The 72089-nt window shown below is 35.6% G+C and overlaps 1 pseudogene across 1 annotated transcript; it reads left to right on the top strand.

Annotated features, from left to right (window-relative positions):
• Nucleotides 1–57123: 57123 nt before the first annotated feature.
• Nucleotides 57124–71832, top strand: LOC308634071 (F-actin-capping protein subunit alpha-1-like; annotated as a pseudogene). The gene is made up of 7 exons: nt 57124–57157; nt 61271–61476; nt 65089–65168; nt 66571–66649; nt 68564–68635; nt 71038–71100; nt 71486–71832. The product of its transcript is annotated as an F-actin-capping protein subunit alpha-1-like (transcript).
• Nucleotides 71833–72089: the final 257 nt, after the last annotated feature.

The raw sequence follows: 72089 nt of genomic DNA, 5'->3' as shown, positions 1-72089 counted from the left end.
AGATTCCTTAGAAAACTTGGAAAGAAACCGAAATTGACCCAGCTATCCCATTCCTCAGTTTAGACCAACAACAGCTAAAAACAGCATAATACACTGGCATATTCACATCAATGTTCATAGCAAAACAATTCACAATAGGTAAGCTATAGAACCAATCTATATACTCTTCAATAGATGAATGAATAAAAAAAATATGGTCTATATACACAGTGAAATATTGCTGAGCATTAAAGGGAATAAAATTTTGGAATTGGGAAGTAAATGGAAGGAGTTGGAGAATATTATATTAAGGCAAGTAAGCCAGTCCCCCTAAACCTAAGACCTAATGTTTTCAATGCTCAGTGCATGGTGATCCACAATGAATAAAGTGGGAGGTAGCATGGAAGAAATGAAGAAACTTTGAATAAGAAAAAGGTCAGGGAGGTGATGGGAGACGGTATAGAGGTAGGTAAGATGGTGGAATGAGATTAAAATCTTGTTGTACACAAAGTAGAGTTACATGGGTTTTTTAACTATACTTTCTGTAGAAAAGAGAAATAAAATTTTGTGCTCTATTTGTGCAATATGAAGTGAAATGCATTCTGCTGTATTAGCAAGTTAGAACAAATTAATAAATTAATTGATTTTTTAGAAATTTAGGAAAGAAACTTGCCTTTCCCCAGATATATGTATATATATACACATATGTGTATATATGCATATATTCTGTATATAACATGCACACATATAAGGTATATAATTTATGAACTTTTTTCATATTTTTATTGATTTTTTTAAATAAATGACAACAGAAGCATTATAATTCTTATTCTATGTATAGAACACGATTTTTAATATCTCTGGTTGTAAATAAAGTAAGGTGATACAAATTTGTGTCTTAATACATGTACTTTTGATGATGGTCTATATCACCATTCTTGCTAATCCACTTCCCCATTTCTTTTCCTCCCACCACTCTTCTTTATTGAGAATCCATCTATTTCTTTCATACTTCCCCTCGCTACCCCATTATGAGTCAGCCTCCATATATCAGAGAAAACATTTGTTTTTTTTTTCTTTTTTTGGAATTGGCTAACATCAGTTAGTATTATCTTCTCCAATGCTATCCATTTACCTGCAAATGCCAGATATGATTAATAAATAAATTTAGCAAAGTAGCAGGATATAAAATGAACACCCATAAATGAAAGGCATTTCTGTATATCAGCAAAAAAATCTTCTGAGAAAGAAATGAAAAAAACTACCCCATTTACAATAACTTCAAAAAAAAGATACTTGGGAATCAACGTAATGAAAGAGGTGAAGGATCTATGCAAGAAAAACTACAGAACCCTAAAGAAAAAAAAATCAAAAAAGACCTTAGAAAATGGAAAGATCTACTTTGCTCATGAATAGGCACAATTAATATTATCAAAATGATCATGATACCAACAGCACTATACAGATTTACAGCAATTCTGATCAAAATCCCAATGGCATTCCTCATAGAAATAGAAAAAGAAACCATGAAATGTATCTGGAAAAATAGGAGACCAAAAATAGTTAAGCAATCCTTAGCAGGAAGAATGAAGCAGGTGGCATCAATATACCAGACCTTAAATTATACCACAGAGCAATGGTAACAAAAACAGCATTGCATTTGAAAAAAAAAGACTGCCGAAGAATGCTACAGAATAGAGGTAACAGAAACTAACCCACAAAATTACAATTATCATATATTAGACAAAGGTGTCAAAAACATGCACTGAAGAAACAATAGCTTCTTCAACAAACCACAATCTCTCACCATGCACAAAACTCAACTCCAAGTTTATCAAGAACCTAGGAATTAAACCAGAGACTCTGTGTCTAATAGAATAAAACACAGGCTCTAATCTTCATCATGTGGGATTAGGCCCCCAATTTCTTTAATAAGACACTGATAGCACAAGAATTAAAACAAATAAAATGAATAAATGGGATAGAATCAAACTAAAAAGTCTATTCTCAGCAAAAGAGACAATCTGTATGGTGAAGACAGAGCCTACATTTTAGGAGGAATTTTTTACCCCTCACATATCACTAATTTCTAGAATACATACAGAACTCAAAAAGCTAAGCAAATAACAACAACAACAACAACAACAACAACAACAACAACAACAACAACAACCTAATCAAGAAATGGGCCAAGGATCTGAACAGAGAGTTCTTAGAAGAGAATATACAATCAATCAACATTTTTTTATATATCTGATTGGTTATGGTGCTCCCCTTTCAGGACCAAGCACAGTTCTGGTTCAGTTTCTAAGGAAAGGAGACATGAGCCAGAAGTTTTCTCAACTCTCCTTTATAAATTATGAAATACGGGCTGAGGATGTGGCTCAAGCGGTAGCGCGCTCGCCTGGCATACGTGCGGCCCGGGTTCGATCCTCAGCACCACATACCAACAAAGATGTTGTGTCTGCAGAGAACTAAAAAATAAATATTAAAAATTCTCTCTCTCTCTCTCTCTCTCCTCTCTCACTATCTCTTTAAAATAAATAAGTAAATAAATAAATAAATAAATAAATAAATAAATTATGAAATACAATTTTCTATGTCATTTTATAAACATAGTTGGGCATGGGAAATATAGGCTCGGAGCAGAGAACATTTTTTATTAGAAACACAGTGTAAAAGAAAGATAGAAAAAACATACTTATTTGCACCACCTTGAACCACAAGAGAAATGGAACCTGGAATTCAGAAAAGAAAGATTTAAACTTTTATACTTGGGAATGTGGATGACATAGATGCCTAAAGTGAAAAAGTTATTACAAGCTTTTGAAAGAAAATTTATGTGAGTGCCAGATAATTGTTAACCAATTAGTATCTGCACAGTGTCTTACAGGGGCTTTGTCAGCTGTGTACTACAGAACATACAGGTATTTATAGCCTCCATGAAGAGCATTATTCATCTGTGCCCTCTAAAATTATTCCCATTGTACAAATTAAAAAAAAAAAAAAAAAAAAAAAAAAAAAAAAAAAAAAAAAAAACCTTGGGTATCTGGATACTAAATGGCAATTCAGCAGACCACAGAAAACTACCCATAGACAGAACTGTATGAAATTTCTTCAAAGGCCATCAATGTATTATTAGCACCTAACACAGGGATGTCAGTTTGGGGAAATACTATTTACTCCCCAGTTTAAAGAGAGTGCATTGAGAATACATTTCAGGGGCAACACAAATACATTTTATTTCTTTCATGTTAAGATACTCTTCAGAAAAAGAATTCTCAAGACAGATTTCTTAGAAGGGTAAATGCCTGGAGACTACAAAATGAAAAAAAAAAAAACACATCAGTGGCTCTGAGTTACTCAGTAAAGAAATAAATTTAAAGGTTATTAGAAACTGAAAAGAAAAACAAGTAACTATTTCTAAAAATAAATATATTCATTAGTTGCTATCTCCACAACATATCATTAAGTAAACAACAAATTATGTATGAATCTTTTTAGGATTTGGCCAAATTTCATTCCATATGATTTTATATTAAACCCCAAAATCCAGATAATAGAATTCATTATTCACTGCCAAAAATATTCCAGAAGAAAATTCTTTAAGGAGTGGATATTTAGTAAATCTGTCATTTAACAATTTGAATACCATATGATTTTAGGAAATTTACTCATTTTCCTGCAGCCATAGTATAGAGATATTTCTTATTTTTCCTGTAGTAATTTCCAAAGATAAGCCCTAGAATCCACTTTAAATTACCTACACTTACAATCACACAAGAAACCTATAATAAATGATGAGGAAAGAAAAAAGGCAATTTTTAAAAATAATTTAAACCTTTTTTTTTCTTGAAATCAAACTTTAGCAGCATTTTTGATCCATTTATCATCTTTTAAGCAAAAAATATATAAAAGCCAGAAGTTTGAACTGAAAATTTATACCTGAGATATGTTTATTAACTATAAAAATTCAAGATCATTAGAAATTAAAGAAATGCATAATAAAAACCCATCATGGGAAAAATTAAGTAATATTGGTGAACATTTAAAACAAATGAATAATCATTAACTCAAAAGAAGATTAAATTTGTATCTATTTGTGGAAACTATTTTGCTATTGAATATACATGATACTCCCCATCACAGAGACTTACTGAAATTAGAGCATATGTGACCATAACATATAAGTATGCAATGGTACTAATACAAACACTTGAAGCCGAAGGGCATTGCTCAATACAATACACATCTTGGAAGAGATAAATAATAATTTGTAGAAAAAATGGTCACTAGGGCCAGTCACATTTCATGATATATCCAGTCTAAAACACAGCATAAAACACTATGTATAAATTTTACATAGGTGCCTTATGCAAGTGGTATTTCACATGTGTACGTTTTTAGAAAAAAATGTAGAACTTATGAAACAATAAAAATCACAAAAGCACATAAAAGACTAAATTATACATCCCATGTACAGATAATAAAACTTATCATTATAAAGGTGATAGTTTTCCCCAAAACTAACCCACAATACGAAAATTGCTATATATAAATATGAATATATGACAGTGAAGTCTATTTTTATGTGTATTCTATAAAGCAATAATTTTAAAAATCTATAAATAAATATACGATAGTATAAAATATGAGAATAGAAAAAGGGGAAGTACTGGATACTTGAGGTAGAGAAAATTATATTCCATGTTTTTTGGTAATGTTAAACTAAACGTGATTATTAAATACAACAATAATGCAATAAAAATTTTTAAAAATCAACAAGCTTTACTTTAAATGAAGAAACCAAAGCATAAATTTTTAAAATTAATCTACAAAGTTATATGTAACTTTATCCAAAAACCTTTTCAATTATAGGAGCATCAAGAGAACTTATCATGACCTACTATTCATATATATTTTGAAATTATAATATTACAATAATCATCAAAGAATTGAAAGTGTAAAGTTTCTAAGCTGCAAAGCCTGAATTAAAATGTAAAAGACCAGGTATTGTTAAGTTCCTCTGCTACACCCAGAACCTGAAATTCCTGAGATAGTTAAGACAATGCCCTACAGGCCATTTAGCCTAGGGCCCTGTGCAGCTTGTCACGTAGTCATACAAGGCCCAAACCAATCAGTTTGAATGTGTACCCCGCTTAGGAGTGACCAATCACCACCGCCCAACCTGTTCCCACCAATGAATGTGCTAATCATGTATGAGAGTTGTTGTTCAATTTTCCCGCACCTCATGCTGATTTGTTCTGATGTATGCAAAGCCCCTGCCCTCCTCAAAAAGTGTACTTAAGCACTGCTTAGCCTCTGCTCTGGGCTGCTCTCGCATCTTGAGTGAGCCTAGAGCCTCAGCTCACTGAATTGGATCCTCAATAAATCCCCTTCTGCAATTGCATGAGTCAGTCTCTTGGTGGTCTCTTCCTCTGACTTTTTGCTGGATGAATAAGGGCTAGAATCTCAGGTCATTGGGTGCTGTTTTTTTTTTTTTTTTTTTTTTTTTTTTTTTTTTTTTAATCTGAGAAATGTACCCCAGAGTCTCAGGCTGCTGTTGTTTTAAGGCAATTTTTTTTTTCCATAAGTGGGAACTAAACCAACCAACATAACATTTTCATTTAAACTTACATATAATTTCATTTCAGTTTATGGATTATATATGCTTGTATATTATTCAGGAATTAATATACAATAATGACAATAACTATCAAATTTTATTTAAATTTTTTTGATCTCTGTACTCTTTAGGTGACAGGTTGAACTTTGAACTGGGAAGAAACCCCCTAAAGTAAAAATGCTCAATAAAAACAACACATAAGGGGCTGGAATTTTGACTCAGCAGTAAAGTGTTCACCTCCCATGTGCCATACCCTGGGTTCAATCCTCAGTATCACATAAAAATAAATAAGTGAAATAAAGGCATTGTGTCCAGCTACAGATAAAAAATACTTAAAAAATAAGTTACAAGGTCAGAAACCATCTCTATCTCAGAGCAAAGACTGTCCAAGGAAGGGGGAATGACCCTTGTCCTTGGAAAGACACACAGAGCACTCCTAGGCACATACCCATCCTGCTGAGCTATTTATCTACACTCAGGCTAGGTGGGGACCCATAACAACCCCCTAGAAGCCACCAATCAGCATGAGACAGGGAAAATACCTGGGATGCCAGATGATCCTTCCAGTAGTTTATGGTGGTTGATAACATTTTGGGAAACCATATAGTTCAGCAAATACTCCCCTAGTGGCCTAAGTCAATTAGTTCAAATAAATCCCCATCTTGTGGTAACCAATCACCCTTACCCAACTTGTTCCCGCCAGTGAATGTGCTAATGATGTTTTAGAATTGTTTATGATTTTCCCAAGGTGTGTGATGATTTGCTAAGAGATGCTATGATGTATGTGGGGTACCTGCCTTCCCCAAAGAGTGTACAAAACTGCAGCAAACTCTGGGCTCAGGGCCTCTAAGCCACAAGTTGCTTTGTGTGTGGAGGACTGAGCTAGCTCACAATAAACACCTCCTTGTTGCTTACATCAGTCTTCTTCTCTGATGGTCTTTTGGGAGTCCGCATTTGAGCATAACAGTCTCTCCTGAAACCCATGGGAAAAGAAGACAGCACTCCAGTTCTCTAGGACTGTAGTTTTATAGCACAAAAAGTTGCACAAGGGGAATATCTTGAGAAATTTAAACAGATAACAGGATTTTGACAAGCATAATACAAAGGCAGGTAGTAGGTTAATGGTCTAATTGGTTCAGCACTTAAGGAGTAAGCTTAGATCACAACATCAGAATTTATGATGCACCACTAAAGTTTAAAGTGAGATGTTATTTGGTCACAGGTAGAAATTCCAAGCAAGTTTAAAACATCAAAATATTGTCAGGCCAAAGAGAAATTTTAGTTTTCTTACAGAAAAGAGAAATAAACTTTTTACCTCTAAAAGCTCTAAGAGAAAATTTTATTTTATTTTTTTTTGTATTTTCTCATATCTAATGGCTTTTGGCATTCCTTTGTTTGTGACCATAAATGCATTTCTTCTGTGTTCACGGGGCTTCCAAAACAAAATATATATATATATATACATAAAGATAAGCCCTTCTCATAGGGAAGATGTTTCTAACATAGCAAGTAGAAACCTTTAACCCCACAGGGTCTGACAGTCTTATTATAGCATATGAAGGACCCTCCAATATGCTTGTTTTACCAACAATTGTTGGCAAAGATTGACAAAAGTCAATCCATTGAACAGAATGAGTGAGGTGTTTCTCTGCTCTGAAGTCCACAACAGGTGGTAAAAGAGCCCCCAAAGTGAGTTTAGGACAGGTCTTTACATGACATATCTGACAAAATCCTAAAAACAAAAGAAAACATAAATTCAGAGAGAACCATACCCACATAATCTCATTTGACAGAATCAAATTCAAAAGAACAGAGGACAGAGGCAAATCTAAAGGGATTTAACTATATTTTATTTTTCTAAATTGCTATTAATGTCTCCTGCAATTATAGAGTTTTCGATCTCCTCAGTTAATATTTTATCATTACCTTCAACCTACAATGCATGACGCACACTGAATTTACCCTTATACTCATGTACTTATCACTTATTTTTTCTATAGAAATGCATATGTATATGAATATATTTTCCCCACATTGCTAAGATTCTACCCTGAAATTTTCTGTGATATCACTTCCCTGAAATGCATTTTCATTATTTCATGTCAGTTCATCTAAGTATTCCCTATCATGTGTTTGAAAAGATGAGACTACTCTAAGGCCCTTCGTATTTGACTATTTATAAACTATAATTAAAGGTCAACTTCAGTACCTCCACAGAACTGAAGTCTCATTCACCTTTCTCATTCAATGTGCTTTATTTTTTAAGTAGGTAGCAGAAATTTTATTTTGAAGGAGAGTAAATGACTTAAAGGCATTCAGGGTACTTTAGAGGATCACAACAACCTATGGTTGTGGTTTTTAAACAACTTTATCACTGAAATATCTGGATTACACTCCAAGTTGGACACTGATACTATGCTTCCATGGGAAATGATTTCTTGGTTGTGAATTTTGTCCTTTCCCTTTTCCCTATAGTCTTGGAAATGTGTAGATTGTGTGAACTTTTAGAATCATTATTTTTAACACTTAGAATGGACACTTTGATAATAGGAGACATCCATATTCTGAAATAACAGAAGACCCTTCACCAAGCCGTAAAGAAGTGATAAAATTATCTCTGGGAAAAATAACAATTATCTATTAGATTATTTTTTAAAAATACTAAGAATAAGTTTAGTAAGTAATACATTACTGTACTAGGAAAAGTGATATAAATGGAATTTTAATTTTTAAAATTGTTTCTGATTACTACAAAGAGAGCATAATAAGCTGGGTACATGGGTTGCAGTTGTGTCTCAGTGGTAGACTACTTTCCTAGCATGTGCAAAGCACTGAGTTTGCTTCTCAGCAATATATATAAAGAAATATGTTTGGTTTTATTTTTTAAATACATTAAGCATATTGCATCACAATTCTTATTACAAATATAGAACAATTTTTCATACCTTGTTTTGTATATAAAGTATGTTCACATCAATTCCTGTCTTCATATATGTACTTTAGATAATAATGTCTATCACATTCCACAATCCTTGTTAATCTTTACACAACACTCCTACACTGGCTACTTCAGATAAAATTGCCTCTGGGATTTAATGCATTAATCAAATAGATTTTCTGCATTCAATGCAGTGCTGTTGGAATGACTATTATAAAAATCTAAAATGGTCATGTACGGTGGTGTATGCCTGAAATTCTAAAAGTTATGAAAAATGATGCAGGAGAATTGTTAATTCAAATACAGCCTCACGAACAAAACAAGGCTACAATCAACTTAGTGGTAGCCTGTCTCAAAATATAACATAAAAAGGAATGTGGATGTGTCTCAGTGGTGTGCACCCCTTGAATGAATACTCATCACCAAACCAAATAAAACCAAGCAAATATCTCATAATTAATAGGGAGTCAATGTTACACAAATATGTAAAAATATTGGTGACAATATAAATTTAATAAATATATTTTTTATAAAAGTCTTAAGGATCTTTAAAAGCCCAAAATAAAAATGCCACATAATCCACTAGTAATAATTTGGGATTGCAGTGCAAGGTTGTACATGCTTGTACTCCCAGTGGTTTAGGAGGGTAAGAGGTAGAAAACTAGGGATTTATTCTCAAGTTAAAGACCAGCCTCAAGAACTTGGCAAGGTCCTAAGAAACTCAGTAAAACCCTCTCTCAAAAATAAATAAATAAATAAATAAATAAATAAAAGTGTTGGAGACTAGGAATGTAGCACACTGGTAAAGTGCCCTGGGATTAATCTCCAGTATTTAAATAAATAAAAAGATATAAGTAATAATTCTTGGTTAAAAATATCATACAATCCTCTAATAATAACTCTGGGTATATATGTAAAGGAATTGGAATCCTTTTGCTAAATATATTGCCAAATGTCTATTTTTATTGTATCGTTATTCACAGTATCTAATAAAATGAAACAAATGAAGTACCTTTTAGATAGAAAGTATATCAGAAAATTTCTTTCAGTTTCAAAGCATCCAATTAGTTCATCCCTTCAGAAGCTACATCCTTAAAATTCAAACTGGTCCCTAGAAGGCAAGACTCAGATAGTAGTGTTTTCTAAATACTCCAAAAAATTTGGAATCTCTGGGAACCTTATTTCAGATATTCTAAAAGTCAAAACTAGGTCATATGGGAGGTCAGAATGAGAACACAACACATAGTAAATTATTTAATGGGGAATCTTAATTCAGACCCTGTCATAACTGAAAGCAATGTTGGAGATAAAAATAGATCTCTTTCACTGATTTTTGGGTTATGGATTCAAATCTAACATATATTAGAAAAAGGTTAAGGCTACTGTTTAAAATCTATGTACAACAGGTATTAAAATGTATGAGGGGCTGGGTGTGTTGATGCAAGTCTGTAATCCTAGTTGCTGTAGAAAGCCAGCCTTAGCAAAAGCGAGGTGCTAAGAAACTCAGTGAGATTCTGTCTCTAAATAAAGTAAAAAAAAAAAATAACCCTGGGGATGTGTCTTAGTAGTCAAGTGTTCCTGAGTTCAATCTCCAATATCCCCCATAAAATAATGTTCCAGGGGACTGGGGCTCAGTGGTAGCTCACTAGTCTGGCACATGTGAGGCACTGGGCACTGGCTTCAATTCTCAGCTCCACATATAAGTAAATGAAATATAGGTCTATCAACAACATATATATATATATATATATATATATATATATATATATATATATATATATATATAAATGTACCAAATAATTGACACGGACTTTGATCTAATTTGCTGTGTACTTTAGCCCTTAAGATTGAAGTTGGCCAGGCTTAGTGGTTCATGCCTGTAATATCAGCTGTTTACAAGACTGAGACATAAGGATTGTGAATTCAAAACCAGTCTCAGCAGTGGTGAGGCACTAAGAAACTCAGTGAAACCCTGTCTCTAAGTAAAATAAGGGTAGGGATGTGTTTGAGTGGTAGAGTGCCCCTGACTTCAATCCCTGATCTCCCCCCACAAAAAAAATAGGGCTGGGTAAATTGCTCAGCTTGTAGAGTGCTTGCCTTCTAAGCATGCGGTCCTAGGGTCAATCCCCTGTAAAGAGAGAGAGAGAGAGAAAGAGAGAGAGAGAGAGAGAGAGAGAGAGAGATTGAACTTGCATGTAATTTAAATTCAAGTTAGTCCAACTTTTATTTTTTCCTTCCACACCAGAAGAAAAGAGTTTCTTTAAATGTTTGGAAAGTTTCTGTGGGTTATTCATTTATTTATTTTTTATTTTCTTCTTTTTATGTGGTGCTGAGGATCAAACCCAGGACCTTGCACATGCTAGGTGAGCACTCTATGGATGAGACACAACACCAGCCCCTTCTGTGGGTTATTAATAAATTGGTCTGACCATAAATAAATAAATAAACAATCAAATATATTAATAAATAAATGAACCCATTACACTTTTTAAAGTTTCTTAATTGGGACACATAAACCTCATTTAGGAGAGATTCATTTTTTTTAATTTCACCTAATTTCATTCTACTTTCTTCTCATGTGAAAATCTCAGAATGATAAATTAAAATATTTTTAAAATGTCCTTCAGTTCTTGTAGAAAATCATAAATGATGCATCCATTTGAAATAAAGCATGGGAAAATAATGATTGATAATGCTGAAATTGGAGTTTTGATATGAGCCAAAATTTCTTAGTTTGCCAATTGTATCTAGGTGATTGTCTCATAAATTTTAAAGGAAAAAAAATCTAAAAAAATAGTACTCCCACCATGTGGTATGAGGAATGATATCAGAAAAAAAAACTCATTTTAGTGTGCCATCTCAGAAGTTTACTAATGGTTTAGGCAGAACACAGAGCAAAAAGCATTTAGAATAGGCTTTGGAAAAGGCATCTAGACTACCATATATGTTCACTTTCATTCTTTGAGTGACCCATCCTTTTTTCTTCAAATTCAATCAGGAATAACCCCTCAGACAAAGGACTTTGTTGAAGGTGTTCTTACAAGTGGACTTCAAGGTCTTTTACATTTTAAATAGGCCTTAATGGTGCTCATTAACATATCTTCCAGTTAGCCTCCAGGTGTTGTTGTGTGAGGCCCATTATCCACATTACAAGGTCATTCTACTATCTATTCTATTTTATATAGTTATTCACTGTGAACAGAGAACCCTATATTTGGATATGTGAACAGAGAGCTAGAAAACTAGGGGTTTATTCTGAGACCTATGGAGAGCTAAGCTGAAGTTCTGGATTTCAGATTTTTGTTCTCATTTGAGATATTGCTTCTCCTACATTTAAAAATCTCAGGACTCATGAAGAGAATGAGTTAAAAGCCAGCAGTATCAAATTTGTGAGGCCCTAAGAAATTCAAAGGGACCCTGTCTCTAAATAAAAATATAAAAAAGGGGTGGGAATGTGAATCAGTGGATGAATGCCTCTGGGTTGAATTTCTGGTACCATAAAGAAAACAACACACAAACACACACACACAAAATTAAACAAACAAACAAACAAACAAACCCTCATGAGTAACAAGCCCTAAAATCAACAGCCTATCTCATACATGAGTACAACAAATAGATTTGGGGTTCTCTCTTAATATTTATCTCAGTCTTCACTACACCATCTGGAGACATGCTGGACTCATGGCACATGGAAGCCCACAAAGGGCTTTAAAAAGAAGCTGAAAACACCATACAATAATGGAACAAAATGCCCAGGTTTTCAACTGCTGATCTAAGCCTCACTAGACTAGTCAGAGGCCGGTGAAGGATAAGCTGCCCCACAGAGACCCTCTGGCCACAAGATTCTGGAGTGGACCATGAGGAATCCCTAGCTATTACTGCCAGTTTCCACCATTGCCACTCTTCTCAGCTTTAAGCCACCTTCCTACCCAGTATCAAGATAACTAGGCATACTTACCATTTTATGACTTTCAGGGTTCTCAGTGTTCTCTCTGTGATTTGTTTTCAGATACTGCATAGCACAGACACCTGGGATCCAGATTCGGGACAGAAAGCCTACAAAAAAATTGAAAAAAATGGCGGGCTCAAGATGCCAAGGGAACAGAAGATTGTGGAAGCCTGCCCCCTCATCACTGGCTGCATGAGGATTGGACAATGCTTACCTAAGAGACTGATTGGTCAAGGCTTCAGGCACTGCCTCCAGCCTGAACCAACTGAGTGCAGAATCAGTCTGAATGACCAGCTGCTCCATTGTCATTGTTAAAAGACTACAGATCAGGGCTGAGAATATAGCTTAGTCAGTAGAGTGCTTGTTTTGCTTATATAATTCCATGGATTCAATCCCCTGCACTACATACATACACTCCCTCAAAAAAATAAATTAAGTAAAGGACTTTGGGGACTAGGGTTATGGATCAGTGGTAGAGTGCTTCCCAAGCATGCGTGAGGTATTTGGTTGAACACCCAGCACCACACTAAAAAAAAACAACCAACAAACAAACTACTAATGGTATTGTGTCCATCTAAAAAAAAATATTCAAGAAAAAAATAAAGACTTTGTAGTGGACATGTGCACCCTCACTACAAAACCCACAAACACTTTTTATATATAATTTATACATATATATCTTCCCACAGGGTATAAAATTCTCCTTGATGGCTTTTCAAATAACTTATATTACAGATATGCTTCACAACCCTGAAATTCTCCGCATGTCGCTTATTATAATTATTATTATTATTATTATTATTATTATCATTATTATTATTATTATTATTGGGTCTGTGAATGTGGTTATTTTAAGGCAAAGTTTTCTTTTAATACTAGAACCTATCCCAGAGGGAAGTGCATTGACATTTATAACTGTTTATAAGGTTAAAGCAATTTGTGAATAAATATGTCTATATTTTTATTTATGAAAATGATATCACAATTTCTTTATTTTTTTTTAACTTTTCTGTTCTTTGTCTCATAAAAAAAACAGTTTGAGCTTTAAACTCATTAGCAATGTCCCCATATCCCTTCCCCCCCAAAAAATGACTCACATGTATAACTGAAATTATTGAGACTAATAAATTTTGGATCCTTTATTTTAACTAGTGAAGTCTATCGTTTTTTTTTCACCCTTACATGAAGCCCAATTTTTATAGCTTTCTTGTTGTGTAACGGGCCTCTAATATTCTGCATATTTTACCCCAGAATCTGATCACTTTGGACTATTGATGTCAGGTTGGAGGGGATCTCAAAGTGGTCATGCAAAAGGCAGGAAATGGATATAGTAAGATGTAAGAATGGAGATTGCTGAGTATGTAGATTTTGCATTACAAAATAAGTATTGGTGGACTATATGGGAGTAAGAGAAAAAGAGCAATGAAAAAAAAAGAAAAACTTGAGGGGTTCATATGCTACAAGTCTACAATGATGGTATGAATGTAGAGGCGTAGTGTTCTTGGAAGCAGCAATAAAATTTGGGGAGAAAGTAAAAGGAAATTTTTGCACAGTTCCCAAGTAAGAGCGCCAGGTGAATGGGTTCTGTGTTCAACTCTTCCCACCTAGGAGTGGAATTTACAGTTCATAGGGTGTGTTTCAGTAAGTAGTAAAACACCATTTCCATGTACCTTTACACTTTATCATGGCTACAAGCTTACTTTAACAATTCCAGTCACATTACATATTTCAGTTGTTAGATATAAATTAATTAATTAATTCCATTATTTATTTGTTTCTTTATTAATTCACTTTCTTTAGTTGTCATTGTTTTTTACATTACTGGTGATTATATAATTGCATAAGTATTCTGAATATAAATTTTTCTTAAATATTGTTTTATGTGTTTATTCATACATTTATTTTCATTTAAATGTTTTTGTTTTAGGCCAAGCCTAATTTATATTAGACCTCAATCTTTGTTTTTGAAGACTACATAAAATCACATTATTCCAAATAACTCAAGGATCTGTCATCTTGGCAGAACCCTAATCACCCACTAAAGTTGACCCAGTCTGGGTCAATTAAAAGCTGTGTCAAAATCATTTTTTCTTATACAAAACTTAGTAAAGATTTTCTCTCTCACTTTTATATATTAGAGAGCAGACTATCTAACTTTCCAAAGCAACAGTTAATTGCCCAGATGTGCTTTTCAACTAGCTCACTATTATTTTTGAATTATTTACATCCTTGACACTAAGAATGTCACTGATTACTTTTTTATTTTTGCAAGCGCTCTCTCTCTCTCTCTCTCTCTCTCTCTCTCTCTCTCTCTCTCTCTCTTTCTCATATTACAAATTGAAATCATATATGCTTTTTTGCTAGGAAACACTCTCAGCCTTTAATAAAATATTCTATGAAAAAAGGGGTTTTGCTGATTTTCTTACAGCCTCACTAAGTTGCTGAGGCTGTCTGACTTTAATGTTTTGGAATAAAATGTTATATATGTTTATATATATATATATATATATATATATATATATATATATATATATATATATATATATTGTGTGTGTGTATGTATAATTGAATACTCACCAGGAGTATATACACAATAAAAGTAAAGCAAAAGTTAATGAAAAAATGGAATGAATAAATGAATATATAAATAAATAAAACAGATGAAAAAGAACAAAGATTTTATGTGACTGGAATTATAAAATGTTGATTGTGGCCTCACAAATTTGTAAAGCTACTTGGAAATAGTTTTATACTACTTACTTAAACATACTCTGTGAATTATCAATTACACTCCAAGGTGGGAAGAAATAAACACATAATCCATTCATCTGACTCTTTCTTTTGGGGAATTTGACAGAGTTACCTTCTTCTTTTGCTTATACCTTATTTCTGCCTCCAAAGAAACCCTTATCCTCATGCTACTATTGATCCATCAGTAGACGTTTTAAATCTGAACCCTTGAGCTTGTCATTCTTTCCCTCTTTCCTTCATAGCATATTTTTCTCTACCCCTATCTACTCCACAAATACTTTTTCATGAATACTCACTACTGTATGCTCAGCATCCAGCAATCTCACATCCTTAACCATCCCAATCCTGCCTTTTCCATGGATCACTTTGAGATCCCCTCCACTCAGATAGCAGTAGTCCAGAGTAAGGTAAGTTTAGGGTGTTATATATGCAGGTTTTTAGAAGTCATTTACATAAAAATAAGCCTATAAAAAGTGGGATGAATTTTAGCTGAGATTAAAAGAAAATCTACAGACTGAACTTTTAAACTGAATTGTCTAAAATTCACTAACCTCAATAATTTGGAAAAAGAAATTCTATTAAAAGAAGAGTAGAGAAAGAACATAATACATAAAGTGACAAATTTGAAGACACAACAAGTATATATATCCAAAGACTGTCATATATTGGTGCTTTCAAAAGACAAATTAATTTGAAATAAATGTGGTTAATGTGAGATGTAGTAATCATTTATTAATTTTATATAATGGTAGTATATATGTATATGTATAAAATGCATCTCATATAATTATATGTTGCAAGAAATGAATTCTACAGTAATTTTCTTTAATTTTGCTGAAACACTATAAATACCTAAATCTGGGTATATGTATTACCAAATATTCAGGATACATTTTATACTTTATAAAGTTTATCACTGACCAACAGACTTTTTTTTTCAATTTGTAAAAGGAGTAGTATTTATTGCCAATTAGAACATACTGTCATCATTTATTTTTCATTTTTAATTACTTTTTAATTATATATGACAGCAGAATTCATTACAATTCTTATTAAACATATAGAGCACAATTTTTCATTTCTCTGGTTTTATACAAAGTATATTTACATTAATTCATTTCTTTATACATGTACTTTATATAATAATATGCATCATATTACACCATCATTTTTTTAATAAAGTTTGGTTTTTTGTTTTTTTTTGAGAGAGAGAGAGAGAGAATATGTTTTTTGGAGACGGACACAACAAAATGTCTTTATTTTTATGTGGTGCTGAGAATTGATCCAAAGTCCCAATCATGCTAAGTGAGCACTCTACCACTAAGCCACAATCTCAGCCCTCCACCATCATTTCTAACCCCATGAACCCTCCCCTCCCAACCCCTAACAGGTCATTTTGATACACACTGAAGTATGCTATGAAGTTATAGAAAAGAAAATATACCTTATATTAATATGACTAGATAGACTTTTGTAACTAATACATAGCATAATATAATAATAATGATAATAATAACAATAATAATAACAATAATAATAATAATAATAATAATCAACAACTTTCCATTTAGAAGACAATAAAGTATACATCTGGTACTACTGAAATCTTTTTAAAAAATGACATATTTTCAAAAAAAGGAATTATTTCTGGGGAAATCTTAATATCAAGAGTAAATTATTTTCAGAAGTAATATATATTTCAATATAAAAATAAAATAGAACAAGGTTCCAGGGCACACACCTCTAATCCCATTGGATAGGCAGGCTAAGGCAAGATAATCCTGAGTTCAAAACCAGCCTCAGAAACTTAGCAAAGCCCTTAGCAACTATATGTGACCCAGTCTCTGTGTGCCACTGATTTAAATTTCCAGTAAGAAACAACCAAAACCAAAAGAATACAGAATATGGATGAGGACACAAAACAAATTCTCATGAAGTAAAGATGGAGTAGAAATTGCTGTTATTTCTTCATGAAAACTGTTTATGTATATATGAAGTACTCCTCACCAAGCAGCATAGACCTGTAGAAATTTTAGTATGTGTGTACTATGACAGTGTATAGTTATATGATAGCATAAGGCTAGCGCTATACTTGTCAACACAGTGGAAATCTGGGGCCTAGGAGGAAAGAGGAGGTACATTCAAAAATATAAAAATAATAAAGCTTGAGAAAAATTGATAGAGCCCAGAAATATTTTTTATTTCATTAGAGTACAAAATACCACAAAAAACTATTATACTGAAGTTACATCTGTTAAATACATTACATGTATAATGGCATTCAAGGAAAATATGTAGAACTTATCACAAACTAAATAAAAATTACAAAACACATAAAACACCATGTGTGCAAATAAAACTAATCATTACAAAGACAATTATTTTAACTCAATTTAATATATAATATTTTCCCATCAAAATTTTAGCATGTTTTTTTAAATAAAATAAGAGAGATGGATATGGTGGTTCACAATTGTAATCCCAGCACATTGGGAGGCTGAGACCGGTGTATTGTGAGCTCAAAGCCAGCATCAGCAAAAGTGAGGCCCTAAGCAACTCAGTGAGACACCATCTCTAAATTTTATACAAAATAGGTCTGGGGATGTTGCTCAATGGCTAAGTTCCCCTGAGCTTAATTCCCAGTACCAAATAAAAAAAAAAAAAAAAAAGAAAAGAAAGGTCCAAACAAAAAAAATCATCTTGGAAATAAAATACAGAAAGTACCTCAAAACCTTTAATAAAAACAAATAATATTGTTATTTTTATGTGATACATTTAATTATAATGCAATAATACAGAATAATAAATCATAACATGAATCAAATCTGAAACCATATGTATATCAATAGTATTGTTAAGAGCAATAGAAAGGCATATGCAAAACCAACCATATGAAAAATAACATTAGATTGAATGAATGAATCTATCCAAAATAAAGTTAGAATTGGGACATAGTGGCAAAGTTCACTGTAAGAGTTTGTGTGCAGAATGTGAAAGGTAGTCAGTTCACACCTTAACAACACTACAAAAGGCAAATGTTAAGAGGGAATGATATTGAAAATAAAGCAGAATATTAAAATGAGACACTCTCTCTCCATCTATAGATACATTTAAGAAATAACTGCTATGAGTGTCTCTTTGGTAAAATTATAATGAGTAGAGAGATTTATATACACTGGATATTAGACCTGTCTTGAGCAATGTACCACATTTGAGACAAAATTTCCAATTACCATCATCACTTATAGTAAACAGAAATTTGATAGAGGGGCTGAGGATGTAGCTCAGTTTTTAGAGTGTTTGCTTTTTATACATAAGGCCCTGGATTCAATCTCTAGCATCACAAAAAAGAAAGAAAGAAAGAACGAAAGAAAGAAAGAAAGAAAGAAAGAAAGAAAGAAAGAAAGAAAGAAAGAAAGAAATATGGGAGAAGTAATAAAAAAATGTGGTGATAGCTAGGAGCCATAAAAGCCTTTTCAAGTGTTTCATCAGCTGTAATCAAGACACAGATATACCCAAATATCAAAGCTGTCAATTTATCTCAAAAAAAAAAATCTGCCAGGATATTTTCCCAAATGCTGTTGCTGACAGATGAAATTCACTCTAGCTTGTATTTTAGGGGAAATAAGGAGGAATCCAGTAATCTACTCTTAGCTTGAATGAGATTTTAGCACTTCCTGAATCCTGCCCCAACCCTGACACATTAGTAATAAGGCCAGAACTACCAATTGCTCCTAGAAAAAGTTGTGTGTGTGTATGTGTGTACTGAATATCTCAACTTTAACATATTGTTTACATTACTATGTCTCTGATACACTAGTAATAATTCCAGAATTACCAATTGCTCCTAGAAAAAGATTTTGTTTGGTGTGTATGTGTGTGTGTGTGTGTGTGTGTGTGTGTGTGTGTGTGTGTACTGAATGTCTCAAGTTTCACATATTTTATGTTACTATGTCTTTTTTTTCTTTTTTTATTGGTTGTTCAAAACATTACATAGTTCTTGATATATCATATTTCACACTTTGATTCAAGTGGGTTATGAACTCCCATTTTTACCCCGTATACAGATTGCAGAATCACAAAAGTTACACTTCCATTGATTTACATATTGACATACTCATGTCTGTTTTATTCTGCTGCCTTTCCTATCCTCTACTATCCCCCCTCCCCTCCCCTCCCCTCCCCTCTTCTCTCTCTACCCCCTCTACTGTAATTCATTTCTCCCCCTTGTATTATTTTTCCCTTTCCCCTCACTTCCTCTTGTATGTAATTTTGTATAACCCTGAGGGTCTCCTTCCATTTCCATGCAATTTCCCTTCTCTCTCCCTTTCCCTCCCACCTCTCATCCCTGTTTAATGTTAATCTTCTTCTCATGCTCTTCTTCCCTACTCTGTTCTTAGTTACTCTCTTTATATCAAAGAAGAAATTTGGCATTTGTTTTTTTAGGGATTGGCTAGCTTCACTTAGCATAATCTGCTCTAATGCCATCCATTTTCCTCCAAATTCTATGATTTTGTCATTTTTTAATGCAGAGTAATACTCCATTGTGTATAAATGCCACATTTTTTTTATCCATTCGTCTATTAAAGGGCATCTAGGTTGCTTCCACAGTCTTGCTATTGTGAATTGTGCTGCTATGAACATCAATGTAGCAGTGTCCCTGTAGCATGCTCTTTTTAGGTCTTTAGGGAATAGACCCAGAAGGGGAATAGCTGGGTCAAATGGTGCTTCCATTCCCAGCTTTCCAAGAAATCTCCATACTGCTTTCCAAATTGGCTGCACCAATTTGCAGTCCCACCAACAATGTACAAGTGTACCCTTTTCCCCACATCCTCGCCAGCACTTGTTGTTGTTTGACTTCATAATGGCTGCCAATCTTACTGGAGTGAGATGGTATCTTAGGGTGGTTTTGATTTGCATTTCTCTGACTGCTAAAATGGATCAAGGAGCTTGATATCAAATCAGAGACAAGGCATCTGATAGAAGAAAAAGTTGGCTACGACCTACATACTGTGGGGTCTGGCTCCAAATTCCTCAACCCATAGCACAAGAATTAATATCTAGAATCGACAAATGGGACTTGCTCAAACTAAAAAGTTTTTTCTCAGCAAAAGAAACAATAAGAGAGGTAAATAGGGAGCCTATATCATGGGAAGAAATCTTTACTTCTCACACTTCAGATAGAGCCCTAATATCCAGAGTATATAAAGAACTCAAAAAATTAGACAATAAGATAACAAATAACCCAATCAACAAATGGGCCAAGGACCTGAACAGACACTTCTCAGAGGAGGACATACAATCAACAAGTACATGAAAAAAATGTTACTATGTCTTGAAGTTCCAAGCTCTGGAACAAAAGTTGAGTGAACTTATGTAAATCTCTGTAGATTTCAAACAAATGAATTTACATCCTTTCTCAGCACTTTTATGAACTATGATACCAAACAGTAATTCAGAAAGGAAGTTAAAACCAATTATCCCTGTTTATTCCAACAAATCTTTACATAATAGTCCTACATTGGTTACTTCATATAAACTATTCTCAGGGATAAATTGCATCAGTCAAAGAGATTTTTTGTAGCCTGAGCAGTGTTGTTGAAAATATTATTGTAATAATCTGAAAGAGCTAGGTGTGGTTGCAAATATACTAGCGGCTGAAGAGGCACAGTCAGGAGGATTGTAATTTGAAAGACAATCTTAACAACATAGCAAGGCTATAAGCAACTTAGTGAAATATTAGTGATATATCACCTGTCTAAAAAAAGGACTATAGAGATAACTCAGTGGTTACCACCCCTGGACTTTAATTCCTAGCACCAAACCACACCAAACCAAACAAATATCTGAAAGATAGTAGGGACTCCAGAGTATATGTGTATATGTATAGATAAAAATTTTGGTTAAAATGTAAAATTAATAAAGATACTTTTGAAAAAACTATGATGGTTCATAAAAGCTCAAAATACAAATGCCATATAATCCACTAATAGTAATATTTTGAAGCAGAGTATTATTGTGAATGTCTATACTCCCAGTGGCTTTGGAGGATGAAACAGGAGGAACTTAAGTACAAGACCAGACTCAGAAACGTGGCAATGGCTTAAGTGATACACTGTCTCATTAAAAGAAAAGTGGATGTAACACAGTGGTAAAGTGCCCAAATAAATAAAAATAAACAACAATTCTTCATTTAAAAATGCCCTATAACCAAATTGTGGATGTGTAACCGATGTGATTCTGCAATCTGCATTTGGGGTAAAATTGGGGGTTCATAACCCACTTCAATCTAATGTATGAAATATGATATGTCAAGAGCTTTGTAATGTTGTGAACAACCAATAAAAAATTAAAAAAAAATGCCCTATAACCAAACAATTATAATTCTGGATATATATCTAAAGAAATTGGAACATTTTTGTTAAAGAAATTTTTTTATTTCTATTTTCATTGTAGGTTTATTCACAGTAGCTAATAAAAGGAATGAAATGAAGTGCATTTTAGATACAAGGTATTGATGAAAAGGTTCCTTTTATCTAGTTGCCTTAAAGGCTGCATACTTATAATTCAAACTGCTCCCTAAAAGGCAAGACTGAGATACTGATTTTTCTGAATACACCAAGAGATTTTGGTACCTCTGGGCAAACTGTGTAAGACTTTTCTAAAACTAAGGAATAGGTAAATATTGGGTTTGGAAGGTGGACAACACACAGTAAATTCCTCAAGGGGGAATCTTAACTCAGACACTGTGATAAGGTGTCTGAGTCTGGGGAAGAAAAAGGAAGTAAAATCAGAGTTTGAGATAAAACTAGGCTCTCAGTTTCACTGATTGCTAGGTCATTGATTTAATCCAAATAGATATTGGAAAAGGGTTAAGGCTACCAATTAAAATTTATATAAAACAGGTATTTAAAAAGTACCAGGAAAGAGCTGAAGGTGTGGCTCAGTGGGACAGTGCTCCGCTAGCATATATGAGACCTTTATTTTAATTCTCAGCACCACATATAAATAAATAAATTATGAGTAAATATAAAAAAAAAAAAACAGGTAAGGGTCCAGGGTTGTTACTCAGTGGTAGAGTCCTTGGCTAGTATGCATGAGGAAGTGTGTTCGATACTGGATCCACATTAAAATAATAATAATAATAATAATAATAATAATAATAATAATATTTTGTTCATCTACAACTAACAAAAAATTATTTTAAAAAATGTACAATAGTGCCATGGCCTGTGACCTTCTCATAAACTGTGTTCCAATTAAGCCTTTGCAATTGAACTTGCTTATAATTTAAATTAAATTCCAGTTTCTTTTTTATTTCCTGCCACACTAGGACAAAGGAGTTTGCTTGAATATTAGGAATCATTCTAAATGTCACTTTAAAAAACATGTCTTACATGTTTAAAAACTCACTTGAAACCAAAATTTGTGGCACAGACCATAACCCCTGTGGCTCAGGAAAATTATACATGGGTATCATGAGTTCAAAGCCATCCTCAACAAAAGCAAGGATCCAAGCAACTAACTGAAACTTTCTCTCTAATAAATAAAATAAATGGGCTGGGGTTGTGTCTCTGTTCCCTTGAGTTAAATACCTGGTATTAATGATAGACCCAAACTGTTCTTTTCTCAATATTGGTACCCATCTTGCCACAAAGCCATGAAAAGATAATTTTAGCTTTACTATAAATTACTGCAAATTCTGAACCTCCTTGGAATGCCTGCCTGTGCCTTGAACTCACTCATGCCTGGCTCTCTGACCAGATAGCAGCCCTCTCTGAAACTTTAGTGATGCCTCACAAATCTTGACCTTCCCTGGACAGAAAAATGACCCTCTCTGAGGCTCTAATAACCTTCATAAATTCTCATGTTGGGGCCAGCAAAAATGTAAGCTACCATTAGTGTTATGCTCATCAGCGTTCTGTTTTCTGTAACCTTCCTTTGTGTAACTTTCTGGGCTATAAAGCTGGGCTGCAGTAAAGCTGCTTCTGCTGTCTTGTTCTCACGGTTTTGGGTGGGAGAGGCAGCCTGGTCGAAATAATAAGCTTGCTTTAATTTGATTTTAATTGGAGTCAGTGTTCTTTTCTTGTGTCCTGATCTAACATTTTGGAGTTCCTCAGTGAGATGACCCTGCCAGACTAGACCACAAGACCAGACTTCTGGAAATTCTGAAGCTGCCATTTGCTCCAGGTCTCTGTGCTGGAGAGCCACTCTAGGGGGCGCACACCTTGAGATGTTCTAAGGCCTCAGAGTGAGCCTCAGTCCCTGGAGAACTGCAGTGAACTGCCGCACTAAAACTATTTGCAAGCACCTGGATGAGGAGGCCTCCATAGGTAAGTGGTGCCTTTATGACATCTGGAATCCCGTTAAGGGAGATCTCTTCTGAAGATAGAGAGGTGGCCTGGCGAGGCTCACATATACTCCTGTCCAGGACAGTAACGAGAAATCATTCTATCCTCTGTTCTGTTCTGTAGGGAATTCCTCTGGAAGGGTAGAGAGGTGCCAAAGGGCATGCACCCACTCCTACCCCGGAGCTTTAGCAAGACACTGCATTGCTCCTCTGTTTTTCTGTTTCAGCACCGGGTTTCTGTTTGCTTGTGTTTTGTTCTGTGTTCTATGAGTTTTGTTTGTTTTTGTGCCTTTTGTTGTGTAACTTCTGTGTTAAAAACTTAAGGATATTGGACATGAAAATGGGTAATAAAGCAAGTAAGCCTGACACCCCTTTGGACTGTGTTTTAGGGAACTGCGATGAACTTTACCCCCCTTTGTTAAGCAGGATGAGAGAAGCCTCTATCTAGCTGGCTGCTTGGAGCACCTCCACTGCAGAGGGCAATGCCTGCTGGGGATCTAAGAACTGAGTATCTCCCAAATTAACAAGTGAACCTCCTTTAAAACCCCTTGTCCCTCCAGATTGAGAGAGTCACAACCTTTGGGGCAGAATCCCCTGTGATTCTCCTTTGTTAGCAAAGCAATAAACCTCCATTTTTCTTTTTCTCAAAACCCGTCCTCATTATTAAATTGGCATTTATTGGCTTCAAGGTAAGGATTGGAACTTTCAGTTACAAATGACACCTCAGAGGGAACTCTAAAGGAGCCCTGGGGAAATATTTGAGAGCTGACTACTGAAATGTTAGGAAATATGGAGCGTGCCTGGGGTGGAACCAAACCAGAGGCGCTAATCCTGTAAGTAAAAGGAGGGACTGAGGGACTCCCAGAAGCTGCCGTAACCCTGTTGCTTCAAGGAATTCCCTCCTTCCTTCTCTGCACTGTAAGGATTATGCCACCTCTGTCTACTTAAAAAAAGAGAAAAAGAAAAAGGGGACACTAAATGCAGTAAAGTTGCCACTGAGACACTTGATTTTACATTTCAGTTTGCCCCTGTGTGAAAACACCTGGTCCCCTTGTGGGGACATCTATGGTACCACTGGTGTAGGAGATTTTTCTCTTATCTGGTCTGTTTTAAAGATTTCTGTCTGTCAGCCATAGTCTGGAGCTCCTTTCTGTCTGTCTGTCCTGTGTCTTTGTTTCTGGCCCTTTAAGACGTGTGCAATAATGTGTTGATATTATAAATTGTTTCTTGGGAATGATCTTGGCTGAATGTATGTCTAAAAGATGATGTTTTATTGTAACAATCTGGTATCTGAATAGGTTTTTGAAGCATTGCACAATCTTCCAGTTAAAAGTTGGGTTTAGGTAATTGTTTAGTTTATGATTTCAGATAATTCATGCCAGAGAACTTAAATACTTAGGATGGAAAACTAAAGAACTCTACTTCCAAGTAGGTAAGTAACTTCACAATCATTCAGTTTTTTTCACCAATTTTTTATTTGGGTAGCCTGGGAAAATGTCACTAAGTGTACCAGTGCATTAATTTGGACAAGGATAGTAAATCATACTATGGTATCTGTTGACAAAACAAGATGTAAAGATATAAAATTTTGTGAATTATATCTTCAACTTGTATCATAATTTTCAACATCTGAACCTGAAAATTATGACTTATGGTTAAAATGCCTTAGGCCTGATGTGTCTGCTCAGAATAGCAGTATTTCCCTGCTCCTTCCAGACCTCAGCCAGGACTTATGTTGAAATGCAAATTGAAGAAACCTACAAGCTCAGTAGAAGGCTGATCTGAGGCCTAAGGGGGAAAAAAGTAAATTGTATGGTATTTACTAATTACTGGCCAGTCATTTTATCTAGGACTCTTGTTTTTTTTTTTTTTTCTTAGATTCTGTATTTTTTGAGCTCATGATTTTGATCCTACAGACCTAGGTTAATGTTTTTCTGATCAGTTCTATTTTTAATCAATTGTGGAGTTTTTAAACATTGCAATGGAGATTTCACCTGCAAAAAGCTACAAGCCCTTTACTATTGTGTTATGTGTGCACACTTGTGTTTTCTGTTGTATGTGTATATGTACATATGTCCATATATCATATATATGATATATAAATTTACATATATAAGGAGCGCTCATAAAAACAAATTTTAAAAATGGATCCAAAGGTCTTTAATTCATGTGATTTAAATGGTTCAACTTAAATTGGATAAAAATATAGAAATAAATGTCTTTAATTTTAAGCTTACAAATTTTTCTAGGAGTTCAAAAAATTAATAAAATATTAATGTCAATAAAATGTCTAATATGTCTTGGTTCTAGGACTTTTCTTTCAACAAGAAAAAAATGGTTAACACTGTTCAATACATTTGTCTAATATTTTGATAAATAAGTAAAGTAATTTGATATGGGATTACTCATTCATGAGTACTTTTGTTAGATAGCTGATTGATTTACTAAGGTCTGTATAAGTTTGTTTTTATAATCAGTCATGTGTTAAAAAGACAAAAATTTCTTAAAACATAAGTTTACCCATAACATTGTGTTTATTAATTTTTATTTTTTTCTAGAGCAACCAACCATAAAAATTAAACAACTGGTTAATTAAGAACTGTTATTTTAGAGCATTATACTGTCATTTCTTTAAAAGCTAAACTTGGTTAATATAGAAACAACAATGTAATTGTGATGCTATTAATGTGCCCTTATATTTCAGGTATACAAGTCTATAAGGTAGAAGCTTTAAAAAAGCATTATATCAAGCTGGTGTTCTAAAGTTGTATGCTAATTTAAGCTTAAATATATATATATATATATATATATATATATGATTTATTTACCTGTTATCAATAAGATATGTAAAGTTTGATATTACTTTTTACATTGGGGAACAATTTAAATGTATTTTTAAGTTGATGAGAGCCTAATTTATGTAAAGGTTAATATTGTAAAGCACAAAGTATTTTGCTACCTTTCCACAAAAGGTTAAAAATTTTCAGCCTTTCTTTAATTCATGTTTTAAATGTGATATCATATGGTATTAGCTAATGTTCATGTGATCTCAAACAATTTATGTAAACTTTGTAAAATGATATTTAAAAAGCAAAGATCAGCTTTAGAACTAGAACACTTAAGATTTATAAAGAGCCCTGCCTTACCTGAGATAAGGCTCTGTGTCCCATATTTCTACATGTGAGAATGACTATGAAAGCAGTAGGCCAGATTTTAGTTCATTTATAGTTCTGTTCAAAAGTTGTTTTTTTCTGTCAAGATTACTAGGATCTCAAACAGGGGATGCAATTTGTAACTCAGCCAAAATTCAAGGTAGCTATTACACAAACTAAATGTTTTTACTCTTATTAATTTTATTTTGTAATTTTCTTATAAATGATCTAAAGATTCCCTGTTAGTGTTTTGCAGAGGCGTTGCTTTAAGGACACAACCTGGGTTAATTTAAGATAATAAGACATCACACCTACAAGACAGATAGGATAATACAGGCCCCAATTAATAAAAGAAGATAAATAATTATAAAGTTATAGACATTAAATCCCAGTACTCTTAATATAAAGCTGTTAAAATTTATTTGCTGGATGTTTAATGCTGCAGTCTGGCTGGGCACAAATCACGAGCCACTGAAGCAGGAACAAACTTTATTTCTGAACTCTACCAGCACACTCCACACATGCTCCCAGAAAATCTGCCTGAATGCCACGTGGCTCCTCCAAGAACCAGCAGCCGGAAATATCCCTCCTCCAGCACTTCCCCAACCAATGGAAACTCTCTGGGAATCCCCGCAAGAGCTCAAGTGGAACTCAACGAGAAATCCGCGAGAACTTGCTGGCATCACCTCTGCACCACTACTTCTGGCAAAAATGCCATGAGTCATCCAGACTCGGCTGTGGCCCTCAACAGTTTAAGATTAAGTTTTAAAATTAAAGTTAAATGAAAAGGGCCAAGAAAATGAATATTTGGCTCTTGCCCTCTGAGTCACTCTGAATCCAGGGAACAGGGGACTTCTCTAAAGAGCTTTGCAATTCTGGGACACATAACCTCCTGATCAGGGAGATTAATGAGACCACTGGAGAACAGAAAGCCAATCAGTGTATTTAACATGAAAAGGAGGGTCATCAGAGAAAGGAGACATCCCTGATGCTTCCGAAGGAAGCCACATGGTCAAGAAAGACCTGGACCCATCCTAGCGCAAATGGCACTAGCAGAACTGAGAAGCTGCTCTCAAGTTTCCCCAGGAATGACTCCCACAAAAACTCAGCTGACTGTTAACAATAGATGCAAATAAAAGTCAGTTTGGCTGCTTCATCCTAAACACTTAGCAAAGACATTAAAATCAAAACACAGGCATTCCTGGGCATTTTAAATAATAATAATAATAATAATAATAATAATAATAATTTAAGTTATACACTTCATGTTAGCCCCCCAAAATAAGTAAGAGTGGAGGCTACAAAGAATAATTCTCAGAGAGAAATGCCTGATAACTATAAAAGAGACTATCAAGAGGATCTGCCAGAGACAGAAGTTTTTAGCTTAAGGCCTACAGATATTCCTAACTTACACAGGTAGGCTTGGTGTTTGCTAGTATGATTATCCAGCCCTGAGTAACAGAATTAAAGGTTTCTCTATTAGACACAGAGGTCATACTAGTAAAAAGATTTTACAAGATCAGATGACATGTTCCAGCTGCTGCAACAATTATTCAGTACTCAGGGTTTTTGTTTCTCTCATAGAAGCACCCATCCCCAGATGACTTTACAACCTGTTTTTCCCCAACCAGACTTCAAACTGAACTGACTTCTAAAAGGAAACTCATATCCCTCATGCCGAGCTCACTCATGTCACCCCCTCTCAGCTCAGAAGAAGCCAAAATGAATGATATCTGTCTTCTTACAACAATGGAGCCAAAAATAAATAGACTGTCAATATATGTAATTAATTAAGTCAGATCAAATAAGGGAGACAAGTTTTGGGTGAGTTCTAAAAAGTTGGAGACTCTTACCTGAGGGATTTAAATTCCCTCAGTGCTCTTCCCCTACCCTATAAAAGATTTGAAAGGGACACATAACAAAAGGGGGCAATGATAGACCCAATGTGATCTTTTCTCAAAATTGGGAGCCATCTCACCACAAAGCCATGAAAACATAATTTCATCTTTACTATAAATTACTGCAAATTCTGAACCTGCTTGGAATAACTGCCTGTGCCTTGAACTCACCCATGCCTAGCTCTCTGACCAGATAGCAGCCCTCTCTGAAACTTTAGTGATGCCTCACAAATCTTGGCCTTCCCTGGACAGAAAATGACCTTCTCTGAAGCTCTAATGACCTTCATAAATTCTGATGTCAGGGCTAGCACAAATGTAAATTGCCATTACTGTTATGCTCATCAGAGTTCTGTTATCTGTAGCCTTCCTTTGTGTAACTTTCTGGGATATAAAGCTGGGCTGCAGGAAAGCTGCTGCTACTGTCTTGTTCCTGTGGTTTTGGGTGGGAGAGGCAGCCTGGCCAGTCAAAATAATAAGCTTGCTTTAATTTGATTTTGATTGGATTCAGTGGTCTTTTCTTGCGTTCTGGTCTAATATTAAAAAAGAGAAAAAGAAAAAAGAAAAAAGCTTAATTGAGGGCAAATAAATTAAAGAAACAAACAAACAAAATAAAACAAAACAAAAACCCTAATTTTGAATGGATTCACTACACTATTGTGAGGATGGCCTTAGACCTGGCCTAAACAACTCCATTTTAAAAACATCAGTTTGAAACCTTCAGTCTCACCAGGCATGCCCCTCAACCTGAGAAACAGAGTGAGGCCTCTGGCAAGTTGTCCTCACCTAGTAAGAGGGAAGGATGAGAAGGCCAGTGTACAGACCACGAGACCAGATGTTTCTGGCCCTAGAGTAAATGATGTCATGGAAAAATCTGGTGGTACCTAATAAGGATTAAAAAGAAGGTAAAAAAGCCTCAAAATGTAGTATAAATAATAGAGCAAATGAACAGGTGTTCAGCCAACTCAATCAAAAATGCACTTGAGCTCCAGAGGCTAATGAGGACTTGCAATGACATCTCATTACTTCTCATCATTTGCATTATCCTCACCACTCTTAAACTCTACAGAAACATAATGACCTTAGTGAAAGGAGGAAAGATAAAAGATTATGTGATGTTCTTCTCATGTGATGAAAACTTGATTTCAGTGAAAATAAACCCAATGGGGAAAATAAAACCAAGAGGCAAGGTGTCTCACACACCTAACATATATATTTTTATGAATAAAAATTTCATCACAATTACTTTAAAATTGTATTTAACTTACTGTTGTCTGGACTCATGAGAAAGCAAATTGTATTTTAATCATCTAAGCAATGTCCTAAGGCACTAATATTTTCCCAGACGGAAAAACAATATAACGCACGAGTACAATTTAAAAATTTCTATTAAAAATTAAGGACAGCTTAAATCAATTGCAATAACTTAAATCACTATATCCAAAATATTGTTATTTTTGACAACATAAATTAACTAATAAATAAATGTGTTTTTCAAGTTTCATCCTAAACTTCACTCTCGACCTCTCAGAGCTATCTATGTTCACCACAGCTATATTCCATGTTTGAGATCTATGAATACCCTGACTTTAGCAACGTGAAAAAAACTGGACAACTTAGTTCTGTGTCATAGGTTATGAAATAAACTTACCAAACAACATTCTCTCAGGGCCAAACAACAGGAGAGACTGTGCACTTTGAGAAAGCAGCCATCTACAACTCAGAAATATACAAAAGTGCACATTGTTTCTCACAGGATTCTGGGCACAGATCCACTTCCATTTTAGATATCATAGTGTAACCAAAAGAGATGGGTATCACAGGAGAGAAGACTCTAGGTCATCAGATCATCAGTAACCCAGAAACTAGAGTCTAAACATTTTAAAGAAAAACATATTTTGCAGTTCTGTCTTTAGCCTAATGCAGGGTTGTGATTTCAATTTTCTTCTTTGGTATGGGGTATTGTGAGAATATCATCAAACATTAAAGGCTTAGAAGTGTACATACATTTCTATATAATTCAGTAAAGCCTGTCAAGAGATTAAAGTTTAAATTTAAATTAATAAAATTTAACCACTACCTATAAGGCAGAATGTGTTTTCCACATAACTTCAGTTCCATGTTTGATTGAATCCTGGCATTCAGCCTATGGTTGGTGGACTAGTTATCTATCACTGAATAAGAAGAAACTATTTAAAAATTATTGTCTCATGTGTGGGATTATCATCAATTAAGGCTGGTTTCATATGGGATCTTTTTAATGCATGTAATTAGGTGATAGTTGATAAGGTTACTGAACTTCAGAGGGAGATATGGTTGCCAAAAAAACATCCTTTATCTCAGAATCAAATAAATTAAGGTGGGCTCATTCTCATAGAGGTGACAGTGTGGTTAAAGCAAAAACAAAGAATTCAAAATGTTTCCTGACTAATACACTTTCATAGTCAGAGACTTACATGAGTCAAACACATAAAATAAGAGCTCAGATCCAAAGTTTGGGAAATATACTCTGCACTTTGGCTACAAGAGGAGTAAAAACACATTGTCAACTTTATGTGTACAGATAAGGCTAAAGAATTGCTAATATGTTGACACTCAGTATCATTTTGCCTTTTGTAATAGATGAGGTTTACATAGCTGTTCAGTGTGAAAGAATATTTGAAAGGTCTCACAAATATTAAGCAACTTTACTGGAATTCAGGATCAAATATATGTGACCCCAAAGCCACAACTCGCATCCTTTAGACTACATGAATTTTCAATCTTTCATTATTGTCTTAGAAGTTAGATGGTGGCACAAAAAAAGCAGGACCTTTTTTTTTTTTTTTTTGTACCAAGGACTAGACTCAGGGCACTTTATCACAAATCACATCTCCAGCCCATTTTTTTAAGTCAAGCCAAGTTCTCACTAATATGCTTAAGGCCCCACTGAGTTGTTGAGTCTAGGGTTGAACTTAAAATTTCTTCCTCAGCCTCGTGAGTCACAGATATGCATTAAAATTTTGGCTCTTGTTTTCAGGTTCATGAACAGGCAAAATTGAAATGGTAAGCAGAGAAACAGCTGTAATTAAAGACCCCTTTGTTAATACTGGCTTATTTCCTAAGGTTTAAATATTGAAACCAATATTTCAATGTATATTGAAGGTAACATTATCTATTATAGACAACAGTCTGATGATCTCCATTCTATCCAATTTTTTACTGCGTAAACTTTTATTTAATTTGAAAAGGTCACACAATATATTTGAACTTCTGGTTTTTCTGCTGGCATTATTAGGATACTAGGTTCAAACCTTACAGCCTATAGAAAATTAAGGTGTGTTTCTAGCTAAAGAGAAGACTATATGATAAATAAAATTTTAAACTCCTGAGGATGAGGTATTTTATTTGTTATTTTTTATGTACACTTGGTGAATAAGATACCGATTACACAGTCAAATCTTTTTTTTTTTAAATTGTTGTTCTCCACAACACTTTATTTTATTTTTAAGAGGAGAGAGAGAGAGAGAGAGAGAGAGAGAGAGAGAGAGAGAGAGAATTTTTTAATATTTATTATTTTTTTAGTTCTCAGCAGACACAACATCTTTGTTGGTATGTGGTGCTGAGGATCGAACCCGGGCCACACGCATGCCAGGCGAGCGTGCTACCGCTTGAGCCACATCCCCAGCCCACAGTCAAATCTTAAATCATACAAAGCAGGCTCTATCTCTAGTTAATAAAGAAAAATATCAAATACAAAAAGTTGTGTTGCACAATTAGATGGCACTTGGTTTGTTAACAGCAGCACAGGAATGTATTTCTGCCATATTCAGTTGTATGTATATTCTGGATCATCAAACTAATATCAGTATTACTTCAAAACATAATACATCTTTAGTTTCAGCCACACAGCAGTGGATCAATGATAAGTTGAAAGAATGATGAGCTTGTCAGGATACCATCTGGAGATGGCTTTTAGTAATCCTAGGCAGGGGGATTGTGTTCTAGTCATATCACAATACAGTGTATTTTTTGTGGCCTCTGGATGCAGGGCCCTTACTTCCTTGCTAATAGATCACTGCAGAAGACTTCCGGTGCTGAGGGCCATTGCCAAGTATGAATGATGCATCGAAATTTCCTTTCCAGCGTACCCCATGTTAAATGGACTTGCCTTGGAATTTCACTGTTGACATTGCATGTAAGGTGACCCTGCTCAAGGATGAGGGTGGATCCAGATTTAGGGTGCATCCTGCAGTTTGAGGAAGTATCCCACTCCTTGGGTTTAGGGCGTTCCCGGTTTAAGACAATATGGGTTTTAGGGAAGTTCGATGTTGAAGATTATTGCTGCTGGGAATCGGGCATTCCTGCTGCTTGAGTTCCTGTTGAGTTCTCATGAGATTCAAAAAGTATTTGGAAAAAAGCCTTGTGGAGTAGGTGAATTGGCAGTGGCAGAACTGGGATTTCCCCAGAACGTGTGTAGAGGCCGGTGTGAGTTCGGGAATAAAGAATTGCTGTTTGAATCTACAAAGCTGTGTGGTGGCTCGTGATCTTGTGCCCAGCCAAGACATTGGCATTTGGTGGTCCTTACGCGGAATGTCTGAAACTTGGAGGTAAGTGAAATTGCTCGCCCCTGAGGGAAGGTGAGAGAATGGGTGACCATTTCAAAAAACAATGTGTTCTTGTTTTGATTTATTTTGTTTTTATTTCAAGCTGCCTATCCCTAGAAATTCCTCAGGCAAACCTGGAAAAATGGTTGGCTCAAAGATTGAAGTTTGTCAGCCCCAAGGAAGAGAAAATTGATACAGCGAATTTTTATTCTGTTTTTGTTTCATTCAGTTGCGGTTTTGTTTTGTGTTATCTTCTTGGGTTGTTTTGTGTTATCTTATTGGGTTTATCTTTAGAGTAGATTAGAAATTAGTAAAAAACAAACTGAAAAGGTGTTAAGTAAAATGTTAGAGGTTCAGACCATGGAGAAAGACATTTTAGATCAAGCAAAAGAGAAGGTCTCTGGAGCTAGTCAGACAGAGGAAGAAAATTTAAAGGAAAAGGGGTTATTAGGAAAAAGGCCACAACAAGAGGCTGTTACTAACTCCATTTTACTACCAGAGGGTGTAATTCAACCAACAGCTCCACCGATGGAGACAGCTGAGTGGCCCTCAAACCCCGTAGTTGATAAGTGGGATCCTGAGACAGGACCTCAAAGATTAGCATGCCCTGTACTTGAACAGGTAGGAGGGCAGTGAATTCACCATGCTTTAGATTTTAAAACAGTGAAGCAGTTAAAGGAGGCTGTAACAACCTATGGTCCTCAAGCTCCCTTCACGGTAAGCATGGTCGAGTCCATTACTAACTTGGACATGACGCCAGCAGATTGGGCTAGCATGTGTAAATCTGTGCTCAATGGAGGACAATATTTGTTATGGAAGGTTGCCAATGAGGAATTTTGCACGGAGACAGCTAGGTGAAATGCAGCAGCCGGTTACCCTCAAAGAAATCTAGATATGCTGTTAGGAAAAGGACCTTATGAGGGTCAACGGCAACAAATTGATTATGATCCTGCTATATATGCACAAATTGCTGCAGACGCAGTTAGGGCATGGAAGACTTTACAAGGACATGGAGATTTACAAGGTCAGCTATCTAAGGTAATACAGAGAGCTAATGAACCTTACGCTGACTTTGTAGATAGGCTTATTCAAACAGCTACCAAAATTTTGGGGGATACAGATCAAGCAATGCCATTAATAAAACAACTGGCTTATGACCAAGCAAATCGTTGATGCAGAGAGGTTATTAGACCATGGAGACATGAGGATTAAAACACATATATTAAATTATGTAGAGATATTACTGAACAAGGGCAAGTCTTGGCAGCTGCAGTACAACAGGCTTTAGATGCCAGGCCAAAAACATGCTATAATTGTGAACAAACAGGACATTTTAAAAGGAGTTGCCCTGTAGGAGGAGGGTTTAACAAAACTAGAAATCAAAGGAATAGAATACCGGGTATTTGCCCACGATGCCGTAGAGGGAGACATTGGGCTAATGAATGCCATTCTCAAACTACCATAGAAGGTACTCCCTTATCAAAAAATGGACAAGGATCAGGCATTTACCCACAATATCATGGAGAAAGGCATCAAGCTTCATTGCCAAAAAACGGACTGGGGGACCCAATGCTCCGGGGCCCACAACCAAAAATATACAGGGCAGGGGAGGAACCCAGCAACACCATCAGGGTGGTGCCCAGGACACATTGTCCATTAAATGCCTCATCAGACAAACCAGAGGGAGTGCAGGGTTAGGCACCTGTGCCTCTGCCAGAGCAGTATTAACTCCAGAGATGGGAGTTCAAATCATTCCTACAGGAGTAAAAGGACCTCCTCCCCAAGGAACAGTAGGCTTATTATTGGGACGTAGTTCATCTACATTAAAAGGACTTATGATAAGTCCTGGGGTAATTGATCCCGATTATGTAGGTGAAATAAAAATTATAGCTAGTTCTCCAAGAGGTATATCAGTAATTTCACCTGGAGATAGAATAGCACAGTTGTTAATAATACCCAGCCTACATAATAAGTTCTCTGGTCGTAATGTAGAAAGAGGTTCCAGGGGATTAGGCTCCACAGGTGTAGATTGGGCTATGCTGTCTTTAAATTTAGATTCTCGCCCAATGCTAAAACTAAATATTCAAGGTCATGAGTTTAATGGGCTACTGGACACAGGTGCTGACCTTAGCATCATATCTCTTCAAGAATGGCCAAAACATTGGCCATTACAACAAGCCACTCAAACGCTTCAAGGCCTAGGAGTGGCAACAAATCCCCATAGAAGTGCTATGGTATTAGATTGGAAGGAGCCTGAAGGATACGAAGGAACTATACAGCCATATGTATTAGATCATCTTCCCATAAATTTATGGGGACGAGATGTCCTAGATCAACTAGGTTTGATGTTAACAAATAACATCAATCCTAATACGCCCACTACTAGGACTAGACAAGGTGTTAGGAAAGAAAAAAAATTAGGAAAACAAGAACAAGGTATAGCAGCACCAATTCAAATAGATCAAGGAACAGACAGACATGGGCTGGATTTTCAGAAAGGGCCACTGAGACAATCAAAATTACTTGGAAATCAGAAAGACCAGTGTGGGTTCCTCAGTGGCCCCTGACTAAAGAAAAGATACAAGTAGCCCATGATCTGGTCAAACAACAATTAGCGGAAGGACATATACAACCTTCCGTATCTCCCCATAATACTCCCATTTTTGTCATCAAAAAGAAATTGGGTAAATGGAGATTATTGCAAGATTTAAGAGCCATTAATAATGAGATGGTTATTATGGGACCTGCTCAATCAGGGATTCCTCAATTGTCTGCTTTACCAAAAACGTGGCATGTTTTAGCTATAGATATTAAAGATTGTTTTTTTTTTTTATTCCAATTCATCCAGAGGATAGTCCATGTTTTCCATTTACTATCCCTGCATTAAATCATGAAGGTCCTGATGAAAGATATTAGTGGAAAGTACTCCCTCAAGGGATGGCTAACAGTCCAACTACTTGTCAAATCTATGTTAATAAAGCAATCCAGCCACTTAGAAATCAAAATCCTGAATTAAAAATATTTCACTATATGGATGATGTATTATTAGCACATAAAGATAAAAACACATTGCTGGAATGTTATGCCACACTTACGAACTTATTAAAAAATTATTATCTAGAGATAGGAATATATAAAGTACAATTAAATTTTCCAATTAATTATTTAGGAGTTCTATTATCCTCAACCATGGTCCGTCCACCAAAAATTCAAATACGAGTAGATCAACTCAAATCACTTAATGACTTTCAAAAGTTATTGGGAGACATAAATTGGATAAGGCCTTATCTAGGCATACCAACAGGAGAGTTGGGACCTTTATTTGATATTCTAAAAGGTCCATCAGATCCAAATTCACCCCGAATGTTAACACCTAAAGCTAGAAAGGCATTAAAAATTATTGAAACATATATGGAAAATATGCATCTAGATAGAATTGATATAAGTTTGCCTTTATTATTTATTGTACTACCAACAAAAAATATTCCTATGGGAGTATTTTGGCAAGAAGGTCCATTATTGTGGATACATTTATCTTATTCTCCTAACACTATTCTTACTAGGTATCCTGAGGCTGTAGGACAATTAATACTCAAAGGAATAAGAGCAGCAAAGGGAGTGTTTGGAATTTCTCCTAATAAAATTATTACTCCATATACTATGGATCAAGTTGATGAGTTAGCTAATGAGTTAAATACTTGGGCAATAATCATGTGTAAATCTAATGTTTCATTTGATAATCATTTACCATTGAATCCTTTGTTGTCTTTTTGGTCTAAGCATCCTGTAGTTTTTTCCTAAAATGACAAGAAAATCACCTATCATGAATGCTCCAAATATATTCACTGATGGGTCTAATAATGGTACAGCAACAGTAGTTACCCCTGATCAAACTTTTACATTTTTAGTACCCAAACAATCAGCTCAAAAGGTAGAGCTTAATGCAGTTTTACAAGCTTTTGTGATGTTCAAAGATTGTGTATTTAATTTATTTTCTGATAGTCAGTATATAGTTAATGCTATTATATCCCTTGAAGATGCTGGTAGGATTTCCCCTTCCTCTACTGTTTTCTCTTTGTGTTCCACTATACAAAGTCTAATCTGGCCATATCATGTCAACTTAAAGTCTCAGAATCAAATATCTCTTTGAGGACATCCAATTTTTTATTAGTTCAAGAGATTCATTGATCAGTTCTTATATTAGATAGTGTACTTATTCTAGGGGCTTCTCATAGTTTACATTACTATTACATTACGATTATTCTCCTTCATTCTGTCTTGCATTTTGTTTGGAATGTTTATACTGATTCCTCACATGACATCTAAACAGTGTTAACCCATTGCATTTATTCACTACCACTACATATTTAGTAGTATATAGAGTATTTATAACTTGACTACTTATGAATTTGCATGAAATAAGATGACATATATGATATAAATAGAAACAATGTATATTTTAAAATGTAAACATTTTATGCTCCAGGAACCATTTGTCAATATATGAAAGTAATATAAAATAATATACATCAAAACTATTATATAAATGCTATATTCACATCCATTTTAAGTAATTTTTTCATAAACCTTGTACAAATCATGGCTCTTACATCCATGACATTTAGTCTCTGGGACTCTCTTACTCCCCTATCCTCTCAGTCTTAGTGTCCCCATTCCAAGACAGAAATGATTATTTTTTTCTCTTTATTTTCTCTTTCATCATGATTAAAATGGTTGAATAATTCAGACACAATATATTAATATTGTTGTTGTTATTATATCTCTAATTAATGAATCAAAGTATGATTTCTTTTATTCTCTCCCCACTAACCCCTTCAAACGTCATTCACCTTCATCCACATTCCAAAGTATTTCATCTTTGTTTTGAAATCCTTTTGTTAATTTAATTAGGTTGGAGAATGATGTGTTAAAATCAGCCATAAATAGGTTAAAATCCATGAAATATGAATTATGTGTTCCACAAATGGTATTTATTGTTATATAATTTATTAATTGGTGAGACATATATGAAATAATTACCCAGTAGATAATACCATACTGTGGTAGGATTGTAGAAAGAAATACAACAAGTCCTTTCTTCAATAGTCTTTCTACCTAGTGGAAACAAGAGGGATGTGAGTGGGATATTGCCATATAATCCATGTTATATAAGAGATTGGTTCAGGAACTTAACATGTTTGTTGAGGTTTTTTTTTTTTTTTTTTTTTTTTTTTTTTTTTTTTTTTTTAGTGGTGACTACATATGCTGACATTTCTCCTTCACACATCTGACTAGCTTAATTCCTTTAACATTGTTTTCCCTCTAATTTGAAATTGGCTTATTTTCAAGTGAATTGTCCTGTTTCAGCCTGCATTTATGTACTCTCTCACAAACTGTGTTAGTTAGCTTTCTGTCACTGTTAAAAAATACCTGAGAAAAACAACTTAAGGAAGAAAAGGTTTATACATTGTTTATGGATCTGTGTTGAATAAGAGCATCATGGTGAAAGGTGGAGCAAAGCTGTTTACCTCATGGCAGCCAGAAAGAAAGGAAGGAAGGGTGGAGGGAGAAAGAGAGAATGAGCACATAAGAGAACACAGATGAGAAAGGGGCTTGATACAAAATATATCATTCAAAAGACTTTCCCAGTGAATTACTTCCTCCAGTTAGGACCCACTTCCTAAAGGTTGTTCCACCTCCTTATAGGACCATAGATTGGCAAACAAGCCTTTAGCACATGGCCTTTGCACAACATTTCATATCTAACTCTTAAAAGGCCTAAGCAAAACTATATCACTTTGTATCCTGTATGAGTGTCCTCCTTTTTGTTCATGGCATATTTCAGACTACTGCCTCCATCTCACAGTGAGGGGCAACCTCTAAATTCCCATATCCCTCGCAAACCCAAGCATACTTTTATCTTAACATGTGTAACAAATTGTGAAAAACGAATACAGAAGCACTAACCCATTTACCCAAAGAAAAAACAAGTATTTAACAGTTGAAAGTAGAAAATAAAGCCTGATGCCCAGAAGTTTCTCCGTCTAAAATGTAGAATTGCTATATCCAAATCAATCTCCTTTGTAGGAATAGGCAATGTGAAACTAAACTCATGACTGTCAGATATGTTGAGCAATTTATAGATAATACTGACCACAGGTCACATCTGATTTCTTTCCCTTGGCTTTCTTAACAGCTTAATATCACTGAAGAATAATTGTGCACATGAGTTTAGTTTCACTATTACTTTGCTCCCTGGATTACAACCTCAAGTTAGAGTTCTTTGAGGTAAACCTCACCTTTGCTGGTGCTCTAAGGGATTCATCGTTGGGTTTTGGTGGTGCTTAAGGAAAAAGGCAGAGTTGTTAATCACCCTAAGGAGTAAAATCTGCTGCTATAATAGAGCTTTCATTCTTCTTTCCTGCTGATTTGTCATGTTTAGCACCTTGTTAACATATTGGCAATATGGAAGAACAGGCTTGCTCCAGAGAGCAGTAGACCACTAACTTTTCCAATTCTTTCACAGATAACTTCAGCCATAAATTAAAACCCTTGGGTGAGGCAGAAAGAGAGTTTATTTTGAATTTGAAAAAAAAAAACAGAATGTAGAGAAAGATGTTTTTAATATGATGAAAAAAAATCAATGCCTGGGATCTACACTACTACATGACTCAGAGAGAAGAACTCAAATACTCCAGAGACCAAGAGTCTCTCAAGGAGTACCTCCCAATCTAGGTGGTCAGTGAAGCCTTGCTGAACATCTACCAGGAATTGTGGTGACTTTCCTTTGAGCAACTAACAAATGCTCATGTTTGGAATAAAATTGTTACACTTTACACTGTGAAGGGTAAAGCTAATGGAGAAGTGTTGTGACAGTTCTGCTTGGACCTCTATCCAAGTTTCTGAGGATCATATTGCTGGTAAGGACTTAAGGGATTGGATTCAGCTACTACACAGTTAAGACTTCTCTCTTTCACATTTCCCATGAGTGATTCTTAGGGGAGGTGTTAAAAATGCAGGCTCTGAAGCCAGAATGTCCTGGTTTCATCATTTCTGGGTAAGTAGCTTAATTTTCCTGTTCTTCAGTTTTCTTAACTATATTATAGATCTGATAAAATGGAAATTCTTGTAGCATCTGCTTTGTATGGTTATTGTAAATATCAAGTTGTCTAGTTACCTCCAAAGCATTTAGAAGACTTCCCATCATATAACAAGAGGTTTTACATATATAGGGGACTGCCATTGTCTATTTTGTGAACCACATTTGTTGAATTTAAAATTGACCCCAAAGATATTTATCATTTGGATAATCTGCTCTTAAATCTATGACCACTCCCTTCTGTATGGCTAGGAGGTGGCACAAAAATAGTAGAAACATCAAAATATTTGTAGTCAATTAAACTTGAGTTTGAATGCTTGAATGACATAAACTTATTGACACGGTTTGCTTCTACTAGAGAACTGATAATCCCTTTACAGAGTTGATTGTGCATTAAAGACAACATATGCAAATTACCTAGCCCAGCTGTCAATCACTGATTAGAATTTCTGTAACTTGTGGCAAAAGGACTCCATGATTTTTCATCTAAAACACAAAGGTTTTTGATCACTTTCTCCCTAGTTGAATTTATAAGACAAAGCCAAACTGTCACAATTACTAATTCACTTTACTAAATAGACCAAAGGAAATTGTAGCATCCCTCTCATTCACTAACATGTAACTTTGTAGTCCACTGACAGGAAGGGGCTGGGTACATGAGCCATCCTTTTGCCAAGCACAGGTGTCCTTTTGCATCCAGATCATCCCACAGCTTTATGAATTAGAACTGAATAAAAAAGGCAGAAAGTGAAGTGTAGTTGAACTTAAAAGCTCCATTATGCTGCTGCTTAGAACAATAAAGTGTCTCACAAAATAGCCACAATCACACTTAAGATTCTAGACTGCTTTTTAGTAAATACTGCTGCAAGAGCTTAAGAAAGGCACATCATTTTTGTTTTTGTTTTCCCAAAGCAAACTAAATTTAGCTCCAGATCCTCATCCCCAGAGTTTTCAGTAAGTGCCATATCACTGTTTACAAATCCACTTTTTAAAATAAAATCTATACAAAGCTTGTAATTGAGGCAACAAGTTTGCCACATGCCTTTTCTGTAGTCTGTATTGGAACATTTACAAGATCTCCTGAAAATCTTTGTGCTCCAGGACATAGATGTCTCCAGTATGGTAGCCACATGTGGGTGTTGAGCCCTCAATATGAGGCTGGTACAACTGAAGAACTGAATTGAATTATACTAATATATATATATTTTTTTTTTTGAATTATACTTATATATTATATAGTATTTAATTATACATATATATATATATATATAATTGAATTATACTAATATATTAGTATAATTTAGTTTTCAGCACCACATATTAAAAAAATTAAAAAAGGTTCATCTACAATTAATAAAAAAGATTCTTAAAAAACTGAATTCACTTATTTTTTAAAGTTTTAAAAATGTAGTTAGTAGAAAATTAAAGTTATATACATTTATCTCATATTTCTATTTGACAGTACTATCCTAGAGTTTATGAGAAGAAAACTTTATCTAACTTATTTCTTTCTGACTTAGGTCCAGGCTGATGTTAGATGATAGCCTGTGGAGAACTAATAAGTCACAAGTAATTTCTATGCATAACTAAAATGCAACCCAAAAAGTTTCAATTGTATGGCTCTGTAGGGTATTATATGGTTTTGCATCTAAATTTGTAGATATTATCCATGTTTTATTTTCCTAACAATTTAACTAAATTATCTGATGGTTGTACTAAGCAGAATTTTGTTATAAGTCAAAAGTTTGATTATTTATTCTCTTCCAGTTTTCTAGCTTATACTGGAAAGAATAATTAGTCCTACCCTAAGCATGGTGGCTCACACCTGTAATCCCAGCAACTTGGAAGACTGAGGCAGAAGAATCACAAATTCAAGGCCATTCTCAGTAATTTAGTGAGGCCCTATCTCAAAACAAAATATAAAAAGTGCTGGGGATGTAAACTGAAGTGTTACTCTGTGAACTATTTATGTGTGTATCTGGAAATAAGTTTCATTGAATTGTCTTGCCTTGCTTCCCTAAAATCACAGTTTCAGGAACTGAAAGTACTGATGATGAATAAAAACTGTTTTCTTTTTACATTATCTGCTCATGTGTTTATGTTAATAAAGGCAAAGGAACTGTAATATGCTTTTAAATTCCATCCCTAAAGAAAACTTTGCAAAAGTCCTCATACCAGTGCTGACTCCAGAATTGCCTTACTGTGAACAATGTGATATATTGTTCTCTCTACCACATTGTCTAAGGAAGAGTCTTGCATGTTTTATTTGTGATATTTTATGAGCTAAAAAAAACAAAACAAAACAAAAAAATCTGAAGCCATTTCATAGATGTGTTACTATTTCCTGGTATGCAGAACTGCATATTTGTAGCCTTTCCTCATGGCCTATCATAAGTCTCAAATGCTATCTTAAGATTTGTTTTTGGATAAATGATCTTCTTTTGAAGACCATCCATACCAGGCCCTCTTTGAGCAACTTAGTGTAAGGCAGCAGGAGGAAAAGAAGAGACTTCCACCAAGCACATTATCCTAAGGTGGCAGTGTTGAAGGGAAAGGCCCTGACCTGCAGTTGCTACAGGTGTGATGACAGGTGCAAGCAGAAACCTGTAAGGAATAAATTGGAGGAGGGTGGCCATTCTCAAACTGGCTGCCTATTGTCATCACCTGTGGGAAGTTTTGCCTGTCCCCTCCCTCAGGACTCACCCTTCCATGGAAAGCAGAGTCTCTCGGTGAGGTCCTGACTCTTCAGTGATCTGCTGCAACCTGCTGGTCCTGGCTCTAATTCTCCCAAATCTGTGTTCAGTTGGCATCCTGGTAGCTTAAAATTTACTACCATGTGAAATTTCTATCACATCAATTGGAAAATTCAACAAATGGCAAATTAGTTCCATCCCCATTTCCCCCCTGGTTATAGGTGGCACCTAGCTATATTACTTCTGGTATTTAAAAAGCTCACCAGATGTTTCAAAGGGCAGCCATATTGAGGAGCTTCTATCCAAATTATTCCCCTTTTGGTCTGAAGTGTCCCACTAGATAATATCTGTTGCCTCCTTCCTGCCTTTGAGTTAGTGTCATTGCATGCTATTCAGATGGCCTCTATGGAACCCTTATGCAGTACAGAAGAAAGAGTAGATTTGTGGTTTTGTTCTTAGTTGTTAAGTTTCTTTGTATACAATTTAATTTCTTTTAAAACTGGTCAAATCTCTTTCAGTGTCCTTTTAGGGTTGAATCTATGGAGACAAGCAAACTTAAAGAAGGAAATGGGGGAAAATTGAAGTAATGTGCAATTAAGAACCCTGATTGTCCCCTTGTGTGATTGTAATTTCCCATTTGGAGGCATAATTATTTGTGGTGTAATCCCGTGGCAGGGATCTGGTTTTAGATGAGTGGGCTCCACCCATCCAAGGGTAGTCTCACAGGTACCACATACTGGACTGATTTTCTTGCATCAGAAAGACCTGCAACCAGATGCACAGCTCTATTCCCCTCTCAGGTTGGATGAGTCACGTTTTGCTCTGCATAGTAGACTGCTGTGTTAACTTAAGTGAAACTACCATCACCACCATGTGATGCAGGAGTTCAGCTAAACAAACTTGGACTCAGCAAACCCTGAGGTAACTAGAAATCCTAAAGACAGAGAGAACCATTGATATGTAGAAATTCCACTCTTGAAACTGGTGCTGGGCTCCTAGAGAACTTCTAAAGCAAAAAGGTAACTTTAGTCTGGCTAAGAGAAGGCAGAAAGAGGTTGAAAGGGCTTTTTAAAATTGTATTGAGGATGACAGTCTAATCAGGATATGTTCCAGGATGACATCTGGAACAAGAGGCACATTTCAGTGCATACTGCTTTGGACTGTCTGCAGGAGATAGATTGTCAAGGGCAACTTACTTCAGGGGCTTTAAACTGATTTCTGTAAAATCTTTGTTGTTCAGATATTATCCTCTATAGTGTTAACATCAAATTCTTCTTAAAATATTTTTTTCTGAAAACTAATTGTGATTAGGATAAGTGGAAAATTATCAACTTAAACATTGACATATATTGTGCAGGAAAAAAAATCAATAGAAACCTCTAAAGGATATTTTTGTGTCAGTAAATGGACTTGAATTAGATGCTGACTAGATCACAGAGGGGAGTTTCTAATCCCAGCTGCTAGAGCCTTGCAAATGTGACTTGACTATCCTCTCTCATCAGCCCATAGGCAGTGGGCCACAGACCGAGTAGCAAGTATATATCTACTGCAAGTTTGGCCCTCAGGGAGAAGAATCCTTTCTGCTCCATCCACCTGCCATCAATAGAGAGAAATTCAAGATTGTATTTTCTTACAGTGTTTGCTCCTATTTCCTTTTTCCCAGCCTTTCTGCTCTCCACATGAGAATAAAATATTTCTTGGTGCAGTTTTACATATCATTTTATAGTGTTATAGTCTCTACTGAATTTTTTTCTAAAAGAATATCTGGTATCCATTAAATTTTGTGAACTAATTTTCTCTGCAGAAACTATTGTTTTCTCTTATGTTAATCTGATGGATAGAGCACAGTGTTGAAATAGACTCTTGGAGAAGAAAATGCTATAAAAATGAACATGATCATTTTCTTTATTTTCTTGAATTTTACTTTATAGCAGGCAGGAATGCGCCTGAATCTTCTCATTGCCACGACTTGCTTCAGGTCTAGGGAGAACCTCAAATCTGTGCTTCTGAGGCAACTTTCTCCTTTCCACCTCCCCATGTTAAATAACCAGTTAAGACCAAAAGTGTCTGGTCAATTCCCATTCCCTTAGCCTGGCCTTCAACAGCATACATCAGCCCATCTCCCTGTTGCCTTCTTGCCAACCTCGTTAGTCCTTCAGTATTTCTTACTTCAGCAGGCTCACATTCTCTGTGTGTATTATACTTTTCTTATTTTTACAGAGCTACACAATATAAACAATGCCAGTTGCTTTCACTCAACAGGGTTTTGCAGCTCAGTCATATCATTGCATGTCTCTTGAGCCCATCCTTTGAATTGCCAGGTAGTATTCCACTATGTGATCATTCCATAATTTGTTTATTCATGCCTCTACCAGAAACATTTGGGGTTTTTCCAGAGGTATGCTATTATTAATATAACTACTATGAACATTCCAGAATGGTCTTCCATGGGCATATGTTTTCATTTCTCTTGGATAAGTTCCCAACACTGTTATTGTTGATTTATTGTATAGGTATATGTTTGACTTTATAAGAAATTATCAATTATACAAAATTTATTTTGTTCTCTCATTAGTAATTACAAAAAAATATAGTTGATACATATCCTTTCTAACATTTGGAATTGCTACTCTATTTATTTATTTATTTATTTATTTATTTATTTATTTATTTATTTAATACCAGGCATTGAACTCAAGAGCACAAAAATTATAGTTGATAAATATCCTTTCTAACATTTGGAATTGCTACTTTATTTATTTATTTATTTATTTATTTATTTATTACCAGGCATTGAACTCAAGAGCACTCAACCACTGAACCACATACCCAGCCCTATTTTGTATTTTATTTAAAGACAGGGTTTTACTGAGTTGCTTAGTGTCTCACTGTTGCTGAAACTGGGATTGAGCTTGCCATTCTCTTGTCTCAGCCTCCTCAGCTGCTGGGATTACAGGCATGTGCTATTGCTCCCAGCATATTTAATTTTAATAAGTTATATAAAATGGTCTTCTTGTGGCTCTAATTCACATTTACTTCAGGCAAATATGATTATCTGAAGCTTAGTTCTTACCCAAGCAGAAGTTCTAAGGTCATAGCCATGAGGAACAAGATTTAGATTCAGCATACCCTAAAGGTTGCAAATGAGAGGTGAAGGAAAAGGAAACTTGTTAGTACTCAAATCATGAGTGAAAAGCTTCTGGATGACATCATGAGATAAAATGCATACCAAGTGTCAACAACACATTCTTTTCCTTTCTGTGACCAGTACTGTTACACGCATGCATTCATATACCTTCCACATGTTCACACAGGATACATGTTATATGGCAGGCTTTAAATCTTTCCTCACATAAATCTGCAGTGATATAGTCTATAAAGAAGGACCTAAAATATGAAAACTACTAGTAAAAAGTGATTAAATATAAAAATTAAAAGAAATATGCTCTACCAAATATTCTATGGCATACTCATACTTGCAAAGGGAGACCTACAGGAGCTAAAATCTACTTCATTTATTAAGCTAACATTGTCAGAATTATATGAAGTTCCCCTTCAAAAAATGTAAATCCAGAATCAATTAATAAACAAATTAACTACAATTAAGCTCATCAAACTGCATGTACAGAATATGTTGAGAATAGTGAAGTGGTATACTAGTTTCTTTAGAAGTTCATTATGATGTCTATATCTCATTATGTGCCTTACTAAATAAATTTTAAAATTAAATTTGATTTTCAAATTGTAAAATATTTGTCTTAAAGAAGAAGCAAATATTGTACTCATCCATTTTTAAAAGTAGAAATGGGAAAGCCAGGCTTGGTGTCACATGCCTATAATCCCAGCAGCTTGGGAGGCTAAAACAGGATGATCATGAGTTTAAAGACAGCCTCAGCAAAGGTGAAGCACTAGGCAACTCAGTGATACCCTGTCTCTAAATAAAATAGAACATGGGGCTGGGGATGTGGCTCAGTGTCCGAGTGCCCCTGAATTCAATCCCTAGTACACCCCCCCCAAAAAAAAAAGGAGTTGTTGCAATAATTCACATGCAGGTCAGCATGAGAAAGAAAGAAGAAGCAGAGCAAGAAAAGTAGCAGCAGAAAAATCCTTTATTCTATACAAGCAACCTTTTTATAGTATTGTGAACAAAGAAGGCAGCCTTCCAACAGCAATAAATCAGGTCTTTCAGCTAATTAAACATAGCATACAGAAGTTTTACTTTCTAATCAGAAGTGACCCGATTCTCATGGCTAATCTACTTTCAGCTTGGAGCATGCTGAGCTCTGCTCTTGTTAAGAATATATAATAATTTTTTTTCTCAGTGCCCTCTTAGCCCACTTGTCAGAATATCCCGTTTGCAGGCAAGTCCTCCCAAGGACAGCAGACAACTCATTTTCAAGCATGTCCACTGTTACCTTATCTAAATCTTGAAGGAGCCTCTCGTTTTGAGTAGGCTCTCCCAAGGACAGCAGACACCTCGTTTTCAAGCATGTCCGCTGTTACCTCCCTATACCTTGACAGAATATCCTGTTTGCAGGCAGACTCCATCAAGGACAGTAATAGTAAAGCAGTCACATCTGATTCTCTACAAAAGTGAGCAATATAATGGGTAATATGTCTCATTTTCATTATAGAAAAAAGACAAAGTGAACAAGTAATCACAAAAGTGAATAAGAAATAAGAAATGGAAATAACAATAGGTGGGTCAGAAATGGATAAGACACCTGGGTTGTGGCTCATAAGTAGAACACTTGTCCAGAAAGTGTGAGACAGTTGGTTCAATTTGTAGCACCATGTATAAATGTATAAAACAAAGATAAAGCTCCATCAACATCTGAAAAATATTTTTAAAATGGATAAGACAGGGCTGGAGGTGGTGTACGTATTCCACACAATGTCTGGAGCTCTAAACCCAGCACTGAAAAAAAAAAGATAAATATGTTCTCCTGTCCAGAGTTAGCTGGAGAAAAACACTGATGAACCAGACCAAAATGGTGGATGTGGTCATAGGTAAATCTGAGAACAGGAACAGAGGACACAATGATTAGAAGCCAAAGAGCAGTTAAAATCATCTTGGGATTTCATGTTAATATAATAAAGGAATCAGGGCTATCAGAAGATTCACAGAATGCCATTGGCTTTTGAAAACCACTTATTCATCCCAATTTTCATTGGTTCTTGTACCTATTACAGAAAATTGCTGTTTGCTGTCTTTCATTTTGTGAGTAAACATATGGGAAATGCTCATATTTCATATTTCAGAGATTTATTTTGGAAACTCAGGTGTGTAGGTTAAATTTTTATATGCATAAGTCCTCTGACATCTAGAATTCTGACTACCTTACTTATGTGCTCCTAAAATATTAAGATTCAAACATTTCATAAAGCACTTTGTCATTCTGACATTTAAATAATCTAACAGTTTTTGATCTACTTAAATCCCAGTAGTGAGAAGACACAGTGCAAATCCCTTAAATAATGTTAGAAGAAACATTCAGAGATAAGTAAGTCAGCACTCATCACATTTTACAACTGCTCTTTGACAAGCTATTTCAAAGAGTAAGATCCATCAGTCTGCTTTAAAAGAAGTCTTGCTCCAAGTTAAAGCACTATCATCAACACAATCACATTTTATATAGTACGTGCCAGAGGCCTCAGAAATTTGGTCAACAAATAGAGCTATTATTCCACGTGTCTGAAGCCTTGAAGAATTATGTATATAACTCACCCATATATAGAAGACACATCCATTAAAACATCAATCACAACACAGAAAAGTTTATAAGACTGCATATACATGGGGGTATTGTCTGCTGCAATGTATATATTGGTGAAAATATCAAAGAGAAAATATTTTCTAATACCTGAAATCTTGAAAAAACAAAATTGTGGAAGTATTCAGTATCTTTTAAGAATCAAAGTTAGCAAAAAATCAAAGACCATAAATTATTAAATAACATATAAGGCCATACAACACAATACCAAAACAAAAATAGTACTTGTTTCAGAAACACTTATATTATCAAAGAATAAAAGTTTAATTATATCTCTATTTTACTGACATAATTGCATGTTAAATGTTTTTTTATTCCTCTTTGATTAAGTGAATCATTTCGTAGATATCACCAAAAAATTTAACAAAAAAATTATCCAAACTCAAGCTATACATAATTATAATCCATCTCTGATTTGAGTGATCATGCTACCAGAAAGTTCTTATGTGTGCAATCAGTATAACACAAAAGATTAAAGTTTGATGTCAACATCTAGCATAACACAAAAGCCCAAGAAACCACTGAACACTGAATCCTTTCAAATTAATGTTTGGAAAATATAATAGATACATATTAAATTTACTGGGATGGGAGAAGTGATACTTTTTTCTTAAACTTAATCTTCAAAATAAGAACACAAAAATATAAAGCTAAGATTACATTTGGTGGCTGGGTGTGGTGGCATACATCTATAATCCCAGTGGCTCAGGAGGCTACCACAGAAAGAGCAAGAGTTCAAAGCCAGCTCAGCAACTTATTGAGGTCCTAAGAAGCTCAGGTATCTTCCCTCTCCAAATTAAATATGCAAAAATGGGCTGCAGATGAGGCTCAGTGGTTAACTTCCCCATACCAAAAAAAAAAAAAAAAAACTCCCCAAAACAAACAACAACAACAACAACAAAACGGATTACAGTGGGAGAAGAAAGGAGGATACTTTTTAGAGGAAGATTGTTTGAATTTATTTTTTAGAATGTTTTAGTTGTAAATGGACAAAATACCTTTATTTTATTTATTTATATGTGGTTCTCAGGATGTAACCCAGTGCCTCATATGTGTGAGGCAAGAGTTTTACCACTGCTCCACAACCTCAGCACTGAATTTTATTTTTTAAGCACTAATTTCCTATAAATGATTTAAAAATTTAATCCAGGCAAACTAGAAGTCAAAAGAGACTTTTTGCATGGTTTTCTAGGGGAGTTACTAAAAGCTCTTGGACCCTGAGGCCCAGAGAACATTATTGAGCTTATAGGGAAGTCACCATAACAGACTCACGATAAGGTAATTACTACATTGAGTCGCTCCTCTGCTTCCCCTGTAATCTGTTACTCGCATTAAGAGAACATTTTCTTGGTATGTTTAAATGCTCATTTGAACCAATATCATAAAAAATGAAATGGGCAAAGTTATTCCTTATATGCTTATAGAAAGCAAATTCAAAATCATTAATCTTAATTAGCAAGTGATCTTTAACAGTAGTTTCTTAATTAAATAATTATAAATAAGCAATACTTTCAACTATTTCATAGAAAAAGGATGCAAACTTATACAATAAATCCACCTAACACAAAGGATAGAGTTTCATAAAAGTAAAGTGTTTTAAAAACTAAGATACATTAGAATCAGTCCAGACTTGAAAGTGTACCACATTTATAAAAGACCCTTGCTACTAATAAAGATAGTATGGAAATTCAAGCTAGACTTTAACAACAAATATAACAAGAGATTATTTGCCTAAGGCAACTGGAGGTTGGGAGTGGGGCAAAAGCACCAATGGATACATATCACATGAATTCAATCACCAGGAAAATGTGAAAAGAAAGAAAAATAACTTCTCAATTTCACCAGGCTTACAAGATAGCTTGGAATTCAACAAAGAAGAGACCGGAATATTTCAGAACTAGGAATGGGCCTATCAGTAACAGAAAGCTATGAGGTTGTAATGACAGAGATGGGAATATATCTTCAGGGCTCTCATATCGAACACACATGTTGTTTTTTAAGGGAGGGGTCTCATTTCAAATATACATATTTTTACCTAACATGGATTTTTTTCTAGCCCAGCATCTGGAAGGTCATCACTGGCTCTCTGATGAATGTCCCTCTTTGTTTCTATTTTGTGAGAATCAGACAGACCAACAACTTTGGGAATAAATCCCTCAAAATGCATGTCTGGCTTAACTTTGTAGGCTTTATTTTTTAAAAAAATATGTATTTATTTTAGTTGTACACAGTACCTTTTTTAAAATTTATTTATTTTTATATTGTGCTGAGTATCAAACCCAGGGCCTCACATGTGCTAGGTGAGCATTCTACCTCTGAGCCACAACCCCAGTCCCAACTCTGTAGACTTTAGAAACAGTAATGTGAAGTCTTGTTGAAGCCTCCCTGTAGTTATCCTGTAAGTCAGAAAAAATATTTTATAAAAAGAATCTTACAAAAGGCAAGGAATGAGTTAAGAAAGTGTCAAACTAACTCTTTTCCCAACCACAAAAATATATATTTCACTATTTATTCAGAAATATCCAAACATTCAAATATACTAATAGTTCTTCCACTTCTTAAGATAAAAAATTAAAATGCCAAATTAATGTCTCAAATTTTAATACTGATAATATAAAGGAAAGGGGAAATGAACAATTCTTCCACATAGTTTTTAAAGCAATCCCAGCTCTGCTATTTATTAGATGTGTGAATTTAAACAAGTTGCTTCACTCTGATTTCTGTTTACTCATCTATAAAACAGGAATTACAATATTAACTTCACAATGATGTGAAGATTAAATTAGATCATGTATGTGAAAGTTCCCAGTATAAGGTCTATTACTCCGAATGCATTCCTAAATAATATATCAGCTATGAAAAGTAAGATTCTTAGGAATAGGGACATGTACCATTCATATGACTACCTGGCACACAGTAGGCCCTCAATAAATGCTTGTTGGACTAAATTCAATTTGGACACTCAAGGAAACTAAACACTCTAGTATATATTGACTCAGTTCTTTCTCATAGTCCATCTTATGTTATGGGCACTGACAGGATCTTTTTGATAAGTTGTAGTACTACTATAATAGCTAATAGTAATGTGTAGCGAAATTTACTGGAAAGCCAATCCTAAGTGCTTATTAACTAGGGCTCAGGATGTAAACTAAATCTTCTAACCAACTGATTCTTTCAAATTGCAATGACATGCCTGTTCCAAAAGCACCTCTGCAATTGCATCAAATACTGTTATGGAATCTACTGGTAGAGAAATGAGCTGCAAACAAATGACAATAAGACAAACAATTTTCCATTGTTTCTACATATTTTTTGCCACCAGGGAAGAGAAGTAAACATAATTATTTCTAACTACCTGTGCATCAATAACATGTATAAATGCTCTTGTTCCCCTGAATATAATCTTGCTGTCAAAGGTTGGGTCAAAAAAGTCCATCGGCCCAGGAAAATCCCAAATCTGGAAATTCACAAAGTAGCTATTGGAAATGTCATGTTTATAAATCTTGTTGGTGCTCTCCAAATAGAATGGGTGACATCTTGTAAAACACTACCTGCTAGGAGAAAAAAATGTTATGTCTCTTCAACTTCAGAATTTAAATTTAAAACTCCATCCTGGATTAACAATAGAAAACTTGATCTTTTGGCATAAACAAACAAACAAACAAACAAACAAACAAAGGTAAAAACTGAATATTTATAAATGCATTGGTACTATCTTTTTACTTATAGCTAAGGAAAACAGTAAATCATTTTCCATTCAATCTATTTTAAAGCTGAAACGTTTTATGCTATTTTCTCTGCAATATACTCAGTACTAGCATTAGCACTCTATTGTACCCACATTGTTGTTGTTGATTTTGGGGGGTTGTTTATTGGTTTTGTTTGTTTGCTTTTATTGGGGATTTAAACTTGCCAAACTCTAATTTAATATCATGAAACTTTTGTAGCAAAATTCCCAGAAGTTTTGGTCATTCAAAAATCCAATGCCTAGCCCAGGATCTGAGGAATAATAAACATGAAATCTTTCCTCATTAAGTTTGCACACTTGTGGAAAAAATAAACAAGGAATGTAATTATACAGAAAATGTCCAAAACATGAGGGGGACTTGTGGGAGCTGATAGGTTAGATAGGCAACTCTCTTGAGAAAAGAAATGGTAAATGCAAATATTGAGAATCACAATATTCGCAATCCATTCAATCATAACATAAAATTAATTTGCCTCACCATTACACTGTAGAAAATAAAATGATTTCCAAGGTTTTGTAACAAATGGGAGGAGCTAAAATCAGTTTGCTGAAAACCTATCATAAGTACCCCAAGTCTTTGTAGAGGTGAGAAGAAAAGTAAATAAAACACAGTAATAAAGCAAATTCAAGAGGGTACTTTTTAAAAACATCACAACTATGAAATATCACACAGACTTTTTTTTGCATAGACTTTTTCAAAGTGTAAAGGGGGAAATACTAGGTGTGCAAAATAATAGTTTAGAAGTTTGTTTTGTGTGTAATGAGGATGAAAGAAGTCAACTTTGCCTTTATTTTCCCCTTTACCAAACAGTATATAGTCCTCCATTCGTTTCTGACAGACCCAAAGTGAAAACAAATGGACAAATGTGTATCTGCAAAACATTTTCAAAGTTTTCAAAGATGTTTCTAACTACACATCTACAAGGCAAATACCACCAGTAACTACACTCACCAGGTCACTAGGATTTAAGTAGGTGGAGTGACAGTACCCAATTCCCAAAAGTGTTGGAGCCAAGACTCCTCTGGAGTAGTAAAGTATTTAAATGCCTGGTGCCTTAATCAAAACCCTTTTGGACCCTGCTCCCTGGGGCTTGGCTGGGAATCCCTGCAAACTCAGGTCACCTGAAGCGAGCCAGGGCAGGAGACGGAATCCAACAAGTTCTCCTAGTGAGATCTGGAGGCTGTGTTTCCCCTTGTCAATGCCCCACGGCCTGGGTCCCCACGTGACGTTTCGGTCTGTCTCCAGTCAGTTTTGCCAGAGTTCGGGATCCCCGTGCATTTGGCTCCATGCCCACTTGTGGGAGTGTGAGAGAAAGTGAGCTGTGACCCGGGTGTAGGCCAGCACGACCATCACCCTCCTCTGTGCCTCCAGGTAGCGGCCACCTGGGACACTGGAGGGGAGCCAAGGGAGGACCGAAGGACCCAACACCACCAACTCACCCTCTGAATGGAGGACTTGCGGCTGTGCAGCATCCCCAAGAGCAGAATCCTCAGCTTTGAGCTGTTAGGGGTCCCCCGTGGACAGCCACCTCATCCTTCTCCTCTCCACCAGAGAAGAAGTCCTTTGGGAACCAATCCACCCAGTTGGAACTATGGGTCAGGAGCGTCTCCTCCGCCCCCATATTGCAGGGACATGGTGGCAGAAACCAGAACACCACTGCCTGCGCCCTGACAGGCCAGGACAGACCAGGCAGTGCCACCTCTCCCCACCTCTCCCCACTTACCCACACGCCTGCCTCCACCGCTGCCACCACTGCCACTGCCACCAATGCCTCAGACCTGCCTGCCACGGCTGCCTCTGCCTCCCACTCGACTGCTGCGCAGTCACCTCTGTACTGCTTGCCGCCACTGACTCCAATGTAGCGGGAGCCAGAGGCAGAGGGGCCGCCCTATTGACACAGCTTAACTTAATTATCATCATCTTAATGGCTCTCCTCTCAACCATTACTTCTGGCAAAATGCCAGAGGCCATTATGACTTGGCTGTGGCTCTCAACAAGGTTTGTAGTATTTTTATCCCTCATTTCACAGATGAGGAAATTAAAACTCATATAATGATCAGATAAATTGCCTTCTACATGTACAGCCCTTCAGTGTTATCACCAGAACTAAACTACAGGTCAATCCAAGCTAGTGAGGAAGCAAAAAGAACTGAAGGCCTTTCCAGCTTAATTACAGCAGCTGAAGGCAAACTGCATGGAAATGTATGACCACTAAGTGGCTCCAAAGGGCAGCAGACACAAAGGCCCTAAGTTTACTTTTTAGGAAACAATAATAACATTTTATTTCTCCAAATTTTAGGACATTCAAGAGTGAAAGAAATATGATATTGAGGAAGATTCTTAGATTGAGGGTCCTGAGAATGAACTACCACTTAATCAAATAGAGTGATAAATGAGAATGCAATTTAAAATCAACTAGCAAGAGGTCCCTAAACAGTTCCTGCTTGGCCTGCAAAGTTCAATGACTTCATTATTCTAGAACTACAGAGCAACATTCATTTGTATACAGCAAACCACAAAAAGAGCTAAAAGGGAACAAATGGAAAGAGAAAGGAATGCTCATAGCACCTACCTAGACAGAACTCAATTCCATCCCTAAATTTACAGATTCACACACATGTGTATATGAGCTCCAGAGTCAGAAATGGTGGCAAACAGGTACACCTACTGAGAAGGGATTATGGTCTCTGAGGAGTTAAGAAACATCAATACTGGGTTGCTATTTACTATTATCTCAAGTCATATCCAGAGCACTTGCCTATTTCACTTCTCACAGTGATCTTTGAATGCAGGGTTTAATAATATATGCCCTTTTTGAGCATTCACTAAAGAATTGGTTGCACAAAATGATTAGGAGCTGAGGAAATGGAAGTGGGATTCATGGTGTTAGACATCCTACTGGCAAAGTACACAGAGCACTCCATCACCAAAACAGAAATGTACAGATTACTCACTTGCAATGGCCTTCAGGACACATATTCATACCTATATTGTTTCTCCATATGAAGAGTCTGAAAAAGAAATTTTCCTTGAGATTTCTATTCATTGAGTGGAAAAACTACTACTCTTTAGAGATTGTTCACAGATGTTTAAATTAATGAAGAGAAGCTTTAAACATTTATATGCCTGATCTGTACATTTCTATGTAATAATGTTTCTACTTGATCCAGCATCTGGCTCTGTGTTAGCTTCAAACATAAGAAATATCATAATTATTTTTTACTCAAGAGTTTAGTAATGTTGACTGTTAAAATTTGGATAAGTGTTCCCAAAAGTTCTATGCAATACAAAAGCTTGGTCCGAGGGTGGTACAGGGAATTGTAACAAATCTTCAGGAGATGAGGCCTAGTAAAAAGTCCTGAGGTGTTTGGAAGCATGGTTTGAAAAATAGATTGGGAAATACAAATCTCCTCCTCCATCATCATCATCATCATCATCATCATCATCATGTCCTCCTCCACCTTTCCCTCCTCCCTCCCCTCTATATTCACCATTGACTTGAGGTGGGAGAAATCCCTCCAATATTTTTTCCCTTAATAATGTGCCACCTTTCACAGAGGCCCAAACCAAAGGGCCACCAGATCTTGGACTTGAAACATAAGTCTTAAATTAAGCCTCTCTTGCTGGAGCATTTCCTTTGGTTTAAATGCTATGTATTATAGTTACATGATTTAACTACTAAGGCTTACTCCTGTGAACTTGTCTATGAACTTATGTCTTACCGTTGCTTCTCTATATCATCTTATCTTATTCCTATAGTCTATAACCTATGCCTATGACATTGATTATATTGCCAAGTTCACACCACAGCAGAACTGGCCACGTGGCCCAGAGCACTTATCCTCCGTGAGTCTGAAACAGTCCCTGAAAAGTTCCCCAGAGGCCGAATCCATGGCCACACTCAGTCTGGCCACAGCCTGGTCCACTCTGTTGCAGGTATGCTCCATGTGGGGCCTCTCCAGGCAGCGCGTGCTGAGTCTCTGCGTCTGCGCCCTGAAGCTTGGCTTCCCCCCAGAGCTCTGCGTGGCTGCCCAAGGGTGGCTCATCCTGTGCATGTCCCCGTGGCATGATCCTGCCCTCTGCACGTTCAGTCTGTGGCATTGGCCCTCTAGAGGTGACGCAGGTGGGCCATTGCCTGTCTGGAGTGCAGGGACAGGGCTAGGAGCAGAGGAGCTGCTGCCTCCACCCACAGCCCGCCGTGGCCTGCACAGGAATCAGAAAGGAGGCGAAGCCCGTGGGACACTTTTGGGGCTGGGGGCCCAGAAAAAACAGGAGTCACAGAGAAGGGGGCCAGTTCCGCGGAATAGAGGGCCCTGCAGGCGGCTGGAGTTCAGGGTTCCCGCGCTTCCTGGGAGGTGAAGGCCAGTTGGGCGCAGGAAGAACCCCTGAGCTCCTTGGCCACAGTCATGGCCCAGGCTGGAGGCGGTGGCCTGAGACACATTTGGCCTGCGCTCTGCCTGTGTGGCTACCGGCCTGCCGCGGCTTGGCCCACCGGCTGCCCCAGCTCCACTGTGGGTACCTTGGCCACGCAGCTGGCACAGCGGAGGTTGGAAATCTTCAGCAAAGAGAACCATCAGAAATGGCGGGGGTTGCTGGTCCTGGGCCTCCAGAAGGTCAGTGCTGGGCTAGCAGCCACCAGAGACCTGGGGGAGGGACCTGGCTGGCCCACAGAGGGTGGGGTGCCTGTCCATCCCTGAAGTCCTACAGGAAGCAGGGTCCTCCCTGCTCTCAGCCAAGGCTCAGCCATGTCCCCATGGCCGGCGGCAGGGACTCTGCTGCCTGTTGGTCCTGGAGGGCATTTTCTCGAATTAGTATGTTTTGTTTGATTTTTTTGCAGGTCCTGGAAGGAAGGGTTGGTTGTGGTCATAAAACTGGATTCAGTTCGCAGTCCTTTCTCAAACTCTGCTGCGATCCATCTGTTGTCCCCAGGAGGGATTCAGGAGAGAAAAAGACTGCACCTGGAATATAATTCTTCATACATTAAATTCCTATAAAAGGAAGGCAGTAGTGTGTTTTAAAGGTAAAAACATTTTCTCAGGCATTCCGAAATTCAGATTTTCTAATGTCCTGATTCTTAAAAGTGGGCATTGGCTCCCTTAGGGCAAATTTCAAGTCATGCTTTTTAAAACACTGGGTGGAATGATTGTCATCTCATTGGTGCACCAGGTTCTAAAGTATTAAACTGATCTTCTGCCATGTGTAGTCCAATTCTGTAAGGAGACAAAATCAATGTGGAAGTGTGCTGAGTGGTGGTAATGAACTCTGACCTGAATTAAAGGCAAAGGGAGAAATGCTTAGATAGTACTTCTATCATGAAGTGTGAGTTCAGTTACCAGGTAGGTCTATGTTGTTGGCAGCATAAAGCAATATACGCCCATTACTACTTTGTGGTAGCAAATAGTATTTAAGTGTAGGTAGTATTGACAAATCATCTTCATGCTCAGATCCATATTTTTTTCAGGATATTTTAGAGCAGGACTAGCATCTAATCCTTGTCCTTTGCTTTAGTCCTATTAGGTAGCATTCATATGTTGTGCTTGTTTTCTAGTTGCTTGGCAAATATTATATTGTTGAACTCAACAATTGTGGTATACCCTTTGCTTATAAAATATGTGTAAGAAAATTTGACCATTTTAGTGAAGTATAAAAACAATTTCTATTACTTTATTATTAATTTTTAATAGAATTAATGTACATTCCCACAGAAACATTTTAAATACCTTGGGAAATTTTTGGTGAAGTACTTTAGATTATATTCAGTTTTACCCATTTGGGACATTGTCACGTGCACGTTTGTATTGCCTGCTAAGAGTTGCAGGCATTATAGCTCTTAAGTTGCTCAAGATTGGCTCTGGAGGAAGTTTTTGATTAGAAAATTACCTTGTTTTCTTATTTGTATAGTTTTCTATGTTTTGATTCTCAAACTCTCTACCAGTTTTCCAAATATTCTCTCAAGATTTTTAGTTCCCTCAGTCATTGTATCAATTTTCTTTTCTTGAGACAGTTTCTCCCAGGGCATTCTGACCTGACTGTGGACTGGTAATATTTCTATTTTTCTGACCTAAATGTGGACTGGTGATATTTTCCCTTCATTTCATTCTGGGCAGTCTTTTGGCCATTCTTCCATAATGGTTCCTTCATTTCTTATATTCCAGATTTTTCTTTTATTGATATTTATATTCATTTTACAATAGCAGAACCCACATAAGCTTAATGAGAAAGAATATATGGGAGATAAGATTTTTTACCTTGGTATATATAGGAGTATGTTACTATGACATGTTGTTGATAATTTGTTTGAATGTTGAATTCTATTTTGGAAATTAGTGTTGCTTAGCTTTTAGTATTACTATTAAAGTCTGGAATAATCTCACTGCTACTCCTACCTCACTCTTCTTCTGAGAACCTGGTGTTATGGGTGTATTCTGCTATACCCTTACAGAATTTGAAAATTGTCCTTTTTTCTTTGAACTGGGTACTAGAATGACCATTTAGACTTATTTTATTGATAACTTTACCCTTCTTTTTTCTTTGCCTGATGATTCTTTTTTAAGTCCTCTTTATGGTGAATTGTAACTCAATCAGAAAATGCATATAAATAAAAAATATACAATTTACAGAACACCAGTATTTAACCATCACTGAGCATAATGTGTGTTGAAGGTAGCACACTGTCAGCACTTTTCTCATCATATCTCTTTAAAAGGTACCCCACTTTTATGGTAGTCACTGCTTTTTTTATAATTTTCTCATCCAATCAGGTGTTCCTAAATGCCATAATTAGTTTTGTCTGATCTTGAACTTTTTAAATAGATTAGAATGAATTCAATCATATGTGTTTTTATTTTTTAATCTGGCTTCATTATGTTAATAATATTTTGAAGACAGATCCATGTTTTTATTACTACTGTTATTTTTTGCTACATGTTGTATGAATATGCCACAATATATTATTACACTCTAGTAAAAATTTCCACTTTGGGAATTTAAATGAAAGATTCAACTTCATGCTTTTTCTTTGTAGGCTGAATTTAATTACCAACAGAATTTTAAAAATAACTATGAGATTATTAAAGATTTCAGGGATTTTTTTTGTTTATTTCTTAGTCATTGGTACTGATATCCTTTTAATACCATGTCATAAAAAGTTTAATACTTGCATTCAGTTAACACGTACTGATAAGTCACCTAATATATAATAGGCAATGTTACTTATGGTATTTCGTATATCAAAAAAAAGGGTTCAGCATAGTTATATGATGACAGTGAGCAACATATAACATTATAAAACTTGAGTAGCATCTACTTAAAAAAGCATCTGTATGATTTGTGTAGTCGTATGTTTTTTTCAGAGGCACCTTTATTGATGGGATTTTTACCTGGTAGCAGTATTAATTGGCTTAAAAGTATCCATGATTTTTTTAATTGTACACAAATACACACACACAGACACACACACACACACACACACACACACACACGCACACACACACACACACACACACATTTTTTGGTTTTAGGAAGAAGAGTACTCAATGCCTGTGGGCTCACTTGGTCCAGCCAAAGCCCACTGAAGAGCTGAGTAGGTTGTGGTGACAAAGTCAAAAAGAGGCTTCTGGTGACCAGTTTCACAGAAGTTGTTCCACATTGTTATTGCATAGGGAAGCCTTTTATGCATAGTCTGTTACCTAGTAAATTTAGCTGAGGGCCATAATAATCCAGTGAGCAAGCAACACACTTACAAGTGGCATCCAATGGGCTGAAAGTTCACTGGCAAAAAGCAGAAAGAAAAGGAACACAATGTGCACGTGAGTGTGGCCAGGTTACCATGGTAATGGGGCTGGTTGTGGTTGGTGTTCCAAACCACAAATATACAGACCAGTGAGTGGAGCCCTATGATCCTGCACAAAGGCAAGTAGGCTTATTTCCAGCTTACATGCCCAACAAATGGCCTTTTCACATATTTTCAAAAGATCAAAAAAATATATGAAAAATACACCCATCAGACAGACTATGCCTGACACGTAGTTGAGATGATAGAAACTAAAGCAGATGTATATTAAGTGCTGAATAAATTTATGTCTTGATTTTCAAAGTTTTTAAAAATATTCTACACATTAGGAAATTCTTTTCTCTTTCTGCTGATACTAGTTGTTATCTTTGACGAGAGAGAGAGAGAGAGAGAGAGAGAGAGAGAGAGAGAGAGATGCCCCTAATATGAAGAGAGAAAATCAAGAGATCTTAAAAGTTTTCCAGCTGTCTCTAATTCATTTTGGTAAGAATAACAGGAGACATTTTTATTCAATGGGGAAATAAAAGCATTCATACTGAAATGTAGGCTACTTTAAGTTCCTTTAGGAATTTGCTATTTGGAAAATAGGAGATTTTTACCTTTATATATTTTTAAATGTTCAGTATAGTGACTCTGAAAATTTTGCATAAAGTATAGAAAAAATAATACCAAAGTGTTCAAGAGTACTTACATAAATATTAAACCAACCAAGAAATGATGGGTGTTTAGGAGGGGGGCAATTTATAGGATAAAGTTGACTTACCATAAATATAATATTTTCATAAGAATAAAAGTGAGACTTGGAAAAAATCAATATGAAAGAGAAATTTGACTTAATGAAAAACTGCTTTCCTCAATTTTATTTACTTGTTTTGCAAAATGTGATAACTATATTTTTTATAGTTACTCATAATTTTAATTCTTCTTTGGAAAGTCTTAATTACAGAACATGGTGACCTGGGTAATAGCCAATTTTTAGATCCAAGAAACAAAATTTCCTTTAAGTTTGATCACTTATGGAAAGAAGCAAGTGACCCTTAACCAGAGGAAGTAGATGGAGGTTTGAAGTCTTGGAGAGAATCCTATGACAATGCTTTAAGAGTCTATGTGAAAGATCATTATTCCAATGGCTTCTGTACTGTTAAGTAACTGTCTGCCTGTTTCATTATCAGAGTGTTATATTTCTTACATTTACCTTATCACTTGGGAACTTTAGCCAACCAAACATCACTTCTTTCTTAGTTATGGTCTCTGTACTTTATTCCCTAAATTTTTTTTTAAATATTTTTTAGTTGTCAGTGGGTATTTATTTATTTATTTATTTGTGTTGCTGAGAATCGAACCCAGTGCCTCACACATACTACAAGCATTCTACCACTGAGCCACAACCACAGCCCCCTAAACCATTTTTGAAAGGAGTATAAATACATGAAAAATTTATTTATAAAATCACAATGCATAATAATTTTAAATTTCTATATGTTCTATTTCATATTTATCTTACTTATGAAAAAATATTGCCTTCCTTCAAAAATTAAGTTTTTAAATACTTTAACTTAGACTTAGGAAAAAATGTTAAAATTGTTGGGAGATCTATTGTCCACATTTGTGTCTTTTTGGCATAGGCATTTATACAAAAAACTACTTCTGCATAGTTAAGATATTTTTCACTAGATAATCAAAACTGTTTTGAAATAAACACTTTTAGAAATCCAGAGTAATTTTATTTTTATTTTTTACTATCTCTTGGGATCTAACAGATAAATTTGGCTCTACATGATTTCCCCTTTATAATATTGTGACAAGAAAAAATATGTATAGAATGTTTAATTTTTTATTTGTTTGTTTGTTTGTTTTGGTAGTGCTGTGAATTGAACCTAGGGTTTTGTGCATGTAAAACAAGAACTCTACCAGCTGAGCTGTAACACCAGCCTCAGAATGTTTAATAATTTTTTATTATTGTATTTTAAACTTATATCAATTAATAAAATCATGATGTTTTGAAATATGTATTCACTGTGGAATGGCTAAATTGAGCTAATTAACATGCATTACCTAACAGGTTTATTGTTTAATGAGAATGCTGAAAATCTAATCTCTAAGCAATTCTCAAAACAATACATTAACTTGAGTATTTTAAATATGTGATGATGATGAGTGAAATGGCAATATAGAAAGTTAGTTAAGAACACTTACATTTAAACTTTAATAAATGGTATGAGTCTTAGCCCTGCCACCTAACTAGCTGTGTGACCTTAGGTAAATGACTTAATAGTTTTATGTCTATTTTCTCATTTGAAATGGAAATAGTTCTTACCACATAGTATTGATGTGAGGATTAAATGAGTTAATGATGCATTTACAGTGCTTAAAACAGTGGCACAACATAAGCCCTGCCTAAATGGTAGATAACATTATTATTTTATTTATTTATTTAATTATTTGTTTTTTTTTATTTATTTAATAAAGGAGAAAACCCATCTTGGTGGATACCAGTACAGAATTCTTTTTGGAACCCAGTATTGCAGTGGGAGACTTGATACACTTCCTTTTAGAAATTGGCTTTTCGATCCTAAATATACTTTCAATTTGTCATTTGTTACCTATTCAAAGTTTGTCATTCCCCATTCTTAATTTGGAGAGTTTCAATGGCAAATAACCTCAGGGGTCTTTTTTCACTTCCCTTAGCTATCAAATGAGCAACACAGTGCTGGAATTTTTCTAATGGTGTCTACTGTACACTAGTTTTCTGTATTCTTAGCTGTCTTGCTTAGTAATCTATTTTAGTAATTTCAACTCATTATTACCTATCACATTTTCTATGTGGCATTTTTCAGACAATTCTTATTTGTCCTAGATGAGCATCTAATCCCCAATGTTTTATTAGGTGTGAGTCTGACATAAAATCTTTTTCTCTTCCCTCCACACTGAAAAACTTTTCTGTTATACTTGAATTTGAGAAAGAAAGGTTCTTACTCTTGGTTTCATACTATCCTGTGTACTTTAAGACAATTCCATATGACTTTGTTTTTTCTTCTTATATAGTTCTCATTACTTAGAAATGTTCTTATTTTTCCTGTGCTTAATGGAGATAAAACTTTAATCATGATAATTCCTCTGAGTTGTTTCTGTTCATCTTGCTGTTTCTCCTCTGTTTTCTTCCTTACCCTCCAAATCATTGGGCCTTCTTCCCCTACTAGTGCCATGTCCTCATTACTCATCCACTTATGAGCCTTTGAGTTTTACTTTAGTCTCCATCCTATAGAAAGTTCTCTCTGAGAGTATTAATGGTTCCTGAATCACTTGATCCAGTGAACATTTTTGTGGTCCTTGACTTCTGCTGCTGTTTCATACTGAGCCCAGAAAATAGAAATGATCTTTTGCTTAGACTTCCATTATCAATACCTATTAACTCTTTTTACTTTGTCTCTAATTTTCTAATATCCAAAAACTTTTAAAATACTCTTGAAAGTTCATAGCCCACTAAATATAGGGAAAGTAACACAGACTTAGTGTTAGAAAAACGATGTGTTTTGGTTTTATCTTCACCACTTATTCTCTTAAGAGACCTTGAACAGAAACACCTATGAACTAACTTCAGCTTTACCTTTTGTGGATGATAAACATGCCTTTTCTTTTATTTTGTTGTAGTTTTGCCAGTTTTATTAGAGCAAATAGAAAATAATATGGGAAAACATATTATGTGAACTCTAAAATTCGATGGCTTCTTTGCATTCCTCTAGTAATTGTTTCCAATTATTTCTACTGTAAGGAAGAGCTGGTGTTTCTGTAACTACTGGCTAGACATTTCCATCTAGATTTCCCAGTTTGTTACTGATACCACCATCTTCCAGTCATTCAGATGTACAAATACTTTGGCCCTTCCTTTTGTTTTTGTTTGTCCGTTTGTTTGTTTAACCCTTCAGTTACAATATATTGCTAAACTTATGCATTCTGTCTGGAACCCTTCCTTTTCATTACCATTTGATACTACCCTAGATTATGACCTAAATTAATTTATGTGGTCTTCTAACCAGCCTCCAGCTTTTCTTCCCTTTTTTCCTGTATAGCAGTACTGGTCATTCTCCAAAAATAATAGTGCTGGTCATATTCTCCCAATATAATAGTTTTGGTCATGTTGTTTTACTCTGTTTCTGCTTCCTGTAGAATGAAATCTAAAGTTTTTACTTATATATACTACTGTATGGTCTAAATCTACCATTTTGTCTCCCACTAGTCTACTTTACACATACCCTCTAACATGATGACCTAATTGACATTCACTTAACAAACCCTTGATTTCATGCCTGAACTGTTTACTGGTCTTTATTCTCAGTCTCTGCTTATCAGAATCTTATCTGCTGTGTAAAGCTCAGCTTAAATGGCACCTCCATTAAACTCTAAGCCGGGAGCAATATTTTCCTCTATTCATTGTAACTCTGTCTCTGTTAGAATTTAACAGAATCTAGGGCTGGGGTTGTGGATCAGAGGTAGAGTGCTTGCCTAGCATGTACAGGGCACTGGGTTCGATCTTCAGCACCACATAAAAAAAATAAAATATGGGTATTGTGTCCACTACAACTAAATATATATATATATATATATATATATATAAAGAATTTAACAGGATCTGGTTGTGAGTGCTATGTTTTGCTTGTTCTATCTGTCTCAAGGATTTAATACATTGCTTATGTGCATTGTCTGGCATTTAGATTAATTGTGTATTTCTAGTTTGATTTTTTCCCCCAATATGTTTATTCTAAAACTATAGATGTGCAACAGACTATCATGGCATGTATTGAAAGCCACCAGTTTCAGCCTAAAAACTTTTGGTAAGAAATAGATATTCTCTTTTTTGCATCTAATTATTTTGTAGAGAAATCAGCAATTTTTATCCATTTTGAGATTTTTTTTTTTTTGCTGCAAACTGCACAGCACTTAATTCAGATACCAGACCAGGTGATAAGGAGATGGAGACAAGACAAATAGAGAAAAAGCTAGGGCCCCATGGTTCTCCATCCCCTGATGAGGGATGTACAACCCAGAGCCAGTTCACCATGTTTATTATATAGGTTTTAACCTCAAAAGGATTCGTTGTAAGAAAGTTTCTTAAAGATAAACAGAACCAAAGTGGAGGGTATAAACAGCTCAATTAGAACTATCAGCTTGTGCTCAAAATTCTCCACCTGTGGACAGCTGTCATTAGAACCCAAGGTTAAGATATGATAAGTCCCTGGCTAGCATGGAATTTCCCTTTGAACAGGGTATCACCACAGCAGCTGGACAGTTTCAAATCTAGGCCTTTGCGCAGAGAGTTCCCAGCAGGGACAGCTCAATGATTATACAATTCATTCGCTGCTCCCAACATTTATTAATTTACATACATCCTAGTCCTTTTTATTTTTGAGACAGGATTTCACTAGGTTGCTGAGGGTCTTGCTAAATTCTTGAGGCTAGCCTTGAACTTCTAATCCTCCTGCCTCAGCAAGGTAATTTTTTTACTTACAAGATTTTAGCTCTCCATCTATGAATTTAGACATCATTTAGATTCCTTCCAATTCTAATTTGTTTTTTTTTTTGTTTTGTTTTGTTTTGTTTTGTTTTCTCTCCAATATGTGAGATTGAACCGAGGGGTGCTTTACCACTGAGATACATCCCTAGTTCTTGTTATTTATTTATTTATTTTATTTTGAGACAGGGTCTCACAAAGATGCTGAGGCTGGTCTTGAACTTGCAATCCTTCTGTCTTAGTCTTGTGAGTCACTAAGATTACAAGAATGTGTCACCATACCCAGCTCCAATTCTAAGATTCTATAGCCATATCTTTTTAAAAAGTACTTTTATATTGAGTGAGAACAAATGATTAATATAAAGTGCCCAGTTGAAATTATTGAGTTTTACTTGGGTAAGGGTTAGTAATATTTGAGTTGATTATGTAACTCAGCAGCCTGTCCATTTTCAGAAGAGCATACCATGAACAGAATGGGCATGGTTCACTTCAAAGCAAACTAAGGAAAAGTGGAAATCCAGATAATTTAGAAAACATTTATGGTCAGGCCACTTGGTTCCAGACTTAGGTTTGAGTATGCCTTGGGTTTATCAAATTGGGAATGACTGGTCCCCTCCTCCCCAACCCCTCAAAAATTTTTTTCAACTTTTTGGCCTCAGTGGTAAATCACCTCTTTCTTGTGCCTACTGCTAATTCTGCAGCACTGTATGTGTATGTTTTAATAGGAATGGTCGTTGGAGATCAGAGTGGAAGTTCACTATTACACCACCTACAGCCCAGGTGGTTGGAGTACTCAGGATTCAGGTAAGATTCAAACATGTTCATTTATCATGGTAGAAACGTTTATATTTTTGGTTTGGGAGTATGACTCAGTGCTTGCCAAATATGCATAAGACCTGGGTTCAATCTCCAGCACTGCCTAAATAAATAAAACTTCAAATTTTAAAATAAACATGCAAGTCAGTCATTGTTGTAGAATTAAAATAAGTACTAACTTATATGCAGATGCAAAGAGAGGTGAATGGAAGTGAGTAGAAATAAAAGCTTTCCTGGGGAGGGGGTTAAACAGAGATCTATTTTGGGTTGATAAAGATAATTATGTAGAGAATACTGTTTGCTGGTTATTTTTTTTATGTGGTGCTGAAGAGTGAACTCAGTGCCTCACACGTGCGAGGCAAGCTCTCTATTGCTGAGCCACACCCCCAGCCCTGTTTTATACTTGTGTGTGCGTTCGGAGGGGGGGTGCTGGGGATTGAACCCAGGGTCTTATACATGCAAGGCAAGCACTCTACCAACTAAGCTATATCCCCAGCCCTATACATGTACACTTTTTAATACAGAATTTCTGGTCACACTTTGGGAGAAGGCTTACTTCATTTTTATTATCTTTTAAAAGTCACAATGAAAATTATTTGAAAGAGACATTAAGATATTTAGGCCTAGCAAGACACAGTGGCACACACCTGTAATCCCAGTGGCTCAGGAGACTGAGATAGGAGGATCTAGAGTTCAAAGCCAGCCTCAGCAAAATGAAGGCTCTAAGAAATTCAGTGATTTATTTTATTAGCTACAGGGTCGTGCTGAGTTTCTTAGGGCCTTGCTAAATTGCTGAGTCTGACTTTGAACTCAAGATCCTTCTGCCTCACATTACAGAGTTCCTGGGATTACAAGCATGTGCCACTGCATCTGGCCTATGTCACACTTATTTTTATAGTGTAATTTCCCATCAAATATTTGGTTTTCAGTGATTTTCTTTTAACTCCCAATTAGGTTTTTCCTGCCAGTCAGATCTATGTACCTCCTGCATATTGATGATATTTGTATGGCCTTGTCTCACATATTAAGTATTAGGATCCATTAAAACTCCTTGGTTTTCAAAAAGAAACTAATTTTCCATGCTTTTTATTATTTTTAATATTTCTAAAGTGGGATCTTATTTATCTTTGTAGTCATAATGTCTGGCCCAGTGCCTGGAATCAAAAACACAAATGTTTTTTGTTGTTTTTGTTTTTATTTGTTTTTAAAATTTTTTAGTTGTTCATGGACTTTATTTTATTTATTTTTATGTGGTGCTGAGGATTGAACCCAGTGCCTCATGCATGCTAGGTGAGCATGCTACCACTGAGCCACAGCCGCACACAAATGTTTTTTGAACTTAAATTTTATCTGGTAAGGAAAGAGGTTTTGTTTCTTTTTCTTTTGTACAAGATTGAACTCAGGTTCACTTTACCAATGAACTATATCCAGCCCTTTTTATTTTTTGAGACAAGGTCTCATTAAGTTGCTAATACTGGCCTCAAATTTTCCATCCTCTTTCATTAGCCTCTCAAGTCACTGGGATTACAAGCATGCACCATCAAGACCAAAGAATTCTTAAACTGGGCTGGGGTTGTGGCTCAGTGGTAGAGCACTTGCCTAGCACATGTGAGGCCCTGGGTTCAATCCCCAGCACTACATAAAAATAAATAAAATAAAGATATTGTGTCCAACTACAACTAAAAAATAAATATTAAAAAAAGAATTCTTAAACTTAAATATTCTGTGAATTTTATGTTGATACCGCTATGAATTATCATTGATTGTGTTAATTATTCAGAATTGCTAAACATGGATTGTCAACTTAAAAGATAGCTTAAAGCATGAATCTGTGCATTAAGTAATAGGATTCTATATGAACTAAACATAAACATAAACTTGATCAAATACTTCATCACACAGGTTCACTATTATGAAGATGGCAATGTTCAGTTGGTTAGTCATAAAGATGTACAAGATTTAGTAACTGTTTGGGTGAGTATACAATATTTAATGTCTTTTTCACTTTTTTCTTTTTTACTTTAAAATATTTTGTTTTGCTCTGGAGTGCAATCCATCCATTATTTGTTTTTGTTTTGTTTGTTTGTTTAGTTATATATGGCAATAGAATGTATTTTGACTTATACGTACCTGGAGTATAATTTCCCATTCTTGTGGTTGTACATGATGTGGAGTTACACTGGTCATGTATTCATATATGAACATAGGAAAGTTATGTCCAATTTATTCTACTATCTTTCCCATTCTTAACTCTCCTCCCTTCCCCCTATTCCCAGCCCACTCCCTCCTCCAATTCAGTGAACCTCTGCCCACCCCCCCAGTTGTGAGTCAGCATCCACATATCAGAACACTTGGCCTTTTATTTTTTGGTATTGGCTTATTTCACTTAGCATGATAGTCTCCAGTTCCATCCATTTACTGGCAAATACCATAATTTCATTCTTCTTTATGGCTGAGTATTATTCCATTATGTATATGTACTGTGTTTTCTTTATCCATTCATTTGTTGAAGTGCACCTAGGTTGGTTCCATAACTTAGTTATTGTGAATTGAGCTGCCATGAACATTGATGTGGCCATGTCACTCTAGTATGCTGATTTTAAGTCATCTGGAATATTTCTGAGGAGTGGGATAACTGGGTCAAATGATGGTTCCATTCCAAGTTTTCTTAGGAATCTCCATACCGCTTTCCAGAGTGGTTGTACCAATTTGCAGTCCCAACAGCAATGTATGAGTATACCTTTTCCCCCACTAGGGACTGAACCCAGGAGGAGCACTTAACCACTGAATCATATCCCCACCCCCACCCCCCTTTTTTTTGAGACACCATCTCGATAAGTTGCTAAGGCCTTGCTGAGTCTGGCCTCAAACTTGTGATCCTTCTGCCTCTGCCTTCCAGGTTGCTGAGATCATAGGCATGCACCACCACATCTAGCAACATAGAAACATTTTTTTGTGGGTGATAACTAACTTTCCAAAGCAAAAGAAAAAAAAAGTAAAAAGAATAACATTAATTTATGTCTTCACAAATTGTGTAATATCTGCCTTAATAAAAGACAGCTGGATTCTCATATCAGCTTCATACAGTCTGTAACCCTCACAGTGGTAAAGTCACTGCACATCATGAAGTTTCTTAGAAACTGTATTGTAGAAACATGAGAGTAAGAGTGGAAAAGGCAGGGCCGGGGCTGTGGCTCAGTGGTAGAGCATTTGCCTAGAATGTGTGAGGCACCAGGTTTGATTCCTGGCACCGCATACAATAAACAAATAAAATAAAGGTATTGTGTCCATCTACAACTTAAAAAAATATTTTTAAAAAAAAGAGTGGAAAAGGCAGACATCGAGCTGGAATGTAACTCAGTGGCAGAGCACTTGCTTAGCAAGCAAAGGTCCTGGGGTGCGGCCCTGAGGGCATTGTTCATTTCATCTTTTTAAAATATTTATTTTATTTGTAGTTGGACACAACACATTTATTCCACTTATTTATTTTTATGTGGTGGTGAGGATTGAACCCAGGGTCTTGTGCATGTGAGTCGAGCTCTCTACTGCTGAGCTACAACCCCACCCCTGTTCATTTCATCTTAAAGCAAAAATATTTTTTCAGGGCATTAAGATTTAAAGACACAGTAATGATCTCTTCAGTCTATCTGTGATAGACTGGAAAGTACATGGGGTTTGTTTGTCTGGTTTTCAGTTTTGGTGAAGACCTGGATTCAGATTCTATTTTTACCATTCAAAAGCTGTATAATTTTGGTCATATCATTTTAGAAGATTCTATTTTTGTCTGCAGAATGAAGGTGATGATAATACACTATTTATTTCACAGGATAATCCAAAGAATCAAAGGAGGTAATGTGCACTGGAATGCTTGGTAAACTAGGAATTATCATATCAGAGTTAGTTAATATGGATCAACTTTTCAGCATCATTTTACTTAGTGCTTGCGGGTTTGTTGTGATACTAGAGATTGAGCCCAGGGATTTGCTCTATCATTGAACTATTATCTCCAGCCCCTTGTATTTATTTTCAAAATTTTTATTTTGAGGCAGGGTTTTGCTAAGTTGCCAATGCTGGCCTTGTAGTTTTGATCCTTTTGCCTTAGCCTCTGGAGTTGCCACTGTATCCAGCACAAATGAATTTTTAAATATATAAGCACTGCTTGCTTCAGTGGCACACGCCTATAATCCCAGCAACTCCAGAATCTAGAGGCAGGAGAATTGCAAGCTCAAGGCCAGCCTTGATAACTTAGTGAAACCATGTCTAAAAATTCAGAAAAAGGGCTGTGCTCAGTGGCAGAACACCCCTTTTGCTGTACTCAACCAATAAAAAAGGAACCGAATAATTCATTCATTTTTTTCTTCCTCTTTCTCCATTAGAATGAAGTCCAAACTGCCAAGGAGTTTATTCAAATCATAGAGAGTGCAGAAAATGAATATCAGGTAAGAAGACTTGGAACTAATTTTTCTAGTGCTATATTTTTCTGTTAATATATTTGTTAGTCCTTTCTCTCTTTTAACTTGAATGCCTATGCTGTTGAGTCAGACCTTTTAATCTGGCATTCTGCTTGAAATTAAGGTTTCAAGTTTGGAAGAGACCATAGTTCTAGTTTAAACAATATAGATGATCTTCTTGGCTCACTTCAGAATTTAAAGAGGAGCTCACTAGAAATAATATAATCTATCCTGCTCACTAGAAATAATATAATCTATCCATTACAAGTCTAACTCTTGTAATGTAAGCATGTCTTTTGACTAATGAGTTACTTTCCTATTCACAACCAACCCATTTCTGTTCAAGTAACTAACCTTCAATTATCTGTTGCAGACTGCAATTAGTGAAAACTACCAAACAATGTCAGACACCACATTCAAGGCCTTGCACCGGCAGCTTCCAGTTACCTGCACCAAAACTGACTGGAACAAGATACTCAGCTACAAGATTGGCAAAGAAATGCAGAATGCTTAAAGGCTGACTGTAGGATTCTTCAGTATGTAGAAAGAAAAGGATTCAACATGTGGTCATATGATAAATAAGTGATTTATAAACAAGAGTGATATTTTGCTAGGGCTTTCAAAGTTAACAGATTTTTTTAGCCTCATGAAATACTGTTGAACCTATAGCATTGACTTCATCTTTTTGTGTTCTCTGCCTTGTATTTTTCTGTTATCACTATATCTACTTGTAAATCCTTTTTGTTAATTCTGCTACAATTAGTGTTGAAGAAAGATCCATCTATTCTGGGGTCATTTTACTCTTTAGAAAATTTTCCTAGCCATGAAATCCTGTTACTGATTTAGACAGATAATATGCTTAGTACTTTTACCCTGTGCTCCAAAGCACTTCTGGTACTTCAGTGCTTTTGACTGATCCACCAACAGCCAAGGAGGCTCTACTACAAATCGGAGCTAAATGGAAGACACATTCATCC

The sequence above is a fragment of the Spermophilus citellus genome (genome assembly GCF_964194105.1).
Source record: "Spermophilus citellus genome assembly, chromosome: 15".
In the NCBI taxonomy this organism is placed as follows: Eukaryota; Metazoa; Chordata; class Mammalia; order Rodentia; family Sciuridae; genus Spermophilus; species Spermophilus citellus.
The sequence above is the reverse complement of the archived record's forward strand: the minus strand, read 5'-3'. Positions and strand labels throughout refer to the sequence as shown.